The 55,667-nt window shown below is 39.1% G+C and overlaps 2 long non-coding RNA genes across 2 annotated transcripts; one reads left to right on the forward strand and one right to left on the reverse strand.

The window, feature by feature from the left end:
- Window positions 1–875: 875 nt before the first annotated feature.
- On the reverse strand, window positions 876–5,531 carry LOC311591289. The gene is made up of 3 exons (XR_014777053.1): window positions 5,298–5,531; window positions 5,058–5,180; window positions 876–1,947 (listed from the first exon to the last, which is right to left on the reverse strand). It is a non-coding gene; the product is annotated as an uncharacterized lncRNA (long non-coding RNA).
- A 44,559-nt stretch (window positions 5,532–50,090) lies between these two features.
- LOC311591286 lies at window positions 50,091–53,579 on the forward strand. The gene is made up of 3 exons (XR_014777050.1): window positions 50,091–50,164; window positions 50,308–50,610; window positions 53,395–53,579. It is a non-coding gene; the product is annotated as an uncharacterized lncRNA (long non-coding RNA).
- The last annotated feature ends 2,088 nt before the right edge of the window (window positions 53,580–55,667 follow it).

Raw genomic sequence — 55,667 nt, forward strand, 5'->3', positions numbered from 1 at the left:
TGTACCAGACAATATACACTGTCAAGCCGGTCATTATGTAGCTCGGGGTTCAAAACTTTGTAAGTTTGATGATTCCTTGACAGATGATTTTCCTTGACAGAATGCAAAACACCTTCAAGAACTTTCAGTGTCAGTTGACACTGACGGGATGAAACTTCCAGGTCAGTATCAGCTTAATATTTCCATGTTCCCTGACTCATATACATAATGTCTTTATCAATAAGGTATTATTGTCAAGTCTTGTATTATAACCTACAGCATTGGTATAATCTGTAGTAATTTGGGATTATGGGAACTCATTAAACAGTAATTCTGAAAAAAATAATTTCCTAGGACTGGGCTTTTATTTGCTAGCCTATGGTGTTTAGGATTATCGTTTCTGTGTAAGATGTAATTAATTTTTAATTAATTATTTACTTACTTTACATCTCTACATCCCAGTCATAGCTTCTCCTCTCATTCGCTGCCTTCCAACTTCCCATTTGCCCCTCCCATGTTCTCCTCAGAAAAGAGGAGTCTTCTAATGGGAATCAATCAGCCTTGGCATACCAAGTTGCAGTAAGACTAGGGACATCTTCTACTATTGAGACTTTATGAGGTGGCTCAGTTAGGAGAACAGGATCCAAAGGGAGGCAACAGAATCAGAGACAACCCTTGTTATTAGGAGTCCCATATTAAGACCAAGCCACACATTTGTTACATATGTGCTGAGGGCCTAGATCAGTCTCATACAGGCTCTATGGTTGACAACTCAGTCTCTGTGAACACGTATTGGACCAGGTTAGTTAGTCCTATAGGTTTTCTTGTGGTGTCCTTGACCTCTCTGTTTCTTTCAATACGTCTTTACCTCTTATGTAGTATTCCAAAAGCTCTGCCTAATGTTTAGCTGTAGATAAATGCATCTGTTTCTTAAGGTTGCTGGCTAGAGCCTCTGATGACGGTTATTCTTGGCTCCTGTCTGAAAGTATAGCAGAATATCATTAACAGTGTCAGGGAGTAGATTCTCTTAAAGGCATGGCCTCAAAGTGGACCAGTAATTTGTTGGCCATTCCCTCAATGTCTGTTCCATCTTTAACTCCTGCTCATCTTTGAGGCAGGACAAATTGTGCATCTAAGGTTCCACTGTAAATCTTGACTGGTTACAGAGAATTGCCAGTTCATGCTTCATATTCTATAGTCCCATGACTCTTAGATGTGTTTATCCTTATAGATTCCTGGAAGTTTCCATTGTCTTTGGTTTCTAGCTCATCAAAGAGATACTTCCTTCATTACAGTTCTCTCTTCCAGTACTCTTTTCCTCTACACTCCAACAACCCGATCCCCGCTGGCCCCATTCAGCACCTCCACCACCCAGCCATCACCATGCTGAGTAAACTTCTGATGTTTATTTCATTTCTCCTTTTTAGTGAGCTCCAAGTTTCCCTCAAAACTTCTTTGTTACTTAGCTTCTTTGATCTATGGATTGTAGGATGATTTTTTCTTCACTTTATGGCTAATATCCACTCATAAGTGAGTACATATCAAGTTTTTCTTTCTGGGTTTGGGTGATGTAGTGGATGTGAGCATGTTTTTGTTTTGATACCAAGTGTGACATGTGGAACAGACTTGTGGGAGGGTGTGTGATGTTTGTCTGCTGAAAACAGACTTGTGAGAGGCATGTGGTATTTGTCCACTAGAAGAGGAACTGCCTCATGCATAAGCATGGTCTTTGGCAGTTTCAAAACATCTTGTATGGACTATGAGAGAGTATAAATGTCTAAATAACAAAGATCAATCCCTTTTGGTTTTTGTGTCACTTTGAATTACTTAGCTGTTCATCTCTTCGCTTCAAGGTGCTCTTAGAGAGAAATGATACAGAAAATGCCTTGAGGTTCCATTTCTGGATGCTGTGGTTGCCATCACTTTTGTTGAATTTATGGTTTTCTGTTCAATGGGTCTTCTGGAATCCTGACAACAAAGAGTGGTATCATGCCAATGAACTGAGTCCCTATTAATCTTCTTTCTTTCCTATTTAGAGTAGGTGGGTTGTAAGGGAGGTAGAAACATTAAAGATCCCCCAATAAAATAGATTTATAAAAGATCAAAGCATCCACAGTTACCACACTCAGGATAATGTTTTATATTTCCACCAATTTTCTGCAAATTACATGATGCCATTGTTTTTAATTGCTAAGTACTACTCCATTGTGTAAGTGTGCCATATTTTCTTTATCTGTTCTTCTGGTGAGGGACATCTATGTGGTTTCCAGTTTCTGTCTATTATGAATAAAGCTTCTATGAATGTAGTTGAGTAAGTGTCCTTGTGGTATAATTTGTATATATTCCCAGGAGTGGTATAGCTGTGTCCTGAGGTAGAGCTATTCCCTATTCTCTGAGGAACTTCCAGATTGACTTCCACAGTTATTGTACAAGTTTGTACTCCAATCATCAATGAAGGAGTGCTCCCCTTACTCCACCTCCTTGCCAGAATAAACTGTCATTTCTCTTACTGGTCTTAGCCATTCTAATTGGTGTAAGAGTAAATCTCAGAGTTATTTTAATTTTCATTATTCTGATAACTAGGAATGTTGCACATTTCTCATAGTGCATCTTAGTCATTAGAGATTCCTGATTATAAATTCTTTATTCCTGTACCCCATTTTTAATTGAGTCATTTGGTTTGTTGATGTTTAGTTTCTTTAGTTCTTTACAAAATTTGGATATCATCCCTTTGTCAGATAAGGGGCTGGTGAAAATCTTTTCCCATTCTATAGGTTGCCATTTTGGCCAATTGACAGTGCCCTTTGCCTTACATACGTTTTTTAGTTTCAAGAGGTCCTATTTATTAATTGTTGATCTTAGTATCTGAGCTATTGATGTTATGTTCAGGAAGTTGTCTCTGTGTCATTGCATTCAAGGCTATGCCTCAATTTCTCTTTTATAAGGTTTACTGAATGTGGGTTTATTTTCAAGTCTTTGGTGAAATAACTAAAGGAGATAAGCAAGATACAACTTAGAAAGGAAGAAGTCAAAGTATTGCTATTCTCAGATGACATGATAGTATACATAAGTGACACTAAAACTTCTACATACAAGAAGCGTTACAGAATTCCAAATATATTGAGACTGAAAAGAAAATCCCTTTATCATATAATAATCAAAACACTAAACATACAGAACAAAGAAAGTATATTAAAAGCTGCAAAGGAAAAATGTTAAGCCATATATAAAGATAAACCTATCAGAATTACACCGTCTTTGCAACAGAGACTATGAAAACCATAACGGACTGAACAGATGTCCTGCAGACATCAAGAGACCACAGATGTCAGCACAGGTTACTATACTCAGTAAATGTTCTATCACCATAGATGAGAAAAGAAGATATTCCATGACAAAACAAATTTAAACAGTACCTAACCACAAATCCAGGCATACAGATGATACTGGAAGGAAAAGTCCAATGCAAGGAGGCTAACTACCCTTAGGAAAACACATGAAAAATAACCCACATCCACAAAACCAAAAGAAAGAAGGGAAGGACACATACACACACATTCTACCACACCAACATCAAAACAATAGGAATTCAAAAGACTGGTCATTAATATTGCTCAACATCAATGGCCTAAACTCCCCAATAAAAAGACACAGGCTAGCAGAATAGATGCAAAAACAGGACTCATCATTCTCTTTCATACAAGAAGCAGACTTCATCAATAAAGATAGGTATTGGAGAAAGGTATTTCAAGCAAACAGTTCCTAGAAGCAAGCCAGAGTAGCCACACTATTATCTAATAAAATAGACTTTCAATCAAAACTAATTAAAAGAGATGGGGGAATAATACTCCATACTCATCAAAGGAAAAATACACAAGATGACATCTCAATTCTGAACATATGCTTCTAAATGCAAAGGTACGTGCATTTGTAAAAGAAACATTACTAAAGCTTAAATCATACAACACATCCCATGCATCAATAGTGGGAGACTTCAACACCTCACCGTCACTAGTTAACAGATCACCAAGATAGAAACTAAATGGATAAATAATGAAACTAATATGCAGTGAATCAAATGGACCTAACAGATAGCTACAGAGCTTTTCATCCAAACACAAAAGAAAACAGCTGTGTCTCAGCACCTCATGGAATCTTCATCAAAATTTACCATAGACTTGGTCACAAAACCAACCTTAACATATACAAGAAGATTACAATAACTGCTTGCATCTTATAAGACCACCATGGATTAAAGCTGGAGCTCAACAAAAAAAAGAAACAGAAAGCCTACAAACTCATGGGATCTGAACAACTTCCTACTCAACAACCACAGGGTCAGAGATGAAATAAATAAATAAATTAAAGAATTTCTAGAATTAAATGAAAATGAAGGCATAGCATACCTAAACTTTTAGGACACAATGAAAGCAGTGCAAAGAGGATATTTTATAGTACTAAGCACCTTCATAAAGGAATTGGGCAGATTCCCATACTAGCAATTTAACAGCACATCAGTAAGCTCTAGGACAAAAGAAGAAAACACACCAAAGAGGAGTAGATGACAGAAAATCATCCAACTCAGGGATGAAATTAATAAATTAGAAACAAAGAGAACAATACAAAGAATCAATAAAACCAAGAGTTGGTTCTTTGAGAAAATCAACAAAATAGATGAATCCCTTAGCCAAACTAACTAAAAGGCAGAGGAAGAGTATCCAAATTAACAGTATCAGAAAGGAAAAGGGAGACACTGAGGAAATCCAAGAAATCATTAGGTTTTACTTCAAAAGTATGTATTCCACAAAATTGTAAAATGTAAGAGAAATTGATTATTTTTCTTGATAGCTTTCATATACCAACGTTAAATCAATAGCAGGTAAGCCATTTAAACAGTCCTATAACCCCTAAGGAAATTGAAGAAATCATCAAAATAGAAGAAGGAACATTACCAAACTCATCCTATGAATTCACCATCACTCTGATGCTGAACCCACACAAAGCCTCAACAAAGGAAGAAAATTCAGACCAATTTCACTCATAAACATCGATGTGAAAAATCTCAATAAAATACTCACAAACCAAATCCAAGAACACCCTAGGTATATCATCTACCACAATCAAGCAGGCTTCATCCCAGTGATGCAGGGTTGTTAGACATGCAAAAAAAATCCATCAATGTAATCCACCATATAAACAAGCTGAAAGAAAAAAAACATTGCACGATCATCTCATTAGATGCAGAAAAAGCCTTTCACAAAATCCAATACCCCTTCATGATTAAAGACTTAGAAAGATCAGTGATACAAGGTCCATACCTAAACATAAGAAAGGCCCCATACAGCAAGCTGATAGCTAACATCAACTTAATGGAAAGGAACCCCAAAGCAATTCTACTAAAATCACGGACAATTCAAGGCTAACCACTTTTCCCATATCTCTTCAATACAGTGCTTGAGGTTTGAGCTGCAGGAATAAGAGAACTACAGGAGATCAAGGGGAACCAAGTCAGAAAGGAAGAAGTCTGACTATTAGGAGACTTTTCTAGTTAGATGATGTCCTCTTCAGTCTCTATGGCACCTGTTACTTGGAGGCTCTGCTAGAGTCCCTCTGATACCCGGTTCCCCACCTAAGAGTTTGCTCTGACTTGGGACTCAAAATTGTCACAGAGATGCCTTGCCAAACTTTCTCTTTTCTTTACCGAGCTTTTGTCCCCCCACCGTCAAACTCCCCAGGTCTGATCTCCATCCTCATATCTCTCTGTGTTCCTCTCCTGCTTTGTTACTTCTCTTCAACCATTGTGTTTATTCTAACTACCCATTTGAGTGACACTTAAGCATCCTCCCTTGGATCCTTCTTTGGATCTGTACATTGTAGTGTGCTTATCCAGTACTATATGGCTAAAATCCACTTAGAAGTGACTAAATATCGCAAGTGTCTTTCTTAGTCTGGGCTACCTCACTCAGGATGATTTTTCTAGTCCCACCCACTTGCCTACAAATTTCATGATTTTGTTGTTTTTAATAGCTGAGTAGTATTTCATTGTGTAAATGTACCACAGTTTCTTCACCCATTGTTTTGTTGAAGGATCTCTAGGCTTTTTCCAGCTTCTGGCTATTACAAATAAGGTTGCCATGAACATGGTTGAGGAAACAAGATTGTTCTATGGTGGAGTGTCTTTTGGGTATATGCCGAGGAGTGTTGTAGCTGGGTCTTGAGGTAGCACTATTTTAAATTGTGTGAGAAAGCAGCAGATTGATTTCCAAAGTATTTGTACAAGTTTGCGCTCCCAGCAACAGTGGAGGAGTGTTCCCCTTTCTGTGTGGTATTTTCTTTTTTTATGTTGTCGCACTTAATTTTATTCTGTATTTTATGTATAATAATGTTTAATACTAAGAAAGCTATTTTATAAAAAACATTCATTATTTAATTTTAGTGAGAAAATAGTTGTCATTGTTGAGGAAATATTAACTCTGTAGTTATGATATTTTTGTTTTTCCTTTTGTGGAAAACATTTCTTTTCTTGTACCATGTACCATGATCATAGTTTCCCCTCTGTGGTCCCCTCCAGTTCCTCATCACCTTTAAAACCCTTTGGTTTCACTTCCTTTTTGTCTCTCATTAGAAAAAGAATATACTTCTATGAGATAACAACAAAACATGGTAAAAATAAAATGTAATAATATAAAGAATAAACAATCATGTAGAAGTAAGACATGACAACACTTTGAAAGGAAATGTGTCCTAAGGACAAACACAAGATTCAGAGACCCACTCCTAAAATAAAATAGTACTGTAAAAATAATAAACTAAAGGCTATGATATATACACAGAATACATGGTGCCAAACAATGTAAGTGCTGTCCTTGCTGCTTCAGTCTTTGTGAGTGAATATGTGCCTTGATTAATTGATTTAGAGGATTTGGTCTCCTGCTGTTGTCCACCCCCTCTGGCCTTCACACTATTTTTACCTCCTCTTCCACAGGGTTCCCTGAGCTATGACGCATGGTTGTGAGTCTCTGCATTAATTTCCATCTGCTGCAGGAGGAATCTTCTCTGACGATGACTGAATAAGGCAATAATCTATTAGTATAACAGAATATCATTAGGAGTAATTTATACTTCTTTTTAAAGACCATAAATGATTTATTTAATCCTAAGTCTCTGGGCTATTTAGTCTCTCATTCTTGGTCACACAAGTTCCATCTCATGGAGTGGGCCTTAAAGTCAAATCAGAATACTTCCATAAGCTCTGTTCCATAATCACCTTATAGTTATTTATAACTTTCTATATTCCTTCTTCTACCCCAATTTCCAACCATCCAACCCCAATTTAGCCCTTTCTTTTTCCACTAATGCTTTAAAATTTTATACCATTTTTTAAAAATCTCTAATACTCTCAATGCCCCCTACCATGGGGCTTTATTAATTTCCTACCTTTAAGTATATTTCAAATGAAATACACATATCTGAAGACTCAAATCTAACATTCACAAACGAGAGAGATAAGTGACCTTTCTATTTTTGTGTTTGGGTTTCCTAACTCAGAATAATTGTTTAGTTTTCCTAATACCTAAATAACATTCCGTTGTGTACACGTATCATGTTTTCATTATCCAGCCATCACTCATTCACATCTAAGCTGATTCTATTTGCTAGCTGTTGTTATTAGAGTATTAGTGAATAAACAAACTAAAATAGGCCTATCAAGTGATCCAGAATTCCACTCTTGCATACATAATTTTATTATTTTTGTGGCTGCATAAAATATCATTGTAGATTTACACTGAATTTTCTTTATGCAGTCAGCAGTTGATGGGCCTTTATGGTAGTTGCATTTCCTGTCTGCTGTGAATATGGCGGCAGTAATAATGGTTGTGCAACAAGCTTTCCGGAGTGGTGAATAAGCTATTGCTCAGCAGTAAAATGTGAGGCCTGGTGAGCGCTCTTTTTCCCATATTGACAGGGCTAACTTTGCACAGGACTAGTGTAGTTTACTTCACTCACTGTGGGTTCATAATTTCAATGATTGTTTAACTGATTACTGTTTTGAACATGACATGGAAACATATTGATGACCCTCAGTATATCACCAATATGTTTAACTGGTGCAGACTTCATAAAAACTTGACAGTAGTCAGGACATTTCTGGTAAAAATCTGTTAGTCCGTTCTACCATTCTGGGCAGATAGTTAAAAATCATAAAATTTCAAGGTCATGCACTTTCTAACCTCCCTGTATTGGCCACTAACACTGTGCAGATGAATCAGAATATCATACTCTTCCTCATATGCATACCAACATACCTTAATGTGGTAAAGACTATATATATCAAATTCACATATTGTGCAGACATGGAGACTAAAGAATAGAATAGGTAGGCAAATAAGCTACTTGCAGCTCCTAAATTTGGCTAACATGTCAAATATACTTTGGGGAGTAAAACAACTCAATTAACTGATGATGCTGGGGAATTAATTTTCACATGTTGGAGAGCAAAACCATATCCCTATCTCTCACCATGCACACGAGTTAAATTCAAAATCCATACAGCACCGTAGTGTATCATCTGAAAGTGCTAGAATATTTAGAGTTTCAAATACAATAGTGAGAAGAGGTCAAGAGGGTACATATTATTCTTTCTAACCTGGGTGGGGGTGGGGGTGGGAGCTTATATTTCTTTCTATCCAGTATAATGGTATTGTGCTGTTACTTGGTTCATTGCTGTGACAAAATAATGTGAAACAAATTAAAGAAATAAATTCCTCCATTGGCAGGAAGGCAAGATACTGTTTTTTGTTACATACACAGTCAGGAAACCTAGAGAAAGCAGGATATTTGGCTAGGCTGCAAACTTATTTTCATTGACTTTCTTTCACCAGAAAACAGTGGTGAGCATGCAGTATGTAGGTTTTTTTTCAATACAGGGTTTCTTTGTGTAGTGCTGGATGTCTTGGACTCACTCTGTAGACCAGGCTGGCCTCAAACTCATAGCGATCCACTTGCCTCTGCATCCCAGAGTTCTTGGATTTCAGGCATGTGCCACCATGCTCAGATCTCCGTGTACTTTGAACTAGGGCCTTGGTGACCACATCCTGCTCATGTGCCAACTTTGGTCAGCTCCTACCTGATGTACTAAAGAGGAAACATGCCCCTTTACAATGGCCAAGGCAGGCCTTCTCTTTCAGATCTAGCTAGATGTAAGACAATCCTCCATGCACCTTGAAAGAATACTATGGGTTAGCTAGAGGAAAAAGGTGAAGGCCCAAATCCATTCTGACTGGAACATGAGATAAACGCAAGTCCTCCACAGGCCAACTTAAGTTAACAGAACACTGTGTGAGTCATGGCATTCATTTCCTTTCATTTTCCTCATCTTAAAATATCTCCTAAGACAAAACCGGGTCCTTTTAATAAATTCCTGTTTTAAATCAGGAAATTATCACCAGTGAAAAATAATATAGCTTAATATTCAGAATGCTTGCTTTTCGTGCATAATACCACAGACTGAATCTCAGACACAATTGAACCAAATGTGGTGATGCATGCCTGTAATCCTACTTGGGAAAGTGGAGGCAAGTGGATCAAGATTCAAGATGGTCTTCAGCTATACGGTGAGTTCAAGGCCACCTTAGGCTATATGCGAATCTCTCAAAAATCAGAACAACAAACAAACCATATTAATTGTACCTTATTAGCTCTGCTTTATAGCATTATTAAAGGTATATTAAAATGGTACACTTTTCACATGTTAAATAATGTCATCTATAATACAGTAATAAAATGTGTCATCTTTCTACTTCCTAAATTCAAGATCAATATTAGCCAAAAACTACCTTTAAAAAATTGCTTGGCATGAGTATTTTCCTCATGTGTTTTTAATTCTGGCACATTTTCCTATGCTACCTAGTAAATACTTTCCAATGAATTTACAAATAATAAAGTTTTGCAGATCTTAAGATCTTAGGAGAAATTTATATTTGAAATGAACAAAAAAAAATCAAGAAGTTAGGTATGTTGCTCAAATGGAAGATTGATTGACCAGCATAGTATTGGTTTGAACCACGTAACTGGTGTGCACATCTGTAATGACAGCACTAAGGACATGGAGGGAAAATCAGGAATTCAGTGGTATTCTAGCCTACGTATGAGTTTGAGATCATGCCTCCAAAGAAAAAGAAAAACAATATCAGCCATCCCCTAAAAATGGCGTAGAAAGTTGTCTTTATTTCCAACCCCTACCTAAAGTTGCTTTTTATTGGGGTATTTTATCAAAGCCACAGAAATGAAACACTTTAATAAAGTTAGTACTATCTATTGTAGAAGTGTATGGCAGCTACTATTAGCTTTACAGAGATTTGTGATGCTTTCTGAAAGGAGCTTGGGAATGTTTCTCTTTGGCATTATTTAGAGTTTCAGGCTGCTAAGTTCCCATTGAGTAAAGGATCAAGGTTAAAGTTGCTCATAGAGAGTTACATCAATGGTTGCTGTGGTGTGAATGTGAAATGGTCCAGATGAGCTCGTATTTTGAATACTTGGTATCCAGTGGGAAATTTGAAGAACCTTGGATACATGTGTCTAGTTGGTATACATAAGCTACTGGAGGTAGGTCTTTGAGGCTTATAACCTTGTCTTATTTCCAGTAATGATCACAGTTTTCTGATCTACACAATGTGAACAAGATACATTGAAAGCTTCTGCTACAACAGGCCTTTATGGTAGTCCTCAACTTCAGGCACTGGGATTGTGATGGACAACTGGTAAATATTGGTTACTAATTGATCACTAAAAATGATTGGTTACTAAGCAGGAGATTTTCATATCAGAACAAGTCTATAAGGGAAAGTAACTTGCCCAGGTCAATGAGGCTGAGGGAGACAGAGCCAGCAACTTACCCTCAAATCTGGTTTTGCAGCCTGTGTTCTGCAGACCTTCTAACATGTCAGCAAACATGTTTGCACTAAACAACTGTTGGAATGGTCCAAATCCCTATGAGTGGCAACAATACATATGAGGACAGAGAATCATTTGCTATGCCTCTGTCTTATTATAGTCCTCAGAAATACAGTGTACAGAGCCAATCCTAGTAAGACAGTGCCACTTGGAGACTCTGTGTGGTGGAAAGCAGCCCCTTGGGCATGTAGACCACTTGTTTCTCCCCTCAGGAGAAACAGGGGAAAGAGGGATGACAAATTTCAGGTGAGTGCACTCATGTCACCAGCTTTATATGCTACAGGCCATCAGTCTGGAACCACATCTGGGACTTGTAACCAAGAGTGGATTCTGATTGGGTTGGAGGAAACACAGCAACCTGTTTCTCTTTAAGCCTGGCAGAGAAATATCCTTCTCCTAACACTCAGAATCTGTTCTCCTGTCTTAATATGAGATCACACTGAGGTTGGTTAAAAAGAAGAACTGTTGTAGGGATTTCTCTGGGACTGGCCCTGAAACTAAAATACCAGAAGACATGCTAATCATGTCCAGGGACTGCCCCTAAATCTAAAGTTTTGGTTGAGTGTGCATATCTCGAGCAAGCATATGTCCACACATTGAAGGGAGCTCATAGGTCTGTGAGCTCTCTAGATTAGGAGGAGAAGGGTCTCACAGTCCATATCCAAGTCCCCACTCACATTCAGTACGGAGACCCTCATGTCCATGTGACTCAATATTACCCCTGGTAGAAGGTGCCTAATTGGTGTTGCCAGTGCTGGGACATAGGTGTGTCCCTCACAGTTCCACAGCTGCATGCTCTCCCTCTGGGAACAGAGAAGCAAGCAGTATCTCATCACTAGGCCCATGCCTCCCTCAGAGTCCAAATCCCAGGAGCAGTCAGGAAAAGAAATGACATTTTTCTGGTGATGTCCAATCATTCGGAATCATATATGAGCATCCTCAGTACAGCCACACTACAGGTTGGCTGCAGACAAAACTAAAATGTTCTTATGAGTCCAACTTGACAAGGCAGAGGGGCCAGTCACTCTCCAAGCCATGACTCCTGCTACAGTGATGAAAACACAGAACACAGCACTATTTATTCCCAGCAGTATACATTTATTATATAGTAAAAATGACTACATAAGCCAGATGCAGTGGTGCATGTCTGTAATCCCAGCACTTGGGGAGGCAGAGGCAGGCAGATCTCTGTGAGGCCAGCCTGGTCTATGAAAGCAAGTCCAGGACACCCAAGGCTACACAGAGAAACTATGTCTTGAAAAAAATGAATACATAACAAAGATATATATGTAGCCCACTTCAAGATCTTGTGTGGCCACAAGAAGGTTGTAATGTTTATAGTTATCTACTGGAAATAATCCAGCATCAACTAGGAGAGGGGCTGGTGGGCATGCCTAAAAGGAATTGAGGTGGGAATATCCACGCATTGTAATTAGCTCCATTAGGGCTGTACAAACAGAGACAGGGATCTGAGTAGCAGAAAGCATCTATCATACTCTGTTTTTGGATTGTAGATGCTTTTGCCACTGTGAATTGCTCAACATACTGGCTTCTGCTTTAAACTGTGGGCAACAATAATCCTTTCTTCACTGTTACTTTTGATGAGGCATGTTTTTGTAATAATGAAAAAAGTATTTATGATTTTTCTCTTGGGTCCCATTGTTAATAAAATATGAAAAGAGTCCTGGCCTTCATCTGTTGGCTTCACTCCCCTCTGAATCTTGAGTGACTTGTCATGAATGCAGCAGTTTAGAATAAAGCAAGTTTATTGGCTTACCATTTGAGAGGTCATAAGTCCCAACTGATATTACCTGTGGGGGAATCGAATATAAAGCATCCTTCTTTTAATATCTGTGCTCTAGTCTCTTCTCTGGAATTTAAAAATATTTATTTTAAAATAATGTATTTATGTGTATATAATACACATAACACACACGCGCTCTTGCGCGCATGCAAACACACACACACACACACACACACACACACACACACACACACACACACACTACCATGTGTGTGCAAATACCTGTGGAAGCCAATAGTGGATGTTGGCTCAGAGCTAGGGTTATAGGCAGTTGTGTGCTGACCAACATGGGTCCCCTGCAAAGCAACAAGCATGCCTAATGACTGAACATCTTTCCAGATCCCAAAGGACTAGGTTTTAATGTGTACATATTGATAGGGAAATGCACACAAGTGTTCAATTTATACAACATGAAACAGTCAAATGAGTGTCAGATGAGATCTCAAGAAATTTCTTAGGGCCTGGAGACTTTTATTTGGATCTAGAGTTGTGACAATGGGATTAAATATGTCTGACTCACTTATATCTGCATATTGGCCCAAGGGGCATGTCCCATGAAAGCCTTCACTTACCAGGAAACCGAGACAGAGGGGAGGACATTCTAGTGGGACTCTAGATGAGAGAATCATGGGAGAATGGCAAAGTAGAAGGATCCAGAGGGTCCTAGAAGCCTACAAGTAGAGCATTATGATAGGCAGATTTGGGCTCAGGGGTCCCGCTCAAACTAAGGCACCAGCCAAGGACAATACAGGCGGCAAACTTTAAACCCCTACCCAGATCTAGACAATGGACAGAACATTCTCCACAGTAGAGTGGAGAGTGGGATATGACTTTCTCACATACTCTGGTGCCTCACCTTTGACCATGTCCCCTGGAGGGGGAGACCTGGTGGCACTCAGAGGAAGGACAGCAGGTTACCAAGAAGAGACTTGATACCCTATGAACTTATACAGGGGGAGGTAATCCCCCTCATGAACAGTCATAGGGGAGGGGAATAAGGGAAAATGGGAGGGAGGGAAGAATGGGAGGATACAAGGGATGGGATAACCATTGAGATGTAACAAGAATAAATTAATAAAGTAAAAATAAAAAATAAAAAAAATATGTCTGACACAACCTGACCCCATGCCTACCATTTCTTTATCTTGGAGAACACCACTGCAGACTTACTGCTAGGAACAAAGACGCACCATGTGGACACAAGTTAAGCTTTAAAAGAAGCTAGAAAGAGCCTTGTTGAGAGAAAAGTTAACTTGGGGATACTTATTTTCTCCACTGCTGGAGGTTGAATTGAGGGTATAATGCCTGGTAGGTAAGTACAATGTCACAGAAATGTTTTCCCTACATCGGAGACCTTGTTTTACTTTTTAAGATCACAAGTGATATGCATTACTTCACAATGTATTAACTTGCTAAATTCTTTTATATTTAAGGAAACTTTTATTAGATCTTTGAGAATTTCTTATGTTACTAAATTCCAATTCTTCCAAAGTCCACCACTATTTCCTATCGACTCAACTTTGTGTCAGTTTTTTAAGCCCTTTAAGACCAATTCATGCTGCTCAAATGTTCTTTTTGGACATAGGTTCTAGCACTGGAGCATGGTTGACTTACCATTGGTGACTTCTTATTTATTTATTTATTTATTTATTTATTTATTTATCCATCCATTCAGTTGTTTGTGTGTTTGTTTCCAAGAAGGCTCTCACTATACAGCTCTGTCTATCCTGAAACTTACTATGAAGACCAAGCAGGCCTTAAACTCAAAGGGATCCACCTCCCTCTGCCTCCCAAGAGCAGGTAGTGAAGTTCTTCGTTATTATGCTGAACTCCAGGGGCTAAACACTCACAGCAATTCAAGTCTCTCCTAGAAAGCAGCAAGTAACAATAGCTCCAAGGATAAAGAAGGTAGTGTGTACTGAAATTTCCTTTCAAATCTGGTGTTTTGTCTAGCTTGGGTTTACATGTCTTGTTCATGATGTCACAACTTCTGTGAGTTGGCTGTTCAGAATACACTGTAGTTCCTGACTTTATCTACTGATTCTGGCTTTGTACTCTTTCCATTCCCTCTTCCATAATGACCCCTGAAATTTGGGAGAAGAAGATGTGTGGTTTGTAATTTCACTCTAACTCTGAGCGTTCTGAAGTCTCTTATTCTCTACACCTTGGTCAATCATGGGTCCCTATGTTAATCCCCATCTACTGCTAATAAAAGCTTTTGAGACACAGGTTGAGAGATGCATTGGTGCATGGGCCTAATAACAAATAACTTATTTTTATTAAATATATTAAATTTTTTGATAATTTTGTGGGTTCAACTAATGAGTTTTGATCATATCCACTCTCATTCTTGCCCCTACTTCCAGACTCCTCTCAATCTTGTGTCTTTTAAAAATAATCCAATAAACTAATTTGTCCTGCTTATATACTCAAGGGTGTGGGGCCATCTAGTGGACATACACTTGAAAAAAAACTGCATTTCCTCAGACCAGAAGTCATCAACTCTCAATATTAACTGAGCTAGTGGTGGAGAATTGGGAACCCTCTGCCCTCCATCTCAGCCCTCATTTTACTTTTGTTTTGAGACATGATCTCACTAAGATGCTCAGGCTGACTTTGAAGTCACTTTGTAGTCCAAGTAATATTTGAACACGTGTCCCAGCTGAGTCGCTGGGAATTTTAGTTTCCACCTGTGGCCTTGAAGATATGTTATAGTTCTCTTATAGGTTCTGACATGAATATGGAGAAAGGGTGGCTGAGTAATCATTAGGGGGTTAATGTCCCCACCTAATCTAATCTTTACTAGATTCTCTAAGCAAACCATGTGGTGAGTGTCTTCCTCACTGGAACTTTTCCCAGACCCAGAAAGACACACATGGTATATACTCACTTACAAGTGGATATTAGCCCAACATAGATGTCCTCTGAGAGACTCTGCCCAGCAGGGTATTGGGACAGATGCTGAGACTCGCTGTTGGACTCTGGGTGGAATGCTGAGAGTGGTGTGGAAGAATGGTGGAATGAAAGGACCCTAAGGGTTCAGGAGCCCCACAAAGAGACTATCAAGGCTAGCAGATCTGGACCTGGGGCGGGGAGGCTGCGCAAATTGTTGCCCCAACCAAGGACAATGCATGCAGTAAATCCAGACCTCGTGTTCAGATATAGCCAATGGACAGCTCATTCTCCACAGTTGTGGAGAGAACAGGGACTACCTCTAACATGAACTCTGGAGCCGTGATTTGATAACTTTGCCTTTGAGGGGAGGCCCAGGGGCACACAGAGGAAGGGGAGGCAGGCTATCCACATGAGACCTGGTAGGCTCTGGTCATATGGTGAGGGACAAGACCCCTTTTGTCAGAGGTCTAGGGGAAGGGGATAGGGCTGAGGAGTAGGAATGGGAGAGGATAAATTTGAGATGTAATCTGAATAAATCACAATAAATTTAAAATTTTTTAAAAGAAATTAAACACCAACAAACCAAATAATCCAATGAAAAATGGTATACTGAGCTAAACAGAGTATTCCCAACAAAGAAATCTCAAAAGACTGGGAAGCACTTAAAGAAATGCTCAATGTTCATAATCATAAGGGAAATGCCAATCAAAATGACTCTGAAATTCCATCTCATACCTATTAGAATGGCTAAGATCAAACTCAAGTGACAACACATGCTAGCAAAGATGTGGAGAAATGGGAACACATTTCTATACTTTGTGAGAATGCAAATTTCTAGAACTCTTGGAAATCAAACTGGAACTTTCTCAGGAAATTGGGAATAGCCCTACCTCAAAACCCAGATATACTTCTCCTGGGTGTATACCCAAAAGATGCTTCTACATACAAATAGAACATTTGTTCATCTTTGCTCATAGCCACTTTATTTATAATAACCAGAAACTGGGAATAACCCAGATATCCCTTAACTGAAGAATGCATAAAGTGCAGTACATTTACACAATGGAATATTACTCAGATATTAAAAAGAGGAAAATCATGCAATTTGAACTGGATAGAACCAGAAAAGTTTGTCCTGAGTCAGGTAACCCAGGCCCAGAAAGACATACATAGTATGTACTCACGTATAAGTGGATTTTACTCACATAGTACAGGATAAACATACTACAATTCACAGACCTAAAGAAGATAAGTAACAAGGAGGACTCAAGAGACTCTGCTTAAATCTCACTCAGATGTGAAAATAGAATAGAAAGCTGAAGTGGTTAAAGAGAGGGAACAAGGTAAGAGTGGGAGTATGGAGAGAAATTATCTCAATTATCTCTGATATCAGACCTGGGGAGAGTGGGGTCTGGAGGACAGAGGGCTTGCACAGAGAAAAGAAATCTTGGGCAGGGGCTTATTTGCATCAATCTGGATACCTAAAACAGAACAGGCTCCAGCTAGGGCATGAGGGTGAGTCTATCTGAGACTCCTAGTAGCAGACCCAAAAGATGCTCCACCATACAACAAAGATATTTGCTCAACTATGTTTTTAGCATCTTTATTCATAATAACCAGAAACTGGAAACAACCCAGATGTCCCTCCATCAGATAATGAATAAAGAAACTATGCTTCATTTACACAAGAAAATCATGTAATTTGCAGGCAAATGGGTTGAACTAGAAGAGATCACGCTGAATGATGTAACCCAGACCCATATATTTCTTTCCTGTGTTCATTCATTTTGCGTTGTGACTCACTGAGTTTAACTAGGACCATCTGTTTGACTAGACGTTGAGACTATCTTTTGGAGTCTGCCCAGCTCAGCTGTTACACAGTTTTATACAATGACCCTGCATCACTCACAGTGTATAAATAAGCAATTGTTCTGCAGTCAGTTGTAGGGCCCAGTGAGGCTCTTTCTTTCCATAACAGATTGTTGACAGGACCATTCTTGTGAAGGCACAGTGTAGGTAATGCCAGTTGCCCTGAGTTCATAAATGCAATGACTGTGTCATTGATACTTTTCTTTGATGTCACATTGAAGAATGTCAGTGACCCTGGGTTTATCACTGATTTGTTTGATCAGTACATATTTTATGAAAATTTACCAATAATCTGAAAATTTCTGGTAAAATATGGCTAGCTTATGCACTCATTTGGGTTGGATAATAAATAAATGATAAAACTTTAAGGTAGTAGGCATACTGATTACCATGGATTAATCACCACTACTGTGTGCATGAATAAAATAGCACACTCTTCCTCATATACATGCCTACATACATCAAATGATAAAGACAATATATAAAACCAACCTATAGTCAACATGATACAGACATGGAAACCAAATAATAGAATAGATGGCCAGGGAATAAGTTCATTAACTTCTAGCCATCTAAATTTTGACTAAGATATCAAAAATGTAATTTGGAAAAAAACTACCTAGTTAAAAACGATTCTGTGGAAACTTATTTCTACACATTGAAGAGCAAAACCAGATCTCGGCACATAAATGAATTTAAAGTACATCCAACATTTTAGTGTCATATTTAAAACTACTAGGAGGAAAAAAATTAGAGTTTCAAATACAACGGTGGAAATGGGTGGGGAGGGGACATATTTCTTTTCTTTTGACCTTGGAGGTGAGTTTGGGAGTTTCTATTTTCTTTCTATTCACTATAATGGTGCTGTATTGCTATTTTTCACAATTACAGAATAACATGAAGAAAATCAAGGGAGAGTTTATTTGTGCTTACAGTTAAAGAGGGACACTACAGTTCACCAGGGCCAGGAATGCAGGCTGCAAGTTCCATTGCTTCATGATCAGAAAACACAGGGAGGACAGGGGACTGGAATATAAGTCATTCTCAGTGACTTGCTTTCACAAGCAAAACTCCATCTTATGTTGATGGTAGGAAGAAATTATTCTTTTTCTACGTCTTGTCTGAATGAGACAGTCCCTCTTTTTTCCCCCTTTTCCTCCAAAGTGAAAATTCTGAGTGATGATTACTTGAAAAAATGTGCCTACACCTCACATTAAAAAAAAATATATCTAGGGAGATCCAAGATGGCAGCGAGCAGTGTGGACGGTGTTTGAAAGCTCCAGCGAACAAGTCAGGGAATTGCACAGATTTCTGAGCCAGGAACACCAAGGTCCCCACACCACAGCAGCAGAAGTGCTCCACGGTTCAGAGGGACCAGGGTGTGGAGGACCTGCCTGCCCCTGCACACGGGAGGAGGGAGGGCTTTCTCGGATCAGAGCGGCGGTGGTGGACAGCAGTGCCACCAGCTGCACCAGCAGCGCCAGCAGCTCCAGCGGCGCCAGTGGCGGTGGCTGAGGTTTGCAGCTCAAGGCTTTCCATTGGAGGCGATTAGTGTGGTGGACGGTGGGAGTTGCTGTGGGAGAGGGGACTCTGGACAGGATTTGGGTCGCATGGTGCCTTGAGACCCAGGCTGGACTCAGCAGACGGTTTGGCCCCGGAGTCCTGGGTTTGCTCAGTGAGCTGTGCCGTGGAGAGGCTGTCTCGGCTCCGCGGGCAATTCTGCCCGAGGCGCAGCTCCCCTGCTGTGACGCAGGCTGGGCAGAGTACCCGCTTCCACCCTGGGCTCCGGCTCAGTGCAGCCACAGTATTCCTCCTGTGACACGAGCTGGGCGGAGCGCTCAGTTATACCCTGGGTGCTTGCTCAGTGCAGCCACAGTTTCCCTGCTGCGACACAAGCTGGGAGGAGCACTCGCTTCTACCCTGGGTGCTTACTCAGCGCAGTCACAGTTTCCCTGCTGTGACACAAGCCGGGCAGAGCGATGACTTCTACCCTGGGTGCTTGCTCAGCGCAGCATAAGTTTTCCTGCTGTGATGCGGGCTGGGTGGAGTGCTCACTTCCACCCTGGGTGCTTGCTCAGTGCAGTCGCAGTTCTCCTGCTGTGGCAGATGGTTCAGGCCCTGAGAAACTAGCTGAGCTCGACGTGTGGTTCGGGCCCAGTATCCCTGGCTGGACTTGGCAGGGCCCCCAAAAGGTTGTGGATACCTTGGCCTGACCCAACGATCATTCAGAGACCCAGAACGATTGCAGGACCCACAGCAAAGGGGAATTGAGGATCATTGGCTATGAGAGCCCAAAACTACAGGGCTAACCTCCTGCCATCCACACCAGTGAAGTATCAGGGCTTCCAGCCTATGGAAATCGTGAGAAAACAAGTGAATCTATCATCAGACTCCCTCCACTCGACTCTGGAAGTTACCCAACAAAAACAGAGATGTCAAGAAGTCTAAGGGACAGCGTAAAAGCATACGCAAAAAAACCCAAAACAACATGGCGTCTCCAGTTCCCAGCTATCCCAAAGAAAACAACCTGGAGAACTCAAATACAACAGAAACACAAGAAAATGACCTCAAATCCTTGCTAATAAGGATGATAATGGAGGAAACAAATAAAATTCGAAACCAGATGCAGGAAGACGGAGTGAAGCAGGTGCAAGATATAAAAGAAGCACATAGAGTGGAACTGGAAAACTTTCAGGAAAATATAAACAACCAGATGAAAGAAATTAAAAAATCTGTTCAAGATATGAAGATGAAAATGGATTCAATGATAAACACACAGACAGAAGAAAAACGAGAACATGAGGCCTCAGAGAAGAAGGCGAATGACATAGTGCTGAGCTTTTCTAACAGAATCCAAGAGATGGAAGAATGAATCTCAAATCTAGAAGATACAATTACAGATCTTGAAGCAACCATTAAAGAAAATGCCAAATCTGGAAAACTCCTGACACAAAACATCCAAAAATTTAAGGACACCATGAAAAGAAGAAATCTGAGGATAATAGGCATTGAAGAAAGAGAAGATATCAGACTCCAAGGCCCAGAAATTCTTCTCAACAAAATCATAGAAGAAAATTTCCCCAATCTAAAGAAAGAGATGCCTATAAACATACAAGATGCATACAGAACACAAAATAGAATTGACCAGAAAAGAAAAACTGCCCGTCACATAATAATCAAAACACAAAACATACAGAACAAAGAAAAAATATTAAAAGCTGTAAGGGAAAAGGGCCAAATAACATTTAATGGCAAACCGATCAGAATTACACCCGACTTCTCAGCAGAGACCATCAAAGCCAGAAGGGCCTGGACAGAGATCCTGCAAACCCTAAGAGACCACAGATGACAGGCCAGACTACTTTACCCAGCAAAACTATCAATAACCATTGATGGAGAAAACAAAATATTCCATGACAAAACCAAATTCAAACAGTACTTATCCACAAATCAAGCTTTATTGAAGGTACTAGAAGGAAAACTCCATCCCAAAGGGTCAAGCTACAACCAAAACTACTCAGGAAATAGATAACTATACCATGGCAAAAACACAACTACACAAAAGCTCGACTGGAACCAACATCAAAATTAAGACTCTTAACAGTCACTGGCATTAATATCTCTCAACATCAATGGTCTCAATTCTCCAATAAAAAGACACAGACTAACTGAATGGGTGCATAAACAGGATCCAACATTCTTCTGCATTCAAGAAACACATCTCACCCATAATGATAGGTATTACCTCAGGATAAAAGGTTGGAAAAAAATATTCCAAGCAAATGGTCACAAGAAGCAAGCAGGGGTACCCATTTTAATATCAAACAAAATAAACTTTCAACCAAGATTAATCAAAAGGGATGAGGATGGACACTTCTTACTCATCAAAGGTAAAGTCAACCAAGATGACATCACAATTCTGAACATTTATGCTCCCAATACAAGGGCACCCACATTTGTAAAAGATCTGCTAAAAAAGCTTAAATCACACATCGATCCCCACACAATAATAGTGGCAGACTTCAACACCCCACTCTCACTGAAGGACAAGTCATCGAAACAGAAACTAAGCCGAGAAATAACATCTTTAACCAATGCCATGGGTCAAATGGATCTAACAGATATCTATAGAACCTTTCATCCAAACAAGAAAGAATATACCTTCTTCTCTGCACCCCATGGAACCTTCTTCAAAATTGATCACATCGTAGTTCACAAAGAAAGCCTCAACAGATACAAGAGGATGGAAATAATACCTTGTATCCTATCAGATCATCATGGGCTTAGGCTGCAATTCAACAACAACAGAAATAACAAAAAGCCTACATGTATGTGGAAACTAAACAACTCTCTGCTAAATGACACCTGGGTCAGGTAAGAAATAAAGAAAGAAATCAAGGAGTTTCTGAAATTCAATGAAAATGAAGAACAACATACCTAAATTTGTGGGATACATTGAAAGCAGTGCTAAGAGGAAAAGTCATAGCACTAAGTGCCTGTAAAAAGAAATTGGAAGCATCACACATAAGCACCTTAACGACACAACTGGAAGCCCTAGAAAAAAAAGAAGCAGAAACACCCAAAAGGAGTAGACGTCTGGAAATAATCAAACTCAGGGGTGAAATTAACAAATTAGAAACCAAGAAAACAGTCCAAAAAATCAACAAAACCAAGAGCTGGTTCTTTGAGAAAGCCAACAAGATAGACAGACCATTAGCCAAACTAACTAAAAGGCAGAGAGACAGTATGGAAATCAACAAAATCAGAAAGGAAAAGGGAGACATAACAACAGACACTCAAGAAATATAAAGAATCATAAGATCCTACTTTGAAGGCATATATGCCACAAAATTTGAAAATCTAAGGGAAATGGATGATTTTCTTGATCAATTTCACTTGCCAAAGTTGAGTGAAGAACAGATAAACAAGCTAAATAGTCCCATTTCCCCTACAGAAATTGAAGTAATCATTGATAGTCTCCCAACCAAAAAAAGCCCAGGGCCAGATGGCTTCAGTGCAGAATTCTACCAGACCTTCAAGGGCGAGCTAATACCGATACTCTTCAAGCTACTCCAAAAGATAGAAAGGGATGGAACATTACCAAATTCATTCTATGAGGCCATAGTCTCATTGATACCTAAACCTAACAAAGACTCAACAAAGAAAGAGAATTTCAGACCAATTTCTCTGATGAACATCGATGCAAAAATACTAAATAAAATACTTGCAAAACGAATACAAGAGCACATCAGAGATATCATTCATCATGACCAAGTAGGCTTCATTCCAGGCATGCAGGGATGGTTTAATATACGGAAATCCATCAATGTAATCCACCACATAAACAAAATGAAAATAAAAAACCACATGATCATCTCTTTGGATGCAGAGAAAGCATTTGATAAAATCCAACACCCATTCATGTTTAACGTTTTAGAGAGATCGGGAATACAAGGCACTTTCCTCAACATAATAAAGGCTATATATAGGAAGCCAATAGCCAAAATCAAAGTAAATGGTGAGATACTTAAGGAAATTCCTCTAAAATCAGGAACAAGGCAAGGCTGCCCACTCTCTCCATATCTCTTCAATATAGTACTCGAAGTTCTAGCCAGAGCAATAAGACAACATAAGGAGATCAAGGGTATCCAAATGGGAAAGTAGGAAGTCAAATTATCCCTATTTGCAGATGATATGATAGTCTACATAAGTGACCCTCAAAATTCCACCAGAGAACTCCTACAGATGATAAACACCTTCAGCAAATTGGCTGGATACAAAATTAACTCAAAAAAGTCTGTAGCCTTCCTATACACAAATGACAAGCTTGCAGAGAAAGAAATTAGGAAAACTACACCCTTCACATTAGCCACAAGCAATATAAAGTACTTAGGAGTTACTCTAACTAAGCATGTGAAGGACCTGTTTGAAAAAAATTTCAAACCCTAAAGAAAGAGATTGAAGATGACATGAGAAGATGGAAGGATCTACCTTGCTCATGGATAGGGAGAATTAACATAATAAAAATGGCCATCCTACCAAAAGCAATCTACAGATTCAACGCAATCCCTATCAAAATACCTACACTATTTTTAGAAGACATTGAAAGTTCAATTCTGAACTTCATATGGAAAAACAAAAAACCCAGAATAGCAAAAACAATCTTGTACAATAAAAGGTGCTCTGGAGGAGTCTCCATACCTGATCTCAAACTGTACTATAAAGCAATAGTAATTAAAACAGCATGGTACTGGCACAGCAACAGGCTGGTTGATCAGTGGAATCGAATCGAAGTCCCATATATGAACCCACACACATATGGTCATTTGATTTTGGACAAAGAAACCAAATCCATTCGATGGAAAAGGGATAGCATCTTCAACAAATGGTGCTAGTCTAACTGGATGTTTATGTGTAAAAAAATGCAACTGGACCCATATTTGTCACCTTGTACAAAACTCAAATCCAAGTGGATTAAAGACCTCAACATAAAACCAGAGACACTAAGTCACTTAGAAGAAAAAATGGGAAAGAGCCTGGAACATATTGGCACAGGAGACAACTTCCTGAACAGAACACCAACAGCCCAGACATTAATGTCAACAATTAATAAATGGGACCTCATGAGGCTGAGAAGCTTCTGTAAGGCAGGTGACACGGTAAAGAGAACAAAGCGACAGCCTACAGACTGAGAAAAGATCTTCACCAACCCCACATCTGACAAAGGTCTAATATCCAAAATATATAAAGAACTCAAGAAATTAAATACCACCAAACCAAATAACCCAATCGAGAAATGGGGCATGGAACTAAACAGAGAATTCACAACAGAGGAATATCAAATGGCTGAGAAACACTTAAAGAAATGCTCAACCTCCTTAATCATCAGGGAAATGCAAATCAAAACAACGCTGAGATTCCATCTTACACCCTTCAGGATGGCTAAGATCAAAAATCCAAGCGACACCACATGCTGGCGAGGATGTGGGGAGAGACAAACACTCCTTCATTGCTGGTGGGAATGCAAACTAGTACAACCACTTTGGAAATCTATCTGGTGCTATCTCAGAAAAATGGGAATAGGGCTTCCTCAAGACCCAGCTATTCCACTCCTTGGAATATACCCAGAAGATGCTCCAGCACACAGCAAGAAAATTTGCTCAACCATGTTCATAGCAGCCTTATTCATAATAGCCAGAACATGGAAACAGCCTAAGCGTCCCTCAATAGAAGAATGGATAAAGAAACTGTGGTACATATACACTATGGAATACTATTCAGCTATAAAAAACAAGGAATTCCCAAAATTTGTGGATAAATGGATTGAGCTAGAAATGATCATCATGAGTGAGTTAACCCAGAAGCAGAAAGACTCAAATGGTATATACTCACTTATATCTGCATATTAGCCCAAGGGGCATGTCCCATGAAAGCCTTCACTTACCAGGAAACTGCGACAGAGGAGAGGACATTCTAGTGGGACTCTAGATGAGAGAAAGGCAAAGTAGAAGGATCCAGAGGGTCCTAGAAGCCTACAAGTAGAACATTATGACAGGCAGATTTGGGCCCAGGGGTCCTGCTCAAACTAAGGCACCAGCCAAGGACAATACAGGCGGTAAACCTTAAACCCCTACCCAGATCTAGGCAATGGACAGAACACTCTCCACAGTAAAGTGGAGAGTGGGATATTACTTTCTCACATACTCTAGTGCCTCACCTTTGACCATGTCCCCTGGAGGGGGAGACCTGGTGGCACTCAGAGGAAGGACAGCAGGTTACCAAGAAGAGACTTGATACCCTATGAACATATACAGGGGGAGGTAATCCCCCTCAGGAACAGTCATAGGGGAGGGGAATAAGGGAAAAATGGGAGGGAGGGAAGAATGGGAGGATACAGGGGATGGGATAACCATTGAGATGTAACAAGAATAAATTAATAAAGGAGAAAAAAAAGAAAAAAGAAAGAAAAAATATATCTAGACATCACATTTTGTGAAGGTTCATCTCTAAACTATTTCATTTTATTTGCATGTGTGAATGTTTTTCTGTATCTGTGCACCATGTATGTACAGTGCCCAAGGATTCCAGTGCCACCATATGGCTCCTGGGAACCAAACCCGTTCCATTCCAGACCACGTAGTATTCATTAACACTGAGCCATCTCTCAAAGGTTCATTTAAATTCCAAATTTATTAAGCATAAACTCCAGTTTTTCTCCCATCCTACTTTGAGGCATCTGCATATTCTACTCCATTAGCTGTGATCATGGGCAGGGATCCTGCCTACTGAGAATATTTCACGTCCAGATCCCTTCTTTCTGTTTCACCTCAGAGCCCTGAAAAATGAGATGACAAGTAGTATCTGCCACTTCTACCCTCTTATACCTATCAGAGAGTCACTTGTGCAGTAATTGACCATGGGAATGCAGAGTCAGTGCTATCCTAGCTACATATACATATATACATATACACATACATATACATAATTGTCAGTGACTGTGAAGTGGCTCAGACATTCCCCCTTTCCTTTGGTGTTTGCCTGTTACAAAGTTTGTCAGTGATTCAGCACTGACTCTCTTTAGGATACTACTTTTACTTCTCACAAAGTCAGCACACCGTAGTAATTTGGTTAGAGAAAGACACTTTGCTGCCATCTGCTGATCATGTGTCTTAATACAGTAGCAAACCTCAGCCCTCTGCCTGCTTGTCTTTACTCTTACTGGCAAGTCCATGCCTTCACTGTCATTAAATCTCACTTCTTGGAGATTCCAGCATGTACTGAAGAGTAGCTGAGATGCCAAGCCTCATGCACAGAACAACGACTGAATTCCTAGGTTTTCCATCCATTGACAGCCACTGTTGTGCTACCTGGACCACAGGCTGTTATCTCCAGAAAACCATGCTTAACAGACATATGAATCTATATTATGAAATAAGTGGCAAAATCTACCTAATTCCTCCTTATTAACATCTCTGGCATACATTTTTTTCACATTTCTTCTTGGGTCAAAGATGTTGAACATACATCCTTCTGGCAGGATTAGAATACATGATGTAGTGCAGTGATATGCAGTCCCACAAAGCTGATTTTAAAAGGTGATATGCTTACCACCTGGGGCACAATGCAGCTATGCTAGATGGTGGGGTGTCAGATATCTATGCACATCACCATGACTGTGGCTTATCGACATTCTGGTGAAAAGGTTGGTGGATAATGGATTTCATTTGAGCTATGAGCTGTATTAAAATTTAGTCCACTTCTAAGAGTTTCCACGACTCCTAAGCCCACCGTGTAGGGTGAGAAGAAGCTGTGTGGTGAACAGTGATTCCTGTAGAGTATGAACTGGGGCCTTGGTGACCGCATCCTGCTTATATGCTACCTTAGACCAACTCCTACAAGATGTGCTGCAGAAGAAACATGTTCTTTCCTCATGACCATGGCAATCACTCCCTGCCCATGTAGGCTGTATATAGGACAATGCCCAATACAACAGAACTACTACATAGCTGGGAGACTACAAAAAATGCTGTGTGGTAGAGAGAAGAATGTGAGAACCCAAATCCTTTTCTACTGGACCACTAGAAGAAAGGAGATTTTTCATAGACCAACTGATGCTAAAAGGAAACTGTGTAAATCAAGTCATGCCTTTTCTTTAGTCTTTCACAATATAAAATTCATGTCAAAATAGATGTTTTAAAATAGGAAATTAGTACTTGGGGGAACTCTGACTATAACTTAGTAGGTAAAGTGTTTGCCTAGTATTTGCAATATTCTGAATGGAATCCTCAACACTTCAAAAAAATCAAGAGGCAAGATGGTCAATGCCTCTAATCTAGTGCTGGGAGCAGAAAGCAAAAAGATGATCTTTAGCTATATAATGAGTTCAAGGCCATCTTGGACTACATAGAACCTCACTCAAAATATAAAACTTAATTGGTTGCTGATTAGAGAATTCACATACTGCTCCACAGTAAGTTCAATTGTATATTAAATGTCATTGCATTTCTAATGTGTTAAGTGATTTAGCCTCTAATATTATAGTAACAAAATACACATGTCATTACTTCCTAAAATCGAAGAGTACATGAGCCAAAAAAAGTTAGAGTTCAAAATCATCTGAGATGAAATTGTCTTCCTATGTTTTTACTCTTCCATTCTGGTCAACTTCCCCTTTCTAATTTGAAATTTCCTTTTTGTGATCTATAATCTCCCTCTAGGCTGTCCATAAAGAGTTTTACCACTGGGAAGTGGTGGCACATGCCTTCCCCCCCCCCCCAGCACATGAGATCCAGAGGCAGGTGGAAGTCTTAGTTCAAGGCCATCCTGGTCTACAGAGCTCAGAGCTCAGAACTTAGAACCTGGAGTTCCAGGACAGCGAAGGCTACACGGAGAAACCATGTCTCAAAAAACCCACAAAAAAGGAGTTTTATTAACTTCCAATTAAGACTTGCAGAGGACCAAGTTTGTAACACATGGGCTTAGAGGACATTCCAGAGCCATATTATAGCAGGCATAGACAATGATTATATAACTGTCCAACTTAAGTATGCCTGTTGCCTTATCTATATATTCTGACTGGGGATATCTTTGCTAGGGTGTCTGTTGGTTCCAATCAGAGCTATGTGGAAATTTATACTAGAACAGTGTAGTCCAAGAATTTCCTGCTGTAAGGACACACACACACACACACACACACACACACACACACACACACTACACACAGAAATCATAACCATCAACAAAGCTGAGTGACCATCGACATTTCCTTTGGCCTGTAGATTACAGTCTGCCTTTTACCATTTTATTCTTCCATGTGTTGTGTTGTTGAATTTTGAAGAACTGGTACATGGGTATGTTGTTGAAAAGGACATTTGTTTCAACTAATCCTTTATCTTTCTACTTACTTTACTTTATTTTCTTACTTTACTTTTAACTTAAGTCCTTTCCTCCCACATATCTGCTGTCATACCAAACTGTACCACCTCCAACCTAAGAACAACTTCCCCAGTCCATGTTATCTGAGTCAGCTGAGCCATGAACCCAGATGAACTTTCTGTCCTCACATTCACTTCATCTCAGCTGCTTTTCAGAGCAACATCAGCATCAACCCTATATCCACTGTGGAGGCTCTGCCATCTTCATGATTTTCACAAGAAACAGAAGTTCCTAACCCAGCTGCCTGACCTCTCTGCTCCTGATTTTCTCAGAACTGATGTGGGGACCCATATGATGCCTCTTCAACTACAATTATAAGGAAGGACACTCCTCACCATACATTCTGTATGTTGTGGGCATGTCATCTTCCAAACTCTCCTTCTCAGTTCCACCACAGCTGGCTGGATACACAGGGGAAAAGTGGCCCAGCAAAGTTTTTAAAAATATAAGCAGGATTTCTGAGGGAATTATGCGAATGGTCTGACAATCTAATGTGCAGAAAACATCCAATTCACAATTATCAAAGAAAAGCCAGTGGCAAACTAAAGGCATAATAGAAAGAGAAAGACTTCACTATGCATCACAGCCTGGAGCATTCTGCTTAGACAGAAAATCATTTGTCACAATGAGCCATAGATCCAGAGTATGATAAATCACAACCTGATGTCTGAGTCAATAGGCATGGCTATGTGAAATAGGCTGGAAAGACCGAATAGGAAACAGTTACTATGGGTGTTCTTTATATGTGTAGGACAAAAAAAAAACCCATTAAAATGGGAATAGGGTTCTAAGTCTATGGAGAAGAAGAACTTTGTTTTATACCCTGTAACACTCAGTGTTTTGGTGCTATAACAAAATACCCAAGAACAATATAGAAAGAAAAAAACTGATGAAGGGAGCCATGTTCCCTAAAACATGATCATATCATGATGGGATATACTGAGAAATCGGCCACATGGTATCCAGTACCCATCTGCTAATATAGTGTTGAGATTGAAAGAAATGGGACTCTGTGGACCATGGTGTGTTGTTAGACTGTACTACCAAACAGCACAGTAAATATTCATTGCTCAGCAGGCAAGTAATGACATTAGAAAACATGACCACTGGTGAGAATCTGGTTGTAGTCTGACTTAGAGTGAATCTTGAGTCCTGTCCTAATTTTGGGGGGTAGAGCCTTTCAGGAAGGATTTTCACATTAGGAGAAAACTTACATCTGAGATTAAGAGTTTCCTGAGTGCTCCTGAGCCCTTAATTGGGCAAATCAGAGCCCACCTCACAGAAAGAATGCCTTCTTTCAGGGTTCACAGCTGAGGGAACCAGGAGGCAGCTGCAATTCTCAGTTCACACTTCCTTGTCTGATGCCTAGCAGGACATAGCCATTTTCTCCCTCTAAGCTGCAGCAGTCAGGGTGGGCAGCCTGCTTTCAACCCACCTTGCCTTTCTCTTTTATGGTCAATATTAAGAGGATGAAAAGGACAGGTAAGTTGGGTGGAGAGAGTCTTGCACCTGTCTGATCCATGCGGAATGCAGCTCAGTTCACTGGCCACAGGCATCTATATACAAACTTCTCACAGGGAACTCAATTACAGGGCTGTGTCTGGGACAGAAGCTCCAAGGAGCTGCAAATGAGTCTTCTCTGCAGACTTCTCATGATGACTAATGCTCGATCCTTAGGTTTCAGACTATCTTGTTGAGTGTACTTCTGGAAAGACTAATGAGGGTGTGCTTAGAAAGGGGATAATGGCATGTCATGGGGCTTATCCTCTAATATCCTTACAGAGACAACCTCCAATCCCATCATTGGGCTGACCCAGGCTCTGTGATAAGCTCAATGCAAATCTGGTGTCATTGGAACCAGGTAGCTCATAAATACCTACTGTACAAAAAAGAAAGGACAGTGTACTGGAAAAGTCAGGTGAGCACACTCTCAAAAACAAGAACAAGTTCACTATTACGTTCATGACAGTTCACTTTGCCATGTGATACCATTGTTATTATCACAGCCCTGTTAGTGTTTCAATGTATAGTGATGCCATTGACATCATGGTGACATATGAGAGGACTTTCAGTTGTTCCCTTACCAACCACACCCTCATAAGAGAGGTCCTATTCTCAAGAGCTCTAATCACCACCTAGTTCTGGATCATAATGTCTCTTTTTTCCTAGGTATCTGTCACAAACCAAACTGGTCACCTACAACCAGCCCTATGATGACCATGGTGGGGACTATAGCCATCAGATTGGGTTACAGTTAAGATTCCAAAATTTCATTCTTGCTAACAGAAGAGAATACAACTTCTCACATTAACTTCACCAGACATAAGTCATGTTAATCCTGGGTCCAGCAATACTGAGCAACCCTGAGCACACAGATGGTAAACTTGCACCAAGAACAAACCACAGGTGTGGTCAATGTCCAGCGACCTCCCTGCATCTCCTGTCTTTAGGTGAGGAAGACCCAGCACTAACTCAAGTATTTTGAGTCATTAAGGTGAAAGCATTGTTCCAAAGCCATAGATAGAAAGAGAGTGGATGCAGCCAAGGACTCCCAAGCCAGAGCGTGAGAGGTAGTATGATCTGACTGAGAGAATTACAGAGAGCAGTGACTTGGTGAGAATGGTTTCTAGGTTCCTGGATCATCTTCCTTATAGAATTATCCAGCAAGCTACCACTAATGACCTAGAAGGGTTCCATTCTGTCCCCTAGAGGCAAACTAAAGCTCCATTGTGTCTTTTAAGTCATTTACTGGAGACTCTTCTCAAGGCTGTGGAAACTGACATTACCCAGCTATCTCATCAAAGGCTACATGTTCAGCTCTCTCAAGCTAATTTATGTTCTGAGCTTGTTAGACACTCTGTTGAGATTTGCTACAAACGTGAAAGTACACAGACCCTCTCCTCTGAGTTTTCAGCCCTTAGACAGCCATTGGCCATTCTGATCAAAAGTTAGGAGCATAAGCATATGCAACCAGTCTCAAACTCATTGAGGGTGTCCATTAATTGGGGACCTCAATAAAAGGTGGGCATTTTCAGGAGGGTAGAGAGTTTGAAACAGTAGAACTTTGGAAGGTGCTGGGTCCTCAGAGACAGGCCTTAAAGTTTTTATCAACAAAATTTTAAATCTGTTAGGTCCATTTGATTCATTATTTCTCCATTTAGTTTCTATCTCAATGATGTGTCTGTCCATTGGTGAGAGTTGGTTGTTAAAGTCTCCCACTATTAATGTGTGGGTTTTGATGAGTTATTTAAGTTCATGAATGTTGGTGCCATTGTATGTTGGGAATAGATGTTCAGAATTGAGACGCCATCTTGATGGAATTTTCCCTTGATGAATATGAAGTGCTCTTCCTCATCTCTTTTGATTAATTTTTGTTTAAAGTATATTTTATTAGATCTTAAAATCGCTGTGTCAGCTTGCTCTTGGGGTTATGTACACACACACACACGCACACACATACACACAATATATATTAGAGGGTAACATAGTCAACTAGTCAACTCCTGTTCACAATTGTCTGTGTAATATTAGCAATGCAAGAAAACAACAAAAACAACATTTTAGGAAAGAAAAACATAACTTGTTTGTTGATAAAATGATTGTCTATGTAGAAACTTTGGAATATTCTATGTGTAATAAAATAATCAAAATTCACATCAGCTTGATATTAGGGGGAGGGTTTCAAAAAAGGTGGCTAGGAGGGCTAGAAGGAGAGGGGAACAGTTATTCTATCATTTCCCCACCCTTAATAATTTGTTCCTTTATAGATAACTCATCTGGTAACCGTTGTATTGTTGTAAAGCACACAAGTAGACAATTTAAAAAACTAAATATAACAAAGTATCATCTAATTTCAGAATCTTAGGACTGAGTCCTGTTTATCTGCCAATGCTTTACACCCACCTCTCAGCTCTCTCATCTCTGAGAAGAACACTCTCATGGTGATTTCATGGTCAGTGTAATATTGCCTATTTCCTTTTTAATGACAATATAAATATTATTTAATTTTAAAACTTGTGAAACTCTATAACAGGGATTATGGCCTATGACCATTTAGTGGGGGAGGAGATCCCCCTCAGTCATAGACCTAGGGGAGGGGAATAGGATGAAAGTGGGAGGGAAGAATGGGAGGATGCAAGTGATGGGATAACAATTGAGTTGTTTTTTTTTAGTTTTCTTTTTTTCTCCTTTATTAATTTATTCTTGTTACATCTCAATGGTTATCCCATCCCTTGTATCCTCCCATTCTTCCCTCCCTCCCATTTCCCCTTATTCCCCTCCCCTATGACTGTTCCTGCCAATGGACAGAACACTCTCCACAGTAGAGTGGAGAGTGGGTTATTACTTTCTCACATACTCTGGTACCTCACCTTTGACCATGTCCCCTGGAGGGGGAGACCTGGTGGCACTCAGAGGAAGGACAGCAGGTTACCAAGAAGAGACTTGATACCCTATGAGCATATACAGGGGGAGGTAATCCCCCTCAGGAACAATTGAGTTGTAATCTGAATAAATTAATAAAATTTAAAAAGGAAATACTCAATATTTCAATGGACATGGACTCTTTCATTATAAAACATTATGAACATTTTTAGCCTTTGAGAATTAAGTTATTATAATTTGGATGAGAAGACCTGACCAAAAATGTGGGGAATCTTCAAATAGAAGAAATGGATTTAAACTGATCTAAAATAAGTACAGCATAGGTCTTTCTAGAGCAATTTGTTATATTTTAACATTTTAAATTTAATTAGAAACAGCATATTATACTGGACATGGCTGGGTAGATGGTTCAGATATCAAAATTAGTTAATAATACTCTCATTGAAGACTTGGTTTCATTGGAAACTAACTCCAGCTCCACAAGATCTTCCAACCTCTTCAGGCTTCCACAAGCACTTGTACATACATAGAGCACATAAATACAAGCTGGCATACACATATGCACATGTATAAATCAATATTTTAAAACATTACATTGAATAATAAGAGAAGATTTAAACCATAAAATATAATAACATAAAACAAAAACTAACATATCAGAATTGTACAAAACTAACAAACAGAAGGGAAACAGATTCATTTGTTTTCACACACAGAAATCACCTAAAAACACTAAAGTGTAATCCATAGTAAAGATGAAAAGGGCTGGTATGACTAAAATAAAGATATAGAGGAAAGAAATGTGCAACAATAAAAGTAAAAATAAAAAGCAATACTTTTTATACAAAGCAAACAGCCTGATATTAAATTCTGACACAAGGAACTTCCAGAGATGCCACTGAGTTCGTATTCTATCCATTGCTAGACATACATCCTATCCTTGAGAGTCATTTGTTTTCATAGTGGGACTCCCTTGGAAGAAAGTACATCTTAATTTGCAAGTGGTTATCAATTAGTGATTGCTTTAGTGTTAGGCTTGTAGACATATTTCCACTTCTGCTTTCAGCTCTAAGACATGATCTCGTACAGAACCACTCAGACCCTGAGCATGATGCTTTAGTCTCTATGAGTTCACAGGTCCCTTGATCATGTTGATGTATATGGCCTTGTTTTGTTAAGTATTGTACATACCCTCTCACTCTTACACTCTTTCACCTCCTCTTCTGTCTGGATTTCTTGAGACATGAGAGGAGGTATTGAATGGAGACATCTAACCTAGGGCTGAGTGTTCCAAGGTCTCTCAATCTCTGCATACTGGCTGGCTGTGGATCTCTGTATTTATTCCCACCTGCTGCAGAAGGAAGCTTCCCTAATGATGGCTGAATCAGGTACTGATCTGTGAGCATAATGGCAATCATTTTTATTTTATTGCTATGTTTTGGTTTTTTTTCTTTTTGTTATTAGAACAGTAGTTTTTTGGTTTTAGTCACCCAATCAGCCTCTAGTACGGATTCTAACTCAGAGTGGACTTTCAGTCATATCAGATGTTGGTTTATTACTCCAATAAGCTGAGCTATCATTCTCCTAGTGTATCTTCCAGGTAGGACACCATTAAAGATCAAAGTGCTTGTGGCTGGATTAGTGTTTATATTTCTCCTTTGGTAGTGTGCATAATTCCTCCTATTACCCGAAATGCTAGCATATATGAGTGAGGCTCTAGGTAGTATTGAGCTAAATTTCTCCATGTTCAATGAGTTTTATAGATGTCTTCAGCAATGGAGACTTTCTGCCAGATTGTGGAGTTCACCCTATAGCCTTGGCAAGAGCCTAGGTTGTTTGGGGATTCCTTTGGGACCCCTTTGACCAATAACCAATTGGATGTAAACTAATACCAGGAGAGAAAGCATCATTTGCTGACAAGAGATGGATATCTGGAGCTTTGTCTCCCTCATTATCTGGCAATTTAATTTAAATCACCTTAATATATGTATGTATATTTAGGAAGCCTCAACTGTATTAAGTGTCCATACTAACCATCACATGATGCTTAATTTTTAGCTGTCTCTCCCCATATCCACCCTCCAATTGGTCTTCCAACTTCAGTCTTCCCCCAAATCCATCTATAAGTATCTATTCCATTTCCTTTTCCTATGGTGATCTCTCAATAGTTCATTTATGATATTCACAATAGCCCAAATAATAGAGTAAATAGCACAGTAATTTCTTTTTTATTTTAACTGTATTAATTTATTCAGATTGCTTTTTTCTTTTTTCTCCTTTATTAATTTATTTTTGTTACATCTAAATGGTTATCCCATCCCTTGTATCCTCCCATTCTTCCCTCCCTCCTGCTTTCACCTTATTCCCCTCCCCTAGGTCTAAGATAGAAGGGGGACCTCCTCCCCCTTAGAGCAGTAATTTCTAATTGACCTTGTCTCTCACAGCCAACTTTGCTTTACAATGGAGAATATTCCTACTTTGCTCCACTTTATTTTCTGAAATGGCAACAGTGGCATGCTTACATATTTCTTAAATGAGGAGTAATAAAACCCAGTTAATGTGGAAAGGGGAGGTGAGTGAACAAACCCAATGCCCGAGAACTGAGTAAAAAGCTGCAGAGAGTAATGCCATTGACAACAGCAAACATTGTGCAAATTATTTATCCATATCAATATCATCTCTGGAAGAAAGACCTCAGACGTGAATTTGAATGCAGAGATGCTATTTGAGAAAAAGAAAAAGAAAAAGAGGATTAAGGATAAAGGAACCTGCAAGCCCAGATAAGTCTGAGGACTCTGACATAGGTAGTGTGAATAGGCTACACCAGCTTCACTGAAAATGGCACAGCCTTACATCAGCAGCTTTCCTCAGAGGAATGGGACATCTAGGAAAGTGGCCATATGTTCTAGTTTTCACCAGAAATTATGAGATTCTTCTCAGTTTGACCCCTAAAATACCAGAGATCATTACTTGCACAAGTGATCAGCCTGAGGGATGGTTCTACTGATATGATCTTGAGACTAGCATGACAATCCATGACTTGAAGGCAGAGAGGACCAAGAAAGATACGTTGTAGAGCATTTGATGCATATGCTTAACTCTCCAATATCAGGATAACAAATGTCCGGTAGTTGTAGTTGAAGTTCATTAACCATACACTCCATTGACTTCTAGTCCTGAAGATGAAATCCTTTCTATTTTTCTCCTCTTTTCTCTGTTCTTTTTTTCACTCCCACTTCTACTTTCAGTTTTGGAATTAGAAGTTTTCTTCACCCCTTTTGAAGAAGAGAAAATAGGATATGAAATCTCAGTGACCCCACTTGGCATCTGGAGCACATGCACAGGAGCTAAGCTTATAAAAGATGGGCAATCAGTGGACTCAAATCCAAAGCTGTCTGAGGCCAGTTTGATTTTTGGTCTTGTGTGGTTTCCTTGTGCTTTCAATATATATCCCTTTCCCTTAAAATTATTTTTACTTTTGCCAGGCATGGTGGCTCATGCCTGTAATCCCAGCACTCAGAAGGCAGAGGCAGGTTGATTGCTGAGAGTTTGAGGCCAGCCTGGGCTACAAAGCAAGTCCAGTACAGTCAAGGTTACACAGAGAAACCCTGTCTCTAAAATTATTTTTACTTTTGATTTGTTCCAATTTGTGAAGTGACAGAAGTTATATATTTATTTATGTGATACAAAGTCTTTATATTACAGTTATACATTGTGTAATAAATAGTAAATACTGTATATACACACATGTAAGTGTATACACACATTTATACATTATGTAATTGTTGTGTGAACACTTAAAAGCTTTTTGGGGTGACTCTTAATTATACCTGGCATGTGGAGCAATAGATCTCAAGAGTGTATTGTCCTGTTCACTTGAAACTTATGCTCTGTGGCAAATGTATCCATATTCTGACATCCAACCTGAGTGCATAGCCCTGTTTTCTTTTCTAAGTTTTTCAGCTCCAGGATCTTTTCAGTTTGTATTTCCTTTGTTGAGGCTATTTCGATTTTCAGGTCTTGAACTGTTTTATTCACTTCCACAACCTGTTTGATTGTATTTTTCTGTATGTCTTTGAGGGATTTCTTCATTTCCTCTTTAAAGGTCTCTGTTTCTTTAATTATATCTTCCTGTATTTCTTTGAGGGATTCACTAATTTCTCCTTTAAAGGTTTCTAACATCTTCATAATGATAGATTTCAGGCCATTAACCTGTGTTTCAGTTGCATTAGGATATCCAGTGTTTGTTGGTTGTTCTGGTGGAGCCACATTACCCTGGTTTTTGTTGATTGTGTTCTTATGCTGACCTTTAGTTATCCAATTGTCCCTGGCTAGTTCGTTGGTTGTTCCAGAAACCTTTTAGGTTACTCAAGCATACAGGATGAGCCCTAGGTCATTGGCTGGGGGCTGGAACTCCTCCCATAATCTACACTTTTTCTATCCTGATTGTGCTGCCATTGAACCTATAGGAAGGAAATTATTGTGTGGGTTTCTAATCTGTGTGATCCAGTGATGTCCTGAAGGTCTACTCAAGACAGCTAGTATAGCTGTGAATGTCACCAGATCTTCATGTCTCTGGGGCCCAGAGATGCCTTCAAGATTATGAAGGTTGTCAGGAAGTTGGAGATGGCAGGATGCATGTCTGGCACCCAGGATCCCCTCTTCTCTCTGGGGGAACAGAACAGATTCTGGTGCTTTGTAATTTGCAGCACAGCTACTAGCTTGCCCAGCTGACACTCAGACTCAGACTCAGATGGACATTGAAATCTTGGAAAAGGGACCCTGTATGCTACAATTGTCTAGCCAGTCTCTGCAGGAAAACCAGTAGAACCATGTACTGGAGGCTTGGACCCTATCCCTGGTAGCCAAGAGTTGTTCTCAGGAAGTTGGGAGGAGTCTGGGGTCTTGATGTTGGAGCATGAGTTTCTGGAACTCACAAGCCATGCCTGAATAGGCAGAAGGTGCCATCTGTCACCTGAGAACTGTGCAAGACGGTAGGACCTGGGAGATGCCTCTGGGGGAGCCTGAAACTACATGTCCAAAGATCCTGAGATGCTTCTGGCTGTCTGGGAAACACAGACAGTGACATCTGGAGTCAGTAGCTGGGTCACTCATCTGGTACAGTCGCTGACCTCTTGCTCATATCAGGTATGCACTGGATACCATCACCTTAGATTCCACTATCCACCTGTCAGTTTCTATGACAGTACCAAGCACTTGTTCTTACTATTGCCCTGTAGTATTGAATGTAGGATTTGTGAAAAAAAATTCCCAATCTGTAGACTGCTGATTTGTTCAATTGGCCATGTCCTTGCCTTACAAAAGCTTTTCATTTTCAAGAGGCCACATTTATTAATTGTTGTTCTTAAAGGCTGAGCTGTTGGTGTTTTGTTCATAAATGTGTCTCCTGTGTCAATGAGTTCAAGGCTCTTCCCCACTTTCTCTTCTAATTAACTTATTTTATCTGGTGTTATGTTGAGGTCTTTGATACAATTTGACTTGAGTTTTGTGCAGGGTGATAAATATGGCTCTATTTGCATTATTCCACATGTAGCTATCCAGTTAGAGCAGCATTATTTGTTGAAGATGCAGTCTTTTTCCCATTGTTTAGTTTTTGGCTACTTGTCAAAATCAACTCTATAGATGTATGGGTTTTTTTAATTAGTCTTAGATTTGATTCCATGGATCAACCTGTCTAGTCCATTTCTATGCCAGTACAATGACGTTTTTATTAATATTTCTCTATAATATAACTTAAAGTCAGGGATGGAGATACCTCCAGATATTCTTTTATTGTATAGGACTGTATTAGTTATTCTGGGGTTTTGTTTTCCATATGAAGTCTACAATTGTTCTTTCAAGGACTGTGTTGTGATGGAGACTGCATTGAATCTACAGGTTGCTTTTGGTAAGATGACTATTTTTACTATGTTAACCCTATGGATCCATGAGGTGTCCATGGATGTGTCACCTTTCCATCTTCTTATATCTTCTACAATTTCTTCAGAGCCTCGAAGTTCTTGTCATGCAGATCTTTGACTTGCTTGGTTAGAGTTAAACCAAGATATATTATTTGTGGCTTTGGTGAAGGGTGTAGTTTCTGTAATTTCTTTCTCAGCCTCTTCATCATTTGTATACAGGAGGGGTACTGATTTTTTAAAAATTAATCTTATATTTAGCCACTTTTCTGAAGCTGTATGAGTTTTCTTTTGGAATTTTTTAGGTCACTTGTGTATACTATCACATAATCTGTGAATTGCCTTCTTCCTTTTCAATCTGGCTCCCATTGATCTCCTGTAGTTTTCTTATTGCTCTGGTTAGAGCATCAAGTACTATACTGAAGAGATAAGGAGAGAGTGGACAGTCTTGACTTGTCCCTGTTTTAGTGCTATTATTTTTTAATTTCTCTCCATCTAATTTGATGTTGGCTATTGGTTTGCTGCATATAGCCTTTATTATGCTTAGGTATGAGTGCTGTGTCCCTGATCTCTGCAAGATGGTTTTTTTTAAATCATGAACAGGTGTTGAAATCTGTCACAGGCTTTTTCTGAATCTAATGAGATGATCATGTGATTTTTTTCTTTCAGTTTGTTTATACGGTTGTTTACACTAATGGTATTTCATGTGTTGAACCATCTCTGCATCCCTGGGATGAAACTTACTTGATCATGTAGGATGATGTACTTGATTTGTTCTTGGATTCAGTTTCTGGGTATTTGACTGAGTGAAACTGGTCTGAAATTCTCTTTGTTGAGTCTTTGTGTGGTTTCTGTATCAGGGTGACTGTGGCTTCATAGAATGTGAGAGGCAATGTTCCTTCTGTTTCTATGTCATACAATAGTTTGAGGACTGTTGGTATGATCTCTTCTTTTAATGTCTGGTAGAATTCTGCATTGAAGACATGTGGCCCTAGAGATTTTTTCTTTGTGTGTGTGTGTGTGTGGGTGGGTGGGTGTTTTGTTGTTGGGAGACTTCTGACAACTGCTTCTATTTCCTTAGAGGTTATAAGACTGTTTAAACCATTTATCTGATCTTGAATTAACTTTGGTAAGTGAAATCTATCATGGAACATTAGGAATCTAACATCTATATGATTCCTGATTGTCTCATGGTTCTTTTTGCTGTAGGTAGTTTATTGTATATGTGTGTAATAATATAAATGTATATGTAAAAATATTTAATAAAAAAATCTGTCAAAGAAATCACCCCCCTGCCAATTTTGTGGAATACAAGTTTTTGAAGTGAGACCTAATAATTCTTTGGATTTCTTCTTTCTCCATTTTCATTTCTGATTTTTTTTGTTCATTTGGATATTATCACTCTGTCTTTTAGTTAGTTTAACTCAAGGTTTGTCTATCTTGTTGATTGTCTCAGAGAACCAGCTGTTTGCTTATTGCTTCTTTGTATTGCTTCCTTTGTTTCTAAGCTATTGATTTAAGCCCGGATTTTGATTATTTCCTGCCATCCACTCCTCTTCAGTGTGTTTGATTTTTTTATTCTAGAGCTTTCAGGTGTGCTGTTAAGTTCCCAGTATGGGATATCTCCAATTTCTTTACGAAGGCGCTTCACACTATGAATTTCCCTCTTAGCACTGTTTTCACTGTGTCCCATAAGTTTGGGTATGTTATCCCTTCATTTTCTTCAAATCCTAGAAAGTATTAAATTTCTTTCTTTATTCCATCCCTGGCCCAGTAGATACTTTGTATAGAGTTGTTCTATTTCCATGAATTTGAAGGCTTGCTGGTGTTTCTGTTGTTGTTACTTTCCAGCTTTAATACATGGTGGTATGACAAGGTACAAGGGATTATTTCAATCTTCTTGTGTCTGTTGAGGCCTGCTGTGTGAACAGTATATTGTCAAATTTGGAGAAGGTTCCATGTAGTGATGAGAAGGAATGTATACTCTTTTCTGCTTTGGTGATGTATTCTGTTGATATCTTTTATGTTCACTTGTTTAATAACATCAGTTAGTTTCATTATTTGGCTATTTAGTTTCTGACCCATTGACCTATTGTTTGTTGAGAATGAGGTGTTGAAGTCTCTGTTCATCATGTGATTTAAGGTTTAGTAATGTTTCTTTTATGAATCTTGGTGCCCTTGCATTTTGGGGCATAGATGTTCAGAATTGAGATGTCATCTTGGAGAATACTAATGAGTATGCAGTGTCCTTCTCCATCTCTTTTGGTAACTTTTGCTTGAAAGTCTATTTTACTAGATATTAGAATAGCTATTTCTGATTGTTTCTTTGGACCCTTTTCTTGTAAAACCCCTTTCCAGCCCTTTACTCTGAGGTAATGTCTATCTTTGTTGCTGAGGTCTGTTTCTTCTATACTACTGAATGGTTTATCCTGTTTTTGTATACACTTTGTTAACCTGTCTTTTTATTGGGGGAAATGAGTCCATTGATTTTGAGAGGTAATGATGACTGGTGATTGTTGATTCCTGTAATTTTGATATTGGTAGAGGTGTGTGTGTGTGTGTGTGTGTGTGTGTGTGTGTGTGTGTTTACCTTCTTTTTTTGCTGGTGTGAAATTATTTACTTCTTGTGTTTTCTTGAGTGTAGTTAACCTTGTTTTGTTGGGATTTTTTCTCATATCCCCTGTAGGGCTGGGTTAGTGGAAAGATAATTGTTTAAATTTGGTTTTGTCATGGGAAATCTTGTTTCTTCATCTATGATGACTGAAAATTTTGCTGGTTATCATAGTCTGGGTTGGAATCTGTGGTCTTTTAACGTATGCAAGATGTCTGTCCAGGCCCTTCTGGATTTATCTAAAGCTCCAGAGCTATGGTTCACAAGTAAGAAATAGCGTGTGGTATATGACTTTAGAAGACTGCATTACCTCACTGAATATCATTTTCCACTTCCATCCAGTTACATGGAAATCACTGACTTGTATGGCAACAAGCAGCAGATGTACCAGTGCATACTTGATATTTTGGCATCGTCCCTTTCTCCCACTCTTTCAACAATGGTCCTTGAGACATGATAGAAGAGGTTGCAACACAGATGTCCTATTTAGGCCTGAACATTTCAGAGTGCCTTATGATTCACACATTTGATCCAACGTGGAATTTTGTGTTCATCATTATTTACTGTCGACAGAGCATCTCTGCTGAGGGTTGAGATATGGAAAAGTTTATGGGTGTAATAAAAAGTCATTGACATCCTATTGGGTCTCTAAGTGAGAGAAAACATATGGTGTTTCTATTTGCGATTTGGTAATAGGTCACTCAGAATGTGTGTTTCCACATTCTGCATCAATTTATTGTAAAGAATGTCATGTTCTCCAGCATACCATGATGATATTCAGTGTGAGAGGAGCTGGGGAACTTGTGTCAGTATTGGGAAATATTTGCAAAGAATGAATTCCTTGCATAACTTTTCCTGTTCATTTGCAGAAGTGCAAAAATACATTCTCAAATGTACTCACCTCAATGCTGTGAGGCATTCCTTATTGAGTATATAGAGAGAGTTTGTTGAGAACATAGTATCTTTTTTGATACATAAGATTAATCATGTTCTCAAAAGATCTGGTTACCTTGTGCTTTATTGGCTTGAAAAGAAGCATGTCTCCTGTGGTTACTTTTCAACTTTCATTATATGATATGGTTAACTATAAACACTATTACGTCTGGAGACTCCTTGACCATTGTGTCCCTTATGTCTGTCAGATAATGTAGAGGCTATTGGAAAATAGTGATTGTTGATATTCTAGCTAGGAAATCCCAGAGGCAATTTTTTAAGATATTCTTGAAATTCAAAAATCATTAAAAGTAAAGTGTTATGGGAACTTTACTCAAAGTGCAGGACCAAACTGTCTAATAACTCCCAAAAGATATCACTAAGGGGAAATAGATAAATTATGTAATCCAAGTGTGCTATGGTGAAGCTGAAAACAGCATAGATATCCCTCCAATGAAGAACAGATAACGAAAATGCAGTGCAGTTTCACGATGGAGTATTACTTGGCTATTAAAATCAATAACAACATGAAACTTTCTGGCAAGTAGCTAGAAGTAGATAAAAACATGTATTAAGACTAATATGGTGTGTACTCACTTATAAGTGAATATTAGTCATATAAAATCAGGATAACTATGCTACAAACCACAGACCCAAAGAAGCTAAGTAACAAGGAGGACCCAATGGGGGATGATTGAATCTCACAGAAAAGAGGAGAAAATAAGTATTAGTCAAAACATGAGGAACTCAGAGGAATCCATCCACTCTTTTAAGCACTTTATATAGTCTACTATAATTATTTCGTTCTCTTGGGACCTCAGACCATTAATAATGAAAACCAAAGCATGGCTGTGTGTGAACACATAAAACATAATGGGTGGATTAGGGAGGTGACTCGGTGGGGGAGCAGATGGAGATAAGAAGAGGAGGGATGAGGTTGGGGAAGGATAGAGGGGGAAGGTGGATGGAAGGAGATATAACTGGATTAGGGAATATCTCCAGTACAAGATAGAAACTTAGAGTCATGGAAACACCCGGGAATCTATAAGGGTGATGCTAGCTGTCATTTCTACCAATGGGGAATATGATGACTAGGTGAGCCATTGCCTGTAACCAGATGAAATTTCTGATTGAGGGATTGGGACAAACACTAAAGCCACAAAGCCTTAGATGTACAATTCTTCTTGCCTTAAAAAGGGCCGGATAAAAGATAGAACAATGTTTTAGAGAAAGACCAACTAATAACTGGCCCGACTTGAGACACATGCCATGATATGAAGCCTGTTCCAGATATCATTAATGATATTCTGCTATACCTGCAGACAGAAGCATACCAGAGCAATTATCAGGGAGGCTTCACGCAACAACTGATAAAAACAGATGCAGATACTAGCCCAAGGGGCATGTCCCACGAAAGCCTTCACTTACCAGGAAACTGGGACAGAGGGGAGGACATCCTATTGAGACTCTGGATGAGAGAAGCATGGGAGAATAGCAAAGTAGAAGGATCCAGAGGGTTCTAGAAATCTATAAGTAGAACATTATGATAGGCAGATTTGGGCCCAGGGGTCCCGCTCAAACGAAGGCACCAGCCAAGGACAATACAGGCGGTAAACTTTAAACCCATACCCAGATCTAGCCAATGGTCAGAACATTCTCCACAGAGAAGAACAGATGGTGCCTCATATTTGACCATGTCCCCTGGAGGGGGAGACCTGGTGGCACTCAGAGGAAGGATAGCAGGTTACCAAGAAGAGACTTGACACCCTATGAGCATATACAGGGGGAGGTAATCCCCCTCAGGAACAGTCATAGGGGAGGGGAATAAGGGGAAAATGGGAGAGAGGGAAGAAGGGGAGGATATAAAGGATGGGATAACCATTGAGATGTAACAAGAATAAATTAATAATAAATAAAAAGAAAATAAAAAAACAGATGCAGATACTCATATCTAAGCATTAAGCAAAGCTTGCGGAACCCTCTGGAAGAGGGAGAGGATAGACGCAGAAGTGTAAAAGACACAACAAGAAAACCCACAGAATCAACTAACATGGGCTCATAGAATCTCTCAGAGACTGAACTGCTTAACAGAGAGAATGCATGGGACAGACCATTGCCATTTGCACATATGTAGCAATTGTGTAGATGGTTCCTCACGTTTGACTTCTAGTGAACTACAGGAGTATTGATGACTATTTGATTGCCTTCATATTTCTTTACCCTCACTGGGTTGTTTAGTTTAGCCTTAATAGAAGAAGATTGTGTAGCCTTTATTATATTTAGTATGAACCTTGTATCCCTCAATTCCCCAAGACTTTTAACATGAAAGGGTGTTGAATTTTGTCAAAGGCTTTTTTATCTAAAGAGATGCTCATGTGGATTCCTTTCATTTTGTTTATAGGGTTTTTTAAAAAATATATTGAACCACCCCTGCATCCATGGGATGAAGTCTACCTCATCATGGTGAATGATTTTTTGACATGTTCTTGGATTCTGTTTGAGAGTACTATATAGAGCATTCAATAAGGGAAATTGGTCTAAGATTTTCATGTTTTTAAAAAATTTTTATTAATTTATTCTTGTAACATCTCAATGGTTATCCCATCCCTTGTATCCTCCCATTCTTCCCTCCTTCCCATTTTCCGCTTATTCCCCTCCCCTATGACTGTTCCTGAGGGGGACCTCCTCCCCCTGTATATGCTCATAGGGTATCAAGTCTCTTCTTGGTAACTTGCTGTCCTTCCTCTGAGTGCCAACAGGTCTCCCCCTCCAGGGGACATGGTCGAATATGAGGCACAAGAGTTCATGAGAAAGTTATACCCCACTCTCCACTCAACTGTGGAGAATATTCTTTTTTGAGTATTTTTGTGGTTTAAGTATCAGAATTACTGTAGACTCATGTGTTTGGCAATGCTCCTTCTGTGTCTATTTTGTAGAACAGTTTGATAAATATTGGAATTTTCTCTTTTTTAAAATTATGGTAGAATTCTTCACAGAAAACATCAGGGCCTGGGCATATTTTCTTCTATTTCTTAACAGGTTATAAGTCTACTTAGCTTATTTATTTGGATATGATTTAAATTTGTTAAGAGAAATCTATTTTTCCAATTTTGTGGAGTACAGGCTTTTTAAGTAAGACCTAATAATTTTTTTTGGATTTTCTCAGTTACTGCTATAATGTCCCTTTGCTTTTCTGATTTTGTTATTTGTATATTCTCTGTCTGCATTTTAGCTAGTTTGGCTAAGGGTTTGTCAATCTGGTTGATTTTTTTCTCAAAGGATATGCTCTTGTTTTTGTTGATTCTTTGTGTTGTATTTTTTGCTTCTAATTTATTTATTTTAACCGTGAGTTTGATTTATATCCTGCTATCTACTCCTCTTAAGTTTGTTTGCTTCTTTTTTATTCTAGAGCTTCTAGGTGTGATGTTAGGTTGCTGATACGAGAATTCTCCAATTTTTTAGTGCTTTGAACTTTCTCTTAGCACTGCTTTCACTGTGTCCCATAAATTTGGGTACGTTGTGAAGTTTAGGAAGTCATTAATTTCTTATTTCTTCTGTGACCATGGTCATTGATGAGAAAGTTGTAAATTTCAATAGTGTGTAGGCTTTCTGTTGTTTCTGTTGTTGTTGAAGTCCAGCTGTCATCTGTGGAGATCTGATAAAATTCAATAGGTTATATAAATTTTCTTGTATCTTTTGAGGCTTGCTGTGTCACCGGCTATAAGGTCAATTTGGGAAAAAGTTCTGTGAGGTGCTGAGAAGAAGGTATTTTCTTTTGTGTTTGGGTAAAAAGTTCTGTAATATCTATTAGGTCTGTTTGAATTATGACATTTGTTAGTTTCATTATATCTCTGTTTATTTTCCAACTCATTGACCTGTCCATTGGTGAGAGTGGGGTGTTAAAGTCTGCCACTATTAGTGTGTGGAGATCACTATGTGATTTAAGCTTTATTAATATTTATTTTACAAACATGGGTGTCCTTGTATATGGGACATATATACTCACACTTGATATGTCCTCTTGTTTGATTTTTCCTTTGAAGAATATGAAGTGTCCTTCCCCATCTCTTTTGATTAATTTTGACTGAATGTCTATTGAATTAGGTATTAGAATGACTACTCCAGCTTGCTTGTTGGGTCTGTTTGCTTGAAAAACTTATTCCAGCCCTTTACTCTGAGGTAATGTCTATCTTTGTTGCTGATCTGTGTTTTTCCTATGCTGCAGAATTATAGATCCTGTTTCTGCTTCCATTCAGTTAGCCCATGTCTTTTTCTTGTGGAATTGAGTCCATTGATCTTGAAAGATATTGTTACTTAGATGTTGGTGTTGGCTTTCTTCCTCGACACTCCCCCTTTCTGTTTCTATGTCTTCCTTTTGTTTTGCTGCAATGGAGTCATTTATTTCCTATATTTTCATTGGTGTAGTTAACTGGCTTGAGTGGGAGTTTTCCTTCTAGTATCGTCTGTCAGGCTAGATTTATGCAATGATCATAGAAACATGGTAGGATGTGCTGTGTTAAATATGTCCCGTTTAGGCTACAGCATTCCACAGTTTCTTGTACACATATTATACCAGTTGTGGAACTCTGTGTTCATGTTCATGCACACAGAACTTCTTTTCTGACGATGGAGATATTGACTAATTAATGGATGTAATGGTAAGTCATTGGAGTTGGTTTACCACTGTGATATTTTTTAGTAGAATTGGGGTACTGTGTTCAACTCTAGGGCACATGACATATGTAGCCACAAGTTCTTGACCCCAACACTGGTTCCAGGAATGGATTACCTTGTTGAGTGAGCCTTATTGCCATTTGAAATGTGATTGGATTCTTCTACAGTATTTGTTCCACTTGTGCCTGCTGGCATGTCTTTCCAAGGCAGCCATGGTTTAACTAATAGGGTTCACAGGTGTCTATGGCAGGTGATTCCCTTTCTCCTTCTTCCTGGCCATACCAACTTCTAATACAATGAAGGCAAGCCAGCAGACATGAAGATTCCATAAAAGATCCTGACACTGGGAGTGTTATTTGTTGTCCTATTGTGTCTGGTATAGAAATTGTTACCTGCTCAAAAATAACTTAAACTAAATGATCTATATATACAGTAGTAAAATTTCAGATTACCATCTTGAAATGTCTTATGGCTAGTTATCCTTGTATCTACTTTATGTTCCACCCTGTCTTCACATCCACCCTTTCATTAATCCTTTCACACAATGATTCACCTTCCTTCAGTGCTGTTTGTTGTATTGACCAGCACTTAAGTTTTACTCACATGGCCACTAACTAATTTCATGATATCTATGTGTATTCTAAATGAAGTGCACACATCTGATGTTCCAAGGATAATACCTGAAAATGAGAGGAGGCGTGTGGAGTTTCTATGTCTGGGACTGGGTTAGCACACTCAGAGTGAGTGTTTCCAGGTATCCATTTATCTGTGAGTTAGGTCTCAATTTCCACACCTCCAGGATTGAATTCACCGTGAAAATAGCTGGTGATTTTCGGACTACATTGAGAAAAGTGTGCAAAACAAAGCAAGTATTCCTTGCTTAAGTTTTCCTATTTCTCTGCAGAAGTACAAAAATATATTGTGAAATGAACTCACATCAATTGTAAGGAACATTCATTATTATGGAGAGACAAAAATTATGTTGAGAATATTGTATATGATTGAAAGATAAGATTCATCTTGTTCTTAAAAGATCTGGATCCCTTTTCTTTACTGGGTTAAAAAGAAATATGTCTCCTGTGCTTTTTATTCTTGATAGTCATTATATGATATGGTTAATTATAAGTATTACCACTTGTGGAGACTGCCTAATTACTGTGTTCTTTATTTCCTCTAGGTTGTCAAGACTAATGAATAATGGTGAGTGTTAGTATTCTAGCAAAGGATCTTATATGTACACCTCTAGTCTAAGAAAAATTAAAAAACATAGTGTTATGGGAACTTTCCTCGAAGTGACAGGAACAAACCATCTAATCCTCCCCCAAAAGGCAACAATGGCTGATACAAATAAACAATATAATCCAATAAATGTAATTGTGATTACTAATTTAAATTTGGATGGAAGGCTGTTTATCTGAGATTGTAACTTTAAAAAATATTTTAACAGCTACACTACTGAATATCTCTCTATTTTTTTCTTTCTTACCTTGCTCCTTCAGCAGAAAACAATATCAGCATGAGGTCAAGTACTGTGAAACACTCCCATCTTCCATAACAAAATGCATATATGCCAAATCCCATAAGTAACATATATAAAAATCATAGTTCCTGGAACTGAAAGAAAAAAAAACCCTCTTTCTTTTATTCCATCCACAGAGAATAGCATTCCTGTGACTTGTTGCTATTAGTATACTTCTGGGAAATTGAAAGGCATCATCAAAGTTTGTGTGGAAGAATGGAAAATTCCTCTTCTGAGCACAATAATCAAAACAAATGTGTATGCATTCTTTTTTATGCATTCTTGTTCTGAGGACCTGAGCTTGTTACCTATAATATCAGATAGGAGTTAAGGATCTAGGAGGAGTATTGAGGAGCAAGGGTTGCAACACAGCAATAACAACTTGTTAATGGAACCAAGTAGACAATCATGCCGGCAGCACAGAAACAAATGAACACGGGCAACAGAACTTGAAAATGCTGATCCTTGGCTCCAATGGGTCACACCATTGTAACAAAAGTTGTGGAAGTCCACTGGAGCTTAGGGAAGAAATAGAGAACATTTTGGATTGAGACATGTCCTAATCAATATAGGAATCGAGGCTCTGAACCTTTCTTGAGATTATATCCTCCTGTTGTAAGATCATGACTACATCTTGTCTAATAAAAACTGTGCTGGTTTTGACCAACATCACCTTTGCATACATGGGACCTAGAATTGATTCTCTTTGTAACATAAATTGTTGTGACATGTTTATATAAGTTTTCTGGCTTGAAAAACACACAGACTATCTCGAATGTTTCATAAATAGAGAAAAAAATGTATTCTTAAAAGACTCTTCAGAGAACTGAGTACATCACCATGAGAACTAGAGAAAAATAGAAGTTCCTTCTCTCATGGTGGTGATGATGTGGCAAACCCATGACAGGAAGGACCTACCCTCAGAATGACAACAGCATGTACACTGGTGGTACAGTTCATGGGCAGACAGCCACAAGAGCACAGATAAGAACATTTCCAAGGCTCACCATGATCTTCATGCTCAGAGTGCTGCTGTGTCTTGATGAGATATGAAGTAGAGGGAGTGGTCACTTAATTCTGTAAAGTAACCTACCCCACAGGCAGCTTTGATTCTCTATGGACACTCCAGGAGATCCACCCTGGCTCTCAGAAACAAAAATCTCTGAAAAGAGTTTTTTTCTTCCAGGTCTGACTGTGAAACATAGTACTTCAGTACAGCCAGGTAAGTATCTCCAGCCATTCCAGGATTTGATTCTTCACTCTGACTTCTTTTTTGTTCTCCAGCGAGTCAATTCTTCACAAAAGGGATGGGGAAAAGTATTTATGTATGAGTGTTCTGTACTAAGAGATGGGGTCTGAAGGAGGAATGTCCTGGGACTCACACTTTGATTTCCTTTCAGGACCCCTTACAAAGCCCATCATCTGGGCAGAACCAGGCCCTGTGATTGCCAAATATTCATCTGTAGTTATTTGGTGTCAGGGTTCCTGGGAGGCCCAGGAGTACCTACTGCATAAAGAGAGAAGCACAGATCCTTGGGACAGACAGTTGCCTCTGGAAAGAAGGAACAAGGCCAAGTTCTACATTGATCATATGACAGACAACTATGCAGATATATATATATATAAGTGTTCCTACAGGAGCTCTTCTGGCTTGTCAGAGCACAGTGATAGTCTGGAGCTGGTGGTGACAGGTGAGGGGACATTCATGGTTCCCAGCACTGGTTTTCTCCTAACAACAAGGTCTACTCTCTAGGAGCACATCCCTTAGAGCCCAAGCATGAAGGAAATTGTGGTTACCTAAAGTTCATTTCACATACTTCCTCTTGTATTCTAGGAGCCTATGAGAAACCCAGGCTGTTGGTTTGGCCCAGCCTTGATGTAACTACAGGAGAGTCCATCACCATGCAGTGTAGCTCATCACTGGCATTTGGAAGATTCATTCTCATCCACGAAGGAAAACACAATCTGTAATGGACTCTGGACTCACAGAAACATTCCAACCAGCCATCCCAGGCTCTTTTTCTTCTGGACTCTGTGACTCCCAAACACAATGGAACATTCAGATGCTATGGCTCTTTTAGGAACCATCTACAAGTGTGGTCAGAATCAAGTGACCCACTTGACCTCCTGGTCTCAGGTAAAGACTCCTGGCTTATCCTTGCTTAATGTACAGTGTCAATCAAATCCCTTAATAATAACTCCCTAGCTTAAAAAGCAGTAGGGACACTTGGAACATGCATTTATAGAAAATAATTATTAGCCAAAACATGAGGAGCTCAGAGGAATGCTCCCTTCTTTTAAGGCCTGTATATAGTCTACTCCAATTATTTCATTCTGTTGAGAAGTTCAGACTCCTAATTAGAACATGGAAAAAAGCATGACCATGAAGAATTAGGTGAGAGGGTAAATTCTACATTAAGAGATGACACAACATATATAGTTCTGTCAAGGAGGTAAGGAACTATATACAAAACCATTTATTTTGAGAATGTTTTAATGTCACCTGATTTTTTTTTGTACAGAACCATCAGCCTCTCAGCTCCAAGTTCACACAGGAAATCTCACATGGATGGTGATGGCTGCCTTGGTTCTAGTGACTCTAGTGATTCTACTGTTGGAGGTTTGGTATAGCCAGAAAGTGGAAGAAGATACAATCAGGAGATAAACAAGAATCATCACTAGTCTTCACAACTTATGAGACCATGGGACATAATTCTGAAAGTCTCCTACAACTAGAAACTGGGTGTACATTAAAGTTGTCTACTCTTGATTCTCCTACTACAGCCTCCTCCAGCGAATCCCACCAACATGCCACCTCACACATCCACCTCTAGACATGGATATTCCACTCCTTGGCACTTACCCAAAAGATGCTTCACCATATCACACAGACGAGTGCCCAATAATGTTCATTCCAATTTAACTTTTAATAGCCTGAAACTGAAAACACACTAGATGCTCATCGGCTGAAGAATGGGGAAAGAGAGTGTGGTGCTTTTTCACAATGGAGTATATTACCCAGCTATTATAATCAATAACAGCATGATACTTGCAGGCAAACGCCTGGAAGTGGAAAAGATTATGCTGAGTGTGGCAACTGAGACCTCAGACCTAGAAAGACAAACAGGGTATGTACTCATTTATACATGAATATTAGTCAGATAAAATCAGAATAACCATGCTACAAACCACAGACCCAAAGACGCTAAGTAACAAGATGGGCCCAATAAAGGATGCTTGAGTCTCGCAGAAAAGGGGAGAAAATAACTATCAATCAAAACAGGAGCTCAGAGGAATGGATCTATTCTTTCAAGAACTTCAAATAGTCAACTCAAATAATTTGATGTCTTGGAAAGCTCACACCATTAGAACATGAGAAAATATGGCTATGCAGGAAGGCATTAAACATAGGGGGAGCTGGGGGAAGGGGTTGGGTGGGGGAGTGGGTGGGGCTAAAAATGGAAGGCAGGTTGTTAGTTTCCTTGGGTTAGTGTTTTCCTTCCAGAATCTTCTCTGTGCATGGGTACTGGTTAAACTTCGTTTTGTCATGGAATGTCTTGTTTTCTCCATCTATGCTGATTGAAAGTTGTGTAGGTAGAGTAGTCTGTGTTGGCATCTGTGGTCTCTTAGTGTCTTCATGACATTTGTCCTGGCCCTTCTGGATTTCAGAGTGTCTGTTTAGAAGTCAACTGTAATTCTAATAAATTCGCATTTATATGGGACTTAGCCTTTTTCTCTTGCAGTTTTTAACATTCTTTGTTGTTGTTCTGTACATTTAGTGTTTTGAATATTATGAAGTTGGAGGATTTCCTTTTCTGATTCAATCTACTTGGAGTTCTGTAGGCTTCTTGTATGTTTATAGTCATTTCTTTCTTTAAGATGGGAAAGTTCTCTTCTTTGATTTTGTTGAAAATATTTCCTAGGCCATTGAGCTTGGAGTTTTCTCCTTTTTCTATTCCCCACTATTTTTAGGTTTGGCTTTTATAGTGTTCTGGATTTCTTTAATGGTTTGTGTCAGGAACTTTTTAGTTTTAACATTTCCTTGGACTGATGTATCGAAAAATTTAACCATATCTTCTATGCTTCATATTCTCTCTTCTATCTCTTGTATTCTGTTGTGATTGCTTGTGTCTGCAGTGCCTGTTCTCTTCCCTGGATTTCTCAAATGCAAGGTTGCTTCAGATTGTGTTTTCTTTGTTGCTTCTGATTCCCTTTTTAGGTCTTGAATAATTTTATTCATTTATTACATTTCTTTCTCATGTTTGATTATATTATCCTGTGATTCTTTATATGATTTATTCAACTCCATTATCCATTTGAGTGGATTTTCCTGTATTTCTTTGAGAGATATATTTCTGTCCTTCAAAGGTTCTATGGTTTTTATGACCTTAGATTTAAAACCTTTTGCTTCATGGGTGTTAGTATTTGTCTGGTTGTTTAAGTAGAACCACTTTTTCCCTCAGTGGTGTCCTATGGTTCTGAGTTTTGTTGTTTGTGTTCTTGTGCTGTCCTCTAGCCATTTGCTTGCCTCTGGGATTAGCAGGACTGGAGATGTCTCCAATAAGGTTGCTGTCTGTGTTTGTTCCATGTGGGGCAGGCACGTCAAGAGCACGCAAAGATAGCTCCAGGCCAGAGGCTATTTGCTGGGGATCCCCAGAAGCCCCCTCAGGATGATGAACAATGGGTGTTGGTGCCTGCACCCAGCTCAGCACTGCTGGCTTCCCCCTATGTTTCCCAATTGGGTTAGGCAGGAAGCCAAAATCTGCTCAGATGTACCTTAGGCTTACAGCCTGGTCATTCTGAGACACAAGTGTGCTAACCGGCAAAGGTGAGGCAAGAACCCACCTAAGTGTACATAACAGCTATCCCAAAGAGCCATATGGGACAACCATGCAGCTCTGGCCTTGGATCTCTCTTACAGGCCTGTCCCACTTGCAGCACAGAAAATAAACCAGAAGAAGTGAGCCAGATGCCAGCGACCATGCTCTTTTATCATTTTTTCCTTCAAAAGAAAGCATATCAGTGTAAACTGTATTTTTTTGTTGACCCTCAATATATTGAAGTCATACTCACTGCAAAAACAGAAAATAAAATTATTCATTCTAAGAATATGAAGGCTTTTTTTGGTTTGACATACAGGAAAACACTTGGTTCTATTGTGATTATTGAGTGCTTTTATTAGTAATGAATCTACTATATATACACAGAGGTGATATAATAAAATGGGTTACATTCATCCTGCAAATCGATGGATGGTTGCTTATGAGTAGAAGTTCTAAGAACCTAGAGGTTGCTCAGTACACAATGCAGGATACCGCAGATGGTGTTTAAAATAATCACAAATAATTAGTCCCTAACACCAGGGAATTAGAGGCCTTGCAGTGGCGAATAAGACTTAGCAGGTAAAGAGAGAGAGCAAGCTTCCTTGTTCAGTGTCATTTATGTAAGGCATCAGGAGAAGGTCTAGCCCAGATTGCAAGTGAAAATTGTCACTTCATAAAAAAATCTTAAAGGCCTGTTTTTCCTTCTCAAAGTTTCAGAGTAGAAGTAGTTCATTTTTGTTACAATATTTCATTAGGTAAAGACCCTTCAATATTCCTCCATTGTTTGTGGAAATGCAGGCTTTTACAATCATCTTGGGCTTCAATCTGGTGCTTTCTTAGATAATTGGGAGTAGCTCTACCTCACGATCCAGCAGCACCACTTCTGGTCATATACCCAAAAGAGGGCCTCCATACCATAAGGAAACATGCTTTTCTATGTTCATAACAGTTTTATTTGTTATAGTCAGAAGCTGGACAAAGCAGATGTTTCTGAAATGAAGAACGGATAAAGAAAATATGGTACATTTACACAATGAATATTACTACTCTGCTGCTTTTTAAAAAAGGAAATAATGAAACTTGCAGGCAAATGGATGAAACTAGAAAATATCATCCCAAGTGAGGTAACCCAGACTCTGAAAGATACACATAGTGTGCACTAATGTATAAGCAGATATGGCCACATAGCACAGGATAAATCATATGACAATTCACTGAACCAAACCAGCTAAACATCAAGGTGGGGGGCTAGGAATGATGCTTGAGTCTCATTCAAAAAGGGAAATATAACAGACAGCTTAAGTGGGTGAAAAGAGGAAACAGAATAGGAGAGGAAGTGGGGAAGGAAATGAGGGTGGAGATAAGATGTGGGGACAGTGTGGAGGGAGGCCAGAGGGCTTGCAGAGATAAGAGAAACAATTGGGGGTGGTATTGTTCAGACAAGTGGGAGACCTGCGACAGAGGAAGCTCCTGGGAATATATATGCTGTTGATGCCAGCTAAGACTGCTTGTATCATGGATCATAGAGACTGAACAAGCCAACTTCTAGTTAGAATTTCTAGTGGAAGGAGGGGAACACCAAGCCACCCAAAAAACCTAGACCCGAAAACATACTCGGCCTACAAGATGTGCAGGTATAAAATAGAGCAAAGATTAAAACCATGTCCAGCCAATTCCTGGCCCAAAAGAAGACCCTCTGCACGAGAGAAAGCCAACTCATTACCTTATTGAAACTTTTATATGCTCACAATTATATGTGCTCAAATATATATATTTGTTTAGAGAAAATCTCAAGACAGTCAATAGTTTAAAAGGACGTGTATTCATTAGTAGTTGTATAAATTTGGTGAGTTATGCTTTTGATTTTGTTGTTTTGTGATAGTATAATTTATCCTGAACTACACCATGCCATCTCAGAGGCTGGCTAATCTTGAAGATTCTCCTGATTCTTGCTGTTTCACTCCAGTTCGGTGATTGTTCACAGTGTTATTTTGTCAATCCATTCACATTTCTATCATCTGAATACATAGGTGGGAAACTTGAGGCAATTGGTTTAACTGAGGCTCATGGGTATCCAAACCTTTGCTAGGAGAAATAGCGAAAGCTAATGAACATGTTTGCTATGAAAGAGGGGTCTAAAAATTATTTAACATGTAGCTTAATTTTTGGTTTTAGCATAGCATTTACATTTTCTTGACTAGGTGGCCTGAAGGGTCCAATGCTAACTGTTTACATGATATTTTTCATATCATATAATTCATCATTCATCATAATTGAGTGACAGTTGTAAAAGCTTTGCATTTGCTTAAAAAGTGTCATAACTAACCAGCTCCATATGAAGTGTTAACTTGCTTGTTAAAAGGGAGTAGCT

This window comes from Acomys minous (genome assembly GCF_964271855.1).
Source record: "Acomys minous genome assembly, chromosome: 20".
NCBI classification, from domain to species: domain Eukaryota; kingdom Metazoa; phylum Chordata; class Mammalia; order Rodentia; family Muridae; genus Acomys; species Acomys minous.